Raw genomic sequence first — 71,777 nt, 5'->3', positions numbered from 1 at the left:
GAGGCCTGTGCCACCACCCATAGCTTTATTTATTCATTTGAGAGAGAGAGAGAGATTGGAGAATGGGCAAGACAGGGCCTTCAGCCACTGTATGCAAACTCCAAATGGATGTGCCACCTTGTGCATCTGGCTTACATGAGTCCTGGAGAATCAAACCTGGGTCCTTTGGCTTTGCAAGCATGTGCCTTAACTGCTAAGCCATCCCTCCAGCCCAAGAAAGGGTTTTGATAATCTAGGGCCCAACAGTATTTTCATCCTAAAAAGAGATTTTTTAAAAAATCTTGGGCTGGTTAAGTGGCTAATGAGTTTGCTTGCAAAGCCTGAGAACCTGGATTTGATTCCTTAGTACCCATGTAAAGCCAATTGCACAAAGTGGCACATGCATCTGGAATTTGTTTGAAGAGGCAAGAAACCCTGGCATGCCTATTCTCTCTCTCTCTCTCTCTCTCTCTTTTTCTCTACTTGCAAATAAGTAAATAAATAAACAACAAAAAAAATATTTTTTTTGGAGGGAGGGTCTTGCTCTAGCCCAGGCTGATCTGGAATTCACTATGTAGACTCAGGGTGACCTCAAACGCATAGCGATCCTCCTACCTCTGCCTCCCAAGTGCTGGGGTAAAAGGCATGTACCACCCCGCCCAGCTTAATGTTGTTTTTAAAAATCTTTCAAAATGTTCCATTTAGTTTTGATGGCTAAGTCATGGCAGGCCTAGGAGGCAAGCATTCAATATCTTCCCTCACACAACTTTTTTGTTGTTGTTTATTTAAATATTTTATTTCTTTATTTATTTGAGAGAGAGAGAGGAAGAGGAAGAGGCAGAGAGAAAGAGAGAATGGACATACCAGGGCCTACAGCCACTGAAAACTAACTCCAAATGCATGTGCCCCTGGGTATCAGGCTTATGTGGTCCTGGGGAATTGAACTGGGGTCCTTAGGCTTCACAGGCAAACGCCTTAACTGCTAAGCCATTTCCCTACCCATCTTTTCTTTTTTCTTTTTCTTTTCTTTTTTTTTTTTTTTTGAGGTAGGGTCTCACTCTAGCTCAGGCTGACCTAGAATTCACTATGTAGTCTCAGTGTGGCTTTGAATTTATGGCGATCCTCCTACCTCTGCCTCCTGAGTGCTGGGATTAAAGGTGTGTGTCACCATGCCCGGCTGTAACACATCTTTTAGTTCACACAAGGATAAGTAGTGCTGGTAGGGGTCAGGATCTACTTTTAGTCTCAGGGTGGCCTCGAACTCACAGCGATCTTCTTACCTCTGCCTCCCAAGTGCTGGGATTAAAGGAATGCACCAACATGTCTGGCTTGTTTGTTTCTTTCAAGGTAGGGTCTCACTCTAGCCCAGGCTGACCTGGAATACACTCTGTAGTGCTAAGGTGGCCTCAAGCTCACAGCAATCTCCTATTTCTGCCTCCTGGTTTCTGGGACTAATGCTAAATGCAGAGAAAATTGTTTTTGGGTGCTTGACTATGGAATATCCAAAAGGGAAGGAAAGACAGCAGAAAACTTTGTTGGAACTGGGCTACTGGCATAAGGGCTGGCTGCATTCTGCTGCCCACGCCCACAGAGTTTGAACAGGTTAAATTTGAAAGTAATTGACCAGTGTGCTTTGTTGAATATATAGAACTGAAAGATGTACTATTTAAGGTTGGAAAAATTCAAATAAATTTAAAGGGACAGAGATAGGGTTTAGATTACTGAAACTGCTATTGTCAAGCAAATTACTACCATTAAGGGTGGCCCAGCAACTTTACCTTGAAAAACAATGCCTGAGGTAAATTCCACCCAAGCAAGACTGAATGAGAAGGAATGCAAACTGTTGCAAGGAGATGACTGGCCAGGCATAGTGGCACATGCATGCCTTTAATCCTAGCATTCTGGAGGCAGAGGTAGGAGGGTCACCAAGAGTCTGAGGCCACCCTGAGACTACATAGTGAATACCAGTTCAGCCTGGGCTACAGTGAGACCCTACCTCAGAAAAGGTGGGGGGGAGATGATTTATTTCCTCCCTGGATTAACAAAATGACTGTTTCTGCACACCTGGTATTGATTTTAGAAACATAAAAATTACATGGAAATGGGTCATGATGTGCACACAGTTTCAAGAGCTGCTGCTGAAATTTGTCATGGGAAGCAGGGTGAGGTGTCCCAAGTAGACAGGCCATTCTGAGATGGACTGTGGTTTGCAATGGAGACCTGAAGATGTTTTAGATATGTTAGGACTGTGCAAAGAATACCATGGAGTGCTGTTGACTCAGGATGGAAGTTCCCTGCCTACTCAACCCAGCTGGAAGTGTGGAAATTAAAAATCCGGAGGCTGTTGTCACTGGTTATAGATGTCGGACTTGAACTATATATGTTTGGTGTTTTCCTGAAGGTTGTTGATTTTGCATTGGTCTAGTTTCTCCCTATATTATACCTTATAACAATAAAAATGTGTGTACTCTGCCATTATATGTTGAAAGTATATAGCTTGTTTTGATTTTACAGAATTCACAGTTAAGAGAAGTTTTAAAATTAGTAAAGATTAAGGGAACCTTGGAAGTTGGACTGAATGTAATTTGCAATGTGAGATGGTTAGGGGTCTATGGAGACCAGGGGTAGACTATGGTAGTTTGAATGTATGTTCTCAATACACTCAGGTGTTTTAGTTTATCTTATTTATTTATCTATTTATTTATTTACTTACTTACTTATTTGAGAAATAAGAGAGAGGATTCCACCACACCTGGCTGGAATTACATTTTATTCAACACATGCATAAACATGTACAGTGCCTGACATATATACAAGGTATTGGTAAGTGTGTCCCAGAAAGAATAAGGGTCTGAAATCAGAAACTCAACTTTGCTGTTGTTTCCCACCTGTCTGATGACTGTCAACATGCCCTATTTAAGAGGTCCTCACAGCACACCCCCAGGGAGAGAGCTAAGAGGATGGCATGAAAAAGAAATCCTGTTTAAATGATTTTGGCTTATCTTGGGGGAAAATGAGTAGAATATACTTCAAAGGAAAGTTTGGTTTATATTTTATTTTTATTTATTTGAGAGAGAGAGAGGGAGGGAAAATGGGCACACCAGCCACTGTAAATGAACTCCAGATGCATGCACCACCTTGTGTATCTGGCTTACATGGGTCCTGGGGAATCAAACCTGGGTCCTTTGGCTTTGTATGCAAGTGCCTTAACCATCAAGCTATCTCTTCAGCCACAGAGTTTGGTATTTAAACTGCATAGCCCTAGGTTTCTGATTTAAGGATATGATGCAATGTCTGAGGAGGTATAGCACAGAATGTTCATTTTAGCAAAGATCCCAAGTGAATTTTTTTTTTCGAGGTAGGGTCTCACTCTAGCCCAGGCTGACCTGGAATTCACTATATAGTCTCAGGGTAGCCTTGATCTCAAGGCACTCCTTCTTCCTCTGCCTTCTGAGTTCTGGAATCATAGGCATGTACCGCCATGCCCAGAGAAAGTTATTCTTGAAATAAGAGATGTCCCAACCAGCTGTAGAAACAATCTTGAGTAGCTACTTTCATGCTCTCACAGTATGTTTTATAGATCTGTACAGTTTTATTCCCTGAAATATTTTTGGAACAATTAGTCACCTGGAAGGAAATTATTTTTTTCTTAAATTATTGAGATGATTGTATGTATTAGTGGGAGAAATAATACATAGCATACTGTTCCTTGAAAGACCAAAACACAAAATGATGATCTATTTATAGTTCAGTTTTGTGTTCAGTCACACTTTATTTCTAAGAGCTTTTGGTTTTTGCCAATGTTATCTCAGTAATTTTACTTGTAAAATGTTAAAACAATAACATTTGGCAAGGTCTTCAACATAGGCCAAACATTCTTAACCTTGCCATTACTGACATTTTGGTCTGAACAAGTCTGTATTTTTGTGTACCCTATATGCTATTTGGAAATCTCTACCTACTGAGTGAAATTAAGACCCTTCTTGAATTGTGATAACTAAAAATATCTCCTAATGACCCTAGGGAATAAAGTCACCACAGTTTGAAAGTAACTAAAATAGAAACATGGGCTGGAGGGATGGCTTAGCAGTTAAGGTGTTTGCCTGCAAAGCCAAAGGACCTAGGTTTGAGTCCCCAGGATCCACATTAGTCAGATTCACAAGCGGACCCATGTATCTGGAGTTTGTTTGCAGTGGCTGGAGGCCCTGGTACACCCATTCTCTCTCTCTCTCTCCCCTCCCCCCTTTCTCTTTCAAATAAACAAAAAAAAAATTTAAAAAAAAAAACAGTAGCATGAAGTTAAAACACTATGCAAGTTACATAAGTAACTATATGGAAAATTTTAAGTGTCTGTGGCCAAAGCATTATTCCTACTTTGTTGAACACAGTACATAGCTTCTAAGTATATTCATTAAGAAATGATGGTGCCAGGTATGGTGGCATATGCAGTTGGTCCCAGTACTTGGGGGTCTAAGGAAGGAGGATTGCTGTGGTGGTTTGATTCAGGTGTCCCCATAAACGTAGGTATTCTGAATGCTAGGTCCTCAGCTGATGGCAATATGGGAATTAAAGCCTCCTATAGGCTATGTATTGTTGGGGGCAGGTTTATGGGTATTATAGCCAGCTTCCTCTTGCCAGTGTTTAGCACACTGTCCTGTTGCTGTTATCCACTTGATGTTAGCCAGGAGGTGATTGCCACCCTCTGCTCATGACACCATTTTCCCCTACCATCATGGAGCTTCCCCTCAAGTCTGTAAACCAAAATACCCGCCCCCCCCTTTTTTTATCCACACAAGTTGCTCATGGTTAGGTGTTTTCTGCAATGTGAACCTGACTGCAACAGTAAAGTTGGTACTGAGAAGTGAGGTATTTGCTGCTAGACACCTGAGTGTGTGGTTTGGGACTTTTGCAACTTCTTTTTAGAAGGAATGTGGATGACTTTCAAATCTTGGTGTGAGAGACAATTTGCAGTGCTGTAAGTACAGCTTGATGGACCATTCTGGTCAGAGTTGAAAGACCTGAATGCAGTAAGAACTCTGGACTGTGAGATCTGGCCTGTGAAGGTGAGAAAAAGCTTTGCCTGGACTGGGCTAGAAGCAGTTTGTGTGAGAGGCTTGCTGTTGTGCCCATGTCCTGAGAATTTGTGCCAGGTTGCTTTGCATAGAAATGGACTGGTGTGTGCAAAGAATAGGGCACAGAAAGAAATCTTTGGGTTGAAACTTCTGCCTGTTTAGCTGAAATTGTATGAGAGATTACAACCATTAAGATTGGCCCAGCAGACCTGCATTGGGACAACAGAAAGAATGCAGACTCTTTTGAAGGGCCCTGAATGCTGAAAGAGTATCCTGTTCTTCAGAGTCTGCTTTATCCCCCCCCCATAAACAAATTGGGCCCCCACCTGGTATTGTAGATTATAAGAAATGCAGGAAAGAGAGGGTCTTTGAATTTGCAGTAAGGTCTTTTGTTTTGGAAATGGCAATGGGCAGTGTGAAGCACGTTTGCTGGACTGCCTGCATGGCGAGCCCATGGAGCCGTGAGGATGGACCATGGATTGCAGTAGGGATGCTGGGACCATGAAATGCTGCTAAGGAGAGCTTCCAGCCCCAGATGAACTTTTTCAGGACTGTGAGTAGTCTAGCTGGAGGGGCAGAATTGGAACTCCAGAGAATTGTTGTTGGTTAAAATGATCAGATGTGGAGACTTGTCACTGGCTAGAGTTGTTGGAGTTGGAGCTACAGAGTTTGATGTTTGCCCTGGTTGTTTTAAATCTTTTATCAATTGAATATTTCTTTGCTATGCTCAATGCCATCTTTTGCAGTATGAATATTTATTCTGCACCTTTTTTTTTTGTACTATGGCTCACTTAAAAGATCTTGGGCTATGGAAACATTTGAGTACTATTGAGATTGTTAAAAAAAACAAACAAATATGGGGACTTCTAAAGTTGGACTGAATGCATTGCATTTTACATCATGGATGGTAATTAGTTTATGGGGACCAGGGCAGAATGTGGTAGCTTCATTCAGGTGTTCCCCGTAAACTTAGATGTTCTGAATGCTAGGTCCCCAGCTGATGGAATTTGGGAATTAAAGTCTCCTGGAGGCTGTGTATTGTTGGGGATGGGTTTATAGATATTATAGCCAGTTCCCCCTTGCCAGTGTTTGGCAAACTCTCCTGTTGCTGTGGTCTACCTGGTGTTGGTAAGGAGGTGATATCCACCCTCTGTTCATGTCATCATTTTCCAATGCCATCATGGAGCTTCCCCTTGAGTCTGTGAGCTGAAATCAACCCTTTCCCCCCACAAGTTGCTTTTGGTTGGATGTTTTGTGCTAGCAATGCAAATCTGACTGCAACAATTGCCATGAGTTCAAGGCCAGCCTGGAGCTACAGAGTGAGTTTCAGATCAGCCTTAATTAAATGGAAACTGCCTCAAAAAAAAAAAAAAAATTAGTGATAACAAAGGCAACATTACAGCAGATACCAAAGAAATTCAGAAAATCATAAGGACATACTTTAAGAACATATACTCTGCTAAGTTAGAAAATGCAAAAGAAATGGATGATTTCCTAGGTTCATATGGTATACCAATATTAAATCAAGATGAGATAATTCATTTAAATAGACCTATAATAAGCACAGAGATCCAGGCAGTTATAGAAAATCTCCAAGCTAAAAAATGTCCAGGCTCAGATGGATTCACTGGTGAATTTTACCAGACCTTCATGGAAGAACTAACACCAATTCTTGTCAAACTTTTCCATAAAAAAGAAAGGAAGGAATACTACTGAATTCCTTCTATGAAGCCAGCATCACCTGGATACCAAAACCAGACAAAGACAGGACAAAAAAAAAGAAAATTACAGACTAATCTCCCTAATGAACATAGATGCAAAAATTCTGAACAAAATAATGTCAAGCAGAATACTAGAATATATCAGAAAGATCCAAATAACTAGGCTTTATCCCAGAGATGCAGGGATGGTTCAACATATCCAAATCAATAAATGTAATACACTATATAAATGAACTGAAGGACAAAAATCGCATGATCATCTCAATAGATGCAGAAAAGGCATTTGACAAAATTCATCATCCCTTCATGGTAAAAGGCCTACAGAACTGGGTATAGAAGAAACATATCTCAACATAATAAAGGCTATTTATGACAAACCTACAGCCAACATAATACTTAGTGGGGAAAAATTTGAAGCTTTTCAACTAAATTCAGGAAGACAAGGATGTCCATTGTCCCCACTTTTATTTAATATAGAACTAGACATACTAGCTATAGCAACAGGGCAAGAAACACTCATAAAAGGGATACAAATTGGAAAAGAAGAGATTAAAGTATCATTATTTGCAGATGATATGATTCTATACATAAAAGACCCTAACGACTCTACCAGCAAACTGTTAGAGCTGATAAACACTTTTTTTTTTAATCTCTTCAAATGTAATGAGGACCACCAGGAGAGAAAACACTTTTAGCAACATAGCAGGATACAAAATAAACACAATCAGTAGCTTTTCCTATATACATGCAGAAGATGAAATCAGGGAATCATTCATAATTGCCTCAAATGGAAAGATATCTCATGTTCTCAGATTGGAAGAATCAATATTGTGAAAATGTCAATCTTACCAAAAGCAATTATACATTTAATGCATTCCCCCATCAAAATTCCAATGGCATTCTTCACAGAAATAGGAAAAGCAATCCTAAAATTCATTTGAAAGCACAAAAAATACCCTCAAATAGCCAAAACAATTTTTTTAAAATTTTTATTTATTTATTTGAGAGCGACAGACACAGAGAGAAAGACAGATAGAGGGAGAGAGAGAGAATGGGTGCACCAGGGCTTCCAGCCTCTGCAAACGAACTCCAGACGCATGCGCCCCCTTGTGCATCTGGCTAACGTGGGACCTGGGGAACCGAGCCTTGAACCGGGGTCCTTAGGCTTTACAGGCAAGCGCTTAACCACTAAGCCATCTCTCCAGCCCAGCCAAAACGATTTTGAGCAACAAAAATTAGGCTGGTGGTATCACCATACCCAATTTTAAGCTATATTACAAAGCCATAGTAACAAAAACAACATGGTACTGGCACAAAGACAGACATGTAGATCAATGGAACAGAATAGAGGACCCAGATATTAATCCAGGCAGCTAGACATTTGATTTTCAACAAAAACTCCAAAAATATTCACTGGAAAAAAGACAGCCTCTTCAACAAGTGGTGTTGGGAAAACTGGATATCTACATGTAGAAGAAGGATGAAAATAGATACTTGTCTCTCTCCATGCACAAGAATCAAGTCCAGATGGATCAGGGACCTTATTATCAGACCTGAAACTCTGAAATTGCTAGAGGAAAAAGTAGGGGAATCCCTTCAACATACTGGAATTGGCAACAACTTTCTGAATATAATCCCAGTTACTCAGGAAATAAAACTACTAATCAATCAGTGGGATCTCATGTTACAAAGCAAAAGTACAACAAAAGACATTTTGAATAGAGCAAAGAGACAACCTACAGAATGGAAGAAAATCTTTGCCAGCTATACATCTGACAGAAGATTAATATCCAGAATATACAAAGAACTAAATAATAAGAAATCAAACAACCCAATTAAAAATGTGCTATGGGGCTAGGGAAATGGCTTAGAGGTTAAGGCATTTGCCTGCGAAGCCTAAGGACCCTGGTTCAATTCCCCAGAACCCATGTAAGCACAAGGGGGCACATGGGTCTGGAGTTCGTTTGCAGTGGCTAGAGGCCCTGGCATGCCTATTCTCTCCCTCTCTCTCTGTTTCTCTCCCTCCCTCTTCCTCTCTCTCAAATAAATAAATAAATAAAATATAAACACCCACACACACAAAAGGCTATGGAACTAAATAGAGAATTCTCAAAAGAAGAAATATAGATGACATATAAGCATCTAAACAGGTGTTCTACATTCTTAGCCATTAGGGAAATGCAAATTAAAACTAGTTTGACATTCCCTCTCACTCCTGTCAAAATGGCTATAATCAAGAAAACAATGACAATAAAGGCTTTTGAGGATGTAGAAAAAGAGGAACCCTTCTACACTGTTGGTGGAAATGTAGTCTGGTATAGCCATGTGGAAATCAGTGTGGAGGTTCTTGAGACAGCTAAAAATAGATTTACCATATGACCCAGCTATAGCACTCTTAGGCATATATCCTAAGGGCTCATCTCACTACCTTAGAGATAGTTGCATAACCATGTTTACTGCTGTGCTAGTCACAATAGCTAGGAAATGGAACCAGCCTAGATGTCCCTTAACAGATGAATGGATAATAAAGATGTGGTACATTTACACAATGAAGTTCTATTTAGTGGTAAAGAAAAATGAAATTTGCAGGGAAATGGATGGGTGTGGAAAGGAATATACTAAGTGAGGTAACCCAGGCCCAGAAAGTCACGTATTGCATGTTCTCTCTCATATGTGGATCCTGGCTCCAAATGTTTAGACTTGTGTTTGAGCTGGAACCAAAAATCAATAGCGGAGGCCAGTAAGCTAGAAAAAGTCAATAAGGAAGGGAGGAGAGGAAAGGTCTTAAGAGGATGGTATTGTATATATGTTAGTAGAAGAACAGATTATAGGGAGTAGAATGGCCTAAGCAAGGCCAGGGGAAGAGATTGAGTAAAAGATGGATGTTGGGGGATGGTCAACCAAAATTCAAGATAATCTGAATAAAATATATGAAAGTCTACTATTTGGATAATGACACATCCAAAAGCCATAGATTGTTACTAGAAAATTTTCAGTGCCTGGGATGGGATACCTTCCAGTGAGTTGTTGACCACGGAGGTCTCTGTTGCACCTAAAACATTATAGGCCATTGCGAAGGCCTTGTTTTCCCACTGGAAACAGATGGTAAGACCCTATTGCTGAATACTCCACATGCCTATGTGGCTGAGAAATCAAGCTTGGGCTGAGCTGAAAACCACCCTGTAGACCGGCTGACTGAAAGCTGGAAAAAGCTCCACTGCATACAGCTCTATGAGAGACAGAAGTCACCATTGATGAAAACAGTGGACATCCAGACAGGCCAAATGACTGAATGGGTGCAATGGTGGCATGTCCATTCTGGGGGAAACCAACTGCTCTCTAATTGGACTGGAGGCCTGCTGTATGGGAGGGAATGCGTGCCTGGTACCAAAAACCTAATCAAAAGCCTATGGCAGGGGAGGTCATGAGCCTTAGGGGTTCAAAGCCTGTTCTTGTCTGGCTAAATGCATATATTATGCTCACCAAACTGCCCTGTAATGTTCATATTCACATATTAATGTTATTCTCACTTTTTTTTTTTCTTTTTCAAGGTAGGGTCTCATTTAGCCCAGGCTGCCTTGGAATTCACTATGGAGTCTCAGGGTGGCCTCGAACTCATGACAATCCGCCTACCTCTGCCTCCCAAGTGCTGGGATTAAAGGTGTGCGCCACCACACCCGGCTTTATTCTCACTTTTGTTTAGAAAAGCTTCTCTTTTCAGATGGTAGGACACAAAAGGCACCATAGTGCTAAGAAGAAGTGATGGAGGAGTGTGCAGCACTGAAACATCTCTATCACACCCTCCAAGGCTCAGGGTCCATTGCGGAAAAGGTGGTGAAAGAATGTAAGAGCCAGAGGAAGTGTAGGACTCTTTCCTATGCAACTGTCCAGACAGAAATTGGCCTCCATATCCATGACCTTGCAGTGCCCAGCAATACCTTCATAAGACCTACATAATAGGAGGAAAAGACAATGACATAAAAATAAGAGAGACTAATGGAGAGAGGGGGGGATATGATGGAGACTGGAGTTGTAAAGGGGAAAGTGTGGGAGGTGTGGGTATTATTATGGTCTATTGTAAGTGTAGAAGTTGTCAATAAAAAATTGTATATTAAGGCTGGGTGTGGTGGCTCATGTCTTTAATCCCAGCACTTGAGAGGCACAGGTAGGAGGATAACTGTGTTTGAGGCCACCCTGAGACTTCATAGTGAATTCCAGGTCAGCGAGAGATAGTGTGAGGCCCTACCTTGAAAGAACCAAAAATAAATATACATTAAAAAACTGAAAAAAAAAAAACAAAAAAGGAGAAAAGAAAATATAAGTGGAAAAGAAAGCTATCAGGGCTGGAGAGTGCTCAGTGGTTAAGGTGCTTGCTGAAAAGCCTGATGGTCTGGGTTCAATTTCCTATTACCCACATAAAGCCAGATGCACAAAGTGGTGTATGCATCTGGACTTCATTTGTAATGGCAAGAGGCCCTGACATGCCCATCCTAATTCTTTTTTTTTAGCAGTTAGTCAAGGCTTTATTTATTTAACAAGGGTAGGGTTCATTGCTTCAAAATTGGTCAAGACTTAATACTGTACCACTCCTTTATGAGTGTGTGTGTGATGTGTGCAACTTTGTGTGTGTGTGGGGGGGCTGCACGTGTGTGTTTATGTGGCGATCAGAGGTCAGTGTCTTCCTCAATCACTTTCCATCTTATTTTATGTTATATATTTATGTGGAGGTGCATAGGGTCTCTTGCCACTGCAAAGGCAAGTGAAACTTTATGTGGGTGGCTAGGAAATAGAGCTCAGGCCAGAAGACTTTGTAAGTTAAGTGTCTTTAACCACTGAGATATCCCCCCTACCCATCCTAATTCTTTATCTCCCCCCCCTCTCTCTTTGCAAATAAATGAATAAACAGAAATATTTTAAATACTGATACCTTACACCCAGGTGTGCTGCACACCTTTAATCCCCCCTCTAGGGAGGGTGAGGTAGGAGGATCGCTGAGTTCGAGGCTAGGCTGAGACTACATAGTAAATTCCAAATCAGCCTGGGCTATAGTGGAAATCCTACCTCAAAAAACAGACAGACACAGAAACTTAGAAAAAGCTGACAATAGTGATGCCATTTTATAAGCCTTAAGGATAGCTGAGGTCATTAAGGTTCCTAAAAATGGCTACAATGAGGCAGGTGTGGTAGAGCCCGCCTTTAATCCCAGATAGAAGGGTCACGGTAACTTTCTTGGCCACCCTGAGACAACATAGTGAATTCCAGGTCAGTCTAGGCTAATGCGAGTCCCTACCTTGAAAAAACAAAACAAAAAGAAAACAAGGAAAAGAAAAAAATATATAAGGCTACAATATCATAATGTTAAAGTATTTTCATAATAAGACTTAATTAAATTGTTACTGTAATTTGCTCTAACTTAATAAAATTTGTAAAAGTTAATAAAGTTTCAAGTCTTTCACCCTGTTTTAAAAAAAAAAGACAGACAGACAAGCAAAAAAAAAATTGCATAACCATAGCCTAATTCTCCTTTCTCTCATAGAAAACAGAAACATTTGGTTTATTGAGATCACGTCATTGGGCTAGGCAGGAAGTCACTACAAAAGACTTTACCCGTATGTTTGCTGGCCTTGCTGACACTGCAGGAAAGTCAGGATGACAAGGAAAAGGAGAGAGATGACAAATTGTAGGAGGTGAATGCACAGCCACTATACATGCTCCCCAAATATTTCAAGTACCCTGAGCTTTGTACCAGGAACTGATATCTCTTGATCCCTTTACTGTTGAATGGGTCATATGACTGGCATTCGTTGCATACTTACCTGTCTGGAACGTGTAACTCTCTTCTAGAGCCAGCCAAGCTGGCGTATGCCTGGGATCCCGGCACTCAAGAGGCTGAGGCAGGGCTTTAAGAATCTGAAGCCAGGGCTGAGGAAATGGCTTAGTGGTTAAGGCGTTTGCCTGCAAAGACTAAGGATCCTGGTTTGATTCCCCATGACCCACATAAGTCAGATGCACAAGGGGGTGCATGCATCTGGAGTTCATTTGCAGTGGCTGGAGGCCCTGGCGCCTCCATTCTCTCTCTCTGCCTCTTCCTCTCTCTCTCAAATAAATAAATAAATATATATTTTTAAAAAGCCTGAAGCCAGACCAGTTACATAGACTTAAATACATAGTCTTAAATCAAATAAGTACAAGAACCTTACTAGTGGCACAGGAATCAGCAGCACTTGAGATTTCCAGCATCCTGAGTCTATTGAGTGAGAGGAACTGGACTGAATTTTGCTGCACTAGGCCACTTAAACTAGGGATTTACCAACTGTTTCTGTAAGGGAAGAGATAACATTTAAAAGTAGGGATTTACCAACTGTTTCTGTAAGGGAGGATATAATATTTTAGATTTTTCACATTATACTGTTACAATGATTTAACTCTTGATTTGCCATGGCATGAAAGTCACCCACAGAGGTCTGGGGAGATATCTCAGTGGTTACAGGCTCTTGCTACCAAAGCATGCTGTCCTGGGTTTGATTCCCCAGTGCCCATGTAAATCCAGATGCACAAAGAGGCACCTGTGGCTGAAGTTCATTTTCAGCAGCAGGAGGCCCTGGTGTACTCATTCTCTCTGCTTGCAAATAAGTTAAAGAAAAGTCACTGCAGAAAATATGTACATGAGTAGATATGGGTATGTTCCAATAAAACTTTGTTTATAGGCTGAGGAGATGGTTCAGTGGATAAAAGCACTCATGGGCTGGGCATGGTGGCGCACGCCTTTAATCCCAGCATTTGGGAGGCAGTGGTAGGAGGATTGCCATTAGTTCAAGGCCACCCTGAGACTACATAGTGGATTCCAGGTCAGCCTGGGCTAGAGTGAGACCCTACCTCGGGGGGGGGGGAACAAAACAAACAACAACAACAAAAAAAAACGATTGCTGAAGATGGAGTACTGATCACCAAACCCCATGTGAAAAGCTGGAGGCCTTGGCATGTTTCTGTAATCCCAGCACGTTGACTCTACAGTGACAAGCGAGAAGCAGAGACAAGTGAATGTCCAAGAGGCTCCTGGCGAGTGCAGCAAAGGGTAGCATGAGTGAGCATCCGGAGCGGAAACCCCGCCTCACGTGAGGCAGAGGCAGAGATCCGCCTGAAACTGTCCTCTAACCTACACATGCACACAGTGGCGCGTATGTGCCACCACCCAAACGCATATGAACATGCACACACACAAATAAATAACTTAAAAACCCTTTATAAGAACAGAGGGGCTGAAGAGATGGCTTAGTGGTTAAGAGCTTGCCTGTGAAGCCTAAGGACCCCAGTTCAAGGCTGGATTCTCCAGGTCCCACGTTAGCCAGATGCACAAGGGGGCGCACGCGTCTGGAGTTCGTTTGCAGAGGCTGGAAGCCCTGGTGCGCCCATTCTCTCTCTCTCCCTCTATCTGTCTTTCTCTCTGTGTCTGTCACTCTCAAGTTAAAATAAATAAATAATTAATTAATTAAAAAAAAAAACCCTTTATAAGAACAGAGGGCCATCTGGTCCCAGGGTTATATTTCAGATCCCTGTTCTAAATTCTAAGACTTTCTGAGTTTCTGCAGCTTACTCGTCTATCTGAGCAGCCTATGGGCTGTGACATGGACTGCCAAAGGACAGTATCATCAGGGTGGATTTATCTGCCTCCTTCTCAAAAATATTTTTGGAGGGGGCCTGAAGAAATGACTTAGCAGTTAAAGTGCTTGCTTGCAAAGTCAAAGGACCCAGGTTCAATTCCCCAGTACCCACGTAAAGCCAGATGCACAAAGTAGCACATGCGTCTGTAGTTCATTTGTAGTGGCTAGAGGCCCTGGTTGGCCCTTTTTTTTTCTTTTCTTTTTTAGTTTCTATTTATTTATTTATGAGAGAGAGAAAGATGCAGATAGAGACAGGGGAAGGAGGGAGAGACTGAGCACTGTTGAAGTCAGGTTCTCATTACTAGTGGAAATCACCCAACCAAGAGCAGCTTGTGGGAAAAAAGGTTTACTTTGGCTCACAGGCTTGAGGGGAAGCTCCATGATGACAGGGGGAAACGATGGCATGAGCAGAGGGTGGACATCACCCCCTGGCCAACAAAAGGTGGACAATAGCAACAAGAGAGTGTGCCAAACACTGGCATAGGGAAACTGGCTTTAATACCCATAAGCCTGCCCCAAACAATACACTGCTCCAGGAGGCTTCAATTTCCATTTGCCATCAGGTGGGGAAACTAGAATCCAGAACACCCAAGTTTATGCGGGACACCTGAATCAAACCACCATAGGCACTATAGGGCCTCCAGTTGCTGCAAACTCCAGATACCTGTGCCACCTTGTGCATCTGGTTTGCATGGGTCGTGGGGAATTGAACAGGGCTTCTTTGGCTTCTCAGGCAGGTGCCTTAACAGCTAAGCTATTTCTCCAGCACTTTTTTTTTTTTTTTTTTGAGGTAGGGTCTCTTTCTAGCTCAGGCTGACCTAGAATTCACTATGTAGTCTCAGGGTGACCTCGAACTCACAGTGATCCTATTACCTCTGCCTCCCAAGTGCTGGGATTAAAGTCATGTACCACCACCCCTGGCTGGTGCACCCTTTCTCTTTCCTCAAATCAAGTAAAACATTTCTCTGGGCGTAGTAGCTCACACCTTTAGTCCCAGCACTTGGGAGGCAGAAATAGGAGGATCATTGTGAGTTTGAGGCCAGAGTAAGACTACATAGTGAATTCCAGGTCAGCCTGGCCTAGAGTAAAACCCTACCTCAGAAAAAAAAAAAAAAGTTAAAACTTTTTTCCCTGAAATGGAAGCCCAATTTAACTACTGTATGCCTTTTATATTAGGTAACTGCTACTGGGTAACACTTTGGCCCACTATACCATAAGCTTAAATTATTAGCAGTCTTTGGCACACTGTAGGGAGTGATGTATTGTTGGGTTCCACATCAAGAAATTCTTATGTTGTGGGTCTGGGGAGAATTTGTATACCAATCTCTGATTTCAGATATTGGTTAAATTCTCAAGTATCAGGCAAGTGAATTTTTTTTAAATCACATTTTAATGTCCGTACAAGCTTCCTGAGGAGTTTGTTCAAATGCATACTAATTCAGTAGGGCTGATTTAAGATCTGAAAAGTAGTGATGGTGGCCCTTTGAGTTTCAAGGGGCTAAGTATTATAATCTTCCTTTCTACCTTCTAGACCTAGCATAGTTTTCTTTTTTAAATCACAAAGCTAAGTAAAACTTAGGTGTGTAAACCTTGAATAACCTTAGCTCAACTTTCACACAACTAGTTAGCAAATTTTGGTTCTACTATTACAATGTATAATGAATCCATTTCTTGTCACTACCTTCACTGTTGGTTCCTTCCCTTGGCTACCACCATTGTCCACTGGATAATTTCCACAGACCACTACTTGGTCTCCTAGCTTCTGAGCTTGTTCTCGCTTTCATGACACACTTTCTGCAATTAAAAAAATGTTATTTTGAGAGAGAAAGAGGCACATGGAGACTGGGCATGCCAGCCCTCTAGCAACTGCAAATGAACTTGACACATGTGCCAGCTGTGCATCTGGCTTATGTGAGTACTGGTGAACTGAACCTGGGTCCTTAGCCTTTGCAGGCAAGTGCCTTAACTGTTAAGCCATCTCTCCAGCCCAGTGTCTGCATTGTTTTTATATAGTAGCAAGTGTGAGTTAAAACACAGCACGATCATGAAATTAACATTCCTCAGTTCATTCAGCCAAATAAACTCACAGTGGCCTCTCAGGTCCTAACTGGTCCCCTTTTATGACTTCATTTTTTTAGTACTTGCAAGCAGAGAGAGAAGAGACAGAGATATTGGGTGCACCAGGGCCTCTAGACCCTGCAAACAGATCCCAGATGCATGCACCACTTTGTGCATCTGGCTTTATGTGGGTACTGGGGAATTAAACCTATGTATCTGCAGGCTAACATCCATCCCTTCAGCCTTTCTGCTTTCAATTCTTATTTTCTGCTCTGGTCTAGTCACTGGTTTTTTTTTTTTTTTCCTTCTTCTTCTTTGTTTTTGAGGCAGGGTCTCACTAGCTTAGATGACCTGAAGCCCACTCTTGCCCAGACTGGCCTCAAACTCCCAGATAGCCTATTTTAGCCTTCTTAGTGCTGGGATTATAGGCATGAACTATGGCCAGCCTTCTTGATTCTTGATGCCACCAAATATATTCCATCACAGATGTTGATACTTTTCCCTTTACTGGAACATTCCTCCTCCAAGGTAACTGCTTGGCCTTCTTTACTTTCTTCAGTCCTGGCTTTTCTTGACCACATCTTTTTAAATCTATTATTGCACTTTTAGACATTTGTTCTCCTCCATGATTGTAAACTCCATGAAAATCTGTTTTGTTTTGTTCACAATCCCAGGCACTGAAGGAATTCCTGTAAGGTGCTCAGTAAATATTTAAATGAACAGATAACAGATTTCACAGCTAACTGGAAGATCTCAAGGCCATAGGTTGCCGTTTCCCCAGGATCTCTCAGGATTCAGTTGCCAGCCAGTATTACACAGCTTATCCCCCATGGAACGGGGTTTTGCAGAATTCTCTTCTAAATCTGTTCAGAGAATTTAAATTATAATTTGGTCATTTACTGCTGTCATACAATATTATGTTGCTGAATTTTCCATGATTATATGTTTCTTTTAATACATTTCCCTGGAGCACTTGGTTTCTCATTTTCCAATAGCTGTCCCCGCCCAATCCCCAAGCCTAAAATAATTCGCTTGAGTAAAAAAAAAAAATCTTCCACCTAATATTTAGGTAAGTCTAAAAGGGAAGAACGCCTAATAATTCATAATACTCAGGCATATTGGTAGCTGAAGATTTTTTTTTTTTTTTTCCGAGATAGAGTCTCTAGTTCAGCCTGACCTGGAACTCACCCTGTAGTCCAGGATGGCCTTGAACTCACACAGCAATCCTCTTATCTCAGCCTTCCAAACGTTGCCACTAAAGGCGTGCGCCCCCACGCCAGGCTGGACCATGGCTTTTAACATGAACTTGGGAGTTTTAAGACTTGAAAAGCTAGTTGGGATGCTTATTCCCCACGCATCTATTGAGGATGCCTAGGTTCTTGGATGATTTGCGGCGAGTTGTCTTTTTTCCAGACCTTTTTAGGGTGAGGGAGTTGGCTTGTTCTGCACAGAGAAGGGATTCTAGAAAGTGGGATTGCACCACCCGCCCCGCACTTGCAGAAACCTTTGCCCCCACCCCCAACCTCTACCAAATAAGGGCTCTCCTAGGGGCAGCCGCCAGCCCCGGAGCCAGCTGCTTGACACCTATTGTCCCTCGCTTAGCCGTCCAGAGCCTCGCCTGAAGGACCCCCCGCTTCGCTTTCAACCCCAAAGTCCAGGACCAACTCGTGCTGCCACCGCCGTGGGACCGCCGGGGTGTGCAATGCGGGGCGGTCCCTGTCCACCGGGGCTCCGGCCTCGCGGGGAGCCGAGCCCGGGGTAATTCCGACAGGCGTCTGCGCCGGGCAGCCCGCGCGGCCCGAAGGCCCTCTCTTCCCCGCTGCTCCCGCCTCCCGCGTCCTAGAGGGCTGGCTGCCCAAGTCCCTCCCGAGCCGGCTCTCGCCTCGCTCAGCAGCAGCTCGGTGTGCAGCGGCGAGCGGGCGACGCGGCGTGCGCCCAACGGAGCGCGACCACTCGGCTCGGAACGGAGCGCTCCCTTAGCCCCTGAGCGGCCCTCCCGGGATCTTCAGCGGCTCCGCGCGCACGGTGAGCGCCAGCCCGGACCCAGGCGCTTTCCAGGCCGCTGCGCGCCCCACTGCCCTTTCCCCTCCGGATCCGGCTCGTGCGTCGGGAGGGAGGGGCTCGCTCAAGTCCTCCCCAGACCCCGGTCATTTCCAGTGCCCTTCCTTCCCCAGTCCCGGGCCAACCCCCCCCCACCCTCCTGCCCCCGACCTCGGAAGACTTCAGAGTCCGGGCCCGCCCCGGTGGAGACCGTTGCACCGGCGGTTGGCCGCTGCCCCCGCGAGTCCCCGCCCCCACCTCCCCGGCGCTCGCGAGCTCGGTGTCTCTCTCCCCCCCCCACGCCCCGGGGCGCGCGGCTCGGGCTGCGGCCGCGTGGGGGAGGGGGAGGGGCGGGCCGGCGCCCCGCTGGCGGGTCGTGCGCGCGCCCGCGCTCTCTTCCTGCCGGCGCCGGCCCCCCGCCCCCAGCGCTCGCGCAGGCTCCCGCCCGCTGCGCGTTTTGTCCCGCGTCTCGCCCCGTCGGCTCTCCCTGACTCCTCCGCTCTTGTCCTTCCTCCCGCTTTTTTTTTTTTTTTTTTCTTCTTGTCTTTCCTCTCTGGTCTAAAAGATGCCCTCGGCCACCAGCCACAGCGGAAGCGGCAGCAAATCATCGGGACCGCCACCGACGTCGGGTTCCTCCGGGAATGAGGCAGCAGCCGGGGCCGGAGCAGCTGCACCGGCTTCCCAACACCCGACCACCGGCACCGGCGCGGTCCAGACCGAGGCCATGAAGCAGATTCTCGGAGTGATCGACAAGAAACTTCGGAACCTGGAGAAGAAAAAGGTGCCCGGAGTTGAGCGGGAGGAAGGGAGGGGTTTGTGGCGCCGGGCTCAGCGCTCCCCCCACTCCCATCCTGGCCTTCCATTTATTTGGCCCCCTCGCTCGGTCCCGCGTCCCCACCCCGTCTCCGCGGCGGACGGAGCTCGGAGTCCGGAAAACGGGCGCCCAGAGGAGGCGCCTGTCACCTGACCCGCACGCAGCAGCGCTCCCTCCAGGCCCCAGTTCTCGCACCCCGCCGAGTCCGGCCCTGGGGCCTGGGAGAACCCGGGGGTGGGGGTCCGGTTGCCCGGACACAAAGCGTCACCGATCGCCTCGGACGTGGGCCAGCAGCGGGGAGGCGATGCAAAGGGCCCGGTGTGTGGAGCTCGGGCTCAACCGACTGCCGCGTGGAGTTGGGGCGGCCCCAAGCCCCGGAGCCGTGTGCTTTGCCGCTCCGTTAGCGTGTCTCGAGGCCCCTGGCGTGGCTCTCCTCCCTGGGAGAGAACCGGGCTCAGTCTTTAGGCTAGCGTTGCGCTCCTGCCGGGCCCGATCCGCGGGGGTCTTCGCCTCACTTCTCCCCCGCCCCCTTTTGACAGGCTCCCTACATTTTCCCCTTTGTTTCGATTGCCTGGGTGCCCTGAGCCTCAAGCTCCTCCCGGTTCGCGAGATGGTTTTCGACCGCGACTTTTTTTTCCCTTAAACCCCTGGAGGGCTAACGGGGGCAGGGGGCCCGCATCGAGGGAGATCGGATGGAGGTGCGTCGGGGTAAGACTGCGCCCGGCAGCTAGGTCTCTGGCACATGGAGGGCGTCTAACATGGCGGCGGCTGCGGAGAGGGAAGCGCCGTACAGGAGCTGCATTGTGAGCACAAAGCGAAAGCAGAGGGGGAGGGCAGGAGCAGGCAGCCGCCCCGCCTGGCCTCCTTCCTCCCCTCCAAAAACCCAGCCACACCCACCGTGCTTTTGCTGTTGATATTTAGCCACTGGGGTCACCCGGTGAGATAGCTTTGCAAGTCACCCTTTTGTTTGACGCTCTTAATGCAGGACAGTGCACCAACTCATTTCTGAGGAAGGCAGAGAAATCCAGACTGCAGCCAGAAGCAGTGGAGAGGGAGAAACCAATGGAAGTACAGAAAAACGGGCATGCTTATTTACACCTGCCAACTCTCATGCCTCCTTGGGGCCTCTTACCTTTAGGCAGATGCAACTCTTGACAAGTCACTCCCGCCTTCTTTATACCATATCTCTGAAACATTTCGAATTTTGAGGAAACAAGCCATGATAAAAGGTTTAGTTAGCTAGTCACCTGAAAGTGTTACTTCAAGCTGAATTTTTGGGTTAAAATGTGGGCTGTAAGAAATAAGTTGCAGAAAGTGGGAATATTTAGGTCAATTTTAACTTAATGACTTTTCCATTTATTGTGAGTTTTAGAACAGTCGCCTTTTATACTTTGCCTCAATCTTGATGATTGGCAATTACTTCACCTTGGATTTGATTTGAAACGACAGATGCACTAATCTTGATAGCAAGCTTTTTTTTTTTGGTGAATTCTGATAACACAAGTGTGTTTAGTATTGGAGTGATGCATACTAACACAGCAGTGAAGCTTCTTGCGCAAAGTAGCTACATTCAAATATAAAATAAGCTTGCATCTGACTGCGAGCCATTAAGTTTTGCTCTCCCAGGAACAGGTATGTGTTTAACTCATCCATCTGGCTAATCCTGAGATGGCTTAGTTTTTGGAATGTCTATATCTACTCTAGACTAGGCACCACCATGAGTAATGTTTTCAGTGCAGATGTTACTGCAGAATCTTCAAAGTGCTCATAGAAGGGCAGGTGCTGACTAGCAGCCAGTGTATTTGTGAGGTGATTTCAATTAAGTGTTCAAGAGTGTGTGTTCAAAGAAAGCCCCCAGGACTTGTTCTCATCTGTTTAGGTGTACATTACTTTCACGTTTGTACCTTTTCCCCCTGAGTTACAGATGAGCAGATACTGGGTTATTATTACAGAGATTATTGACCTGGTCAGCAAGTACTGAAAAGCTGCCTTGGAGGATGGAGATGTAACAAATTAAACAAAATTAACATTTTTTTTGTACTGTTTTGGGTTTTAAATAGTAGTGAAAAGGTCAAGTTACTGTTGCATGAGGCTTTCTGATAAGCCACAGGCTGAGCTTGTTAAGTAGTTGAGTTGGCAGTTCTGATGTTGGCTTAATTAAAGCCACATTTTACTTTTTGAGACACTCCAGGCATTTGGATTTTGTAATTTAAGCACAGCTGGGTTTTAGTTTATTTTTTCTATGAGTAGATGGTTTTCTGCATGAGAATAGTCACTTAATTTTCACTAGTGGTGAGCATTTCCAATTTACTTTACAAACCAGTTTTGAATTCCTCTTTAGCAATCTTAATGCAGTAACTGGAATTCTTTTTACTTCAGTTTCACAACTTATATTTGAACGGTACTTCCTAGTCGCATTGCAACTTCTGCATCAAAATGTATCATAAAATTACTAGTGGATAAGTAGTATCACTTTAAAACATAATTAAAGTGATTGTATTTCATTTAATAAAACAATTACTCGTTTTCTAATAATTTCTGCTGTTAGAGAAAACTAAATCTCTTCAGTTTGAATCCTTGCTGAATATTGATGAAATATCCTATTATGCAACTAAATGACTTGGTGATTTTGAAATTTGGAATATATGTATGCTAACAGGGAGAAAAGAAACCAGGAGAAAAGAGCTGTGCTGCAGACAATCAAATGAAGATCTTTACAAACCTTTTGATTGATTAATGTACAAATAATACTCGAGTGATGTGCTGTCTAGTTTTCTCCATCAGCTGGGCTTTAACCTATGTAAGATGGTGTTCTGAAACCATGTCTTCTTAACTGGAGAGCTTATTTGATAGTCTTAAGATGTAATTAGTTTTGCTGTAAAATAAAGGATGCTCTTAATAGATGGCATTTAAAATGGTTGTTCTCCATATATGATTTTGTTAGGTGAAAGATTAACCAGTGTTGAATTTTTTAGAAAAGTTATGGCCTCACAAGGGCCTTCAGCCGTTGCAAATGAACTCCTGAAGCATGTCCCACCTATGTACCTGGCTTACATGGGTCCTGGGGAATCAAACCTGGGTCCTTTGGCTTTGCAGGCTAGTGTCTTGATTGCTAAGCCATCCCTCCAGCCCCCCACCCCTTTTTCGAGGTGTAAGTTCTCATTCTAGCTCAGGCTGGCCTTGAACGCACTGTGATTATTCTGCCTCTGCCTCCCAAGTGCTAGAATTAAAAGGCATGTGCCACCAGGCCTGGCCTGCCAGTATTCATTTTTAAAAATACAAAAATGGCCTAACAATTTTGTAGGCAGTATGTAACCACAACTGATAACCAAAAGTGTAATGTTTTTGCCACCCCCTAAAGCCTTGCACTCTGCAGTTACTCCTGCAGCATGTGAGAGTAGCTCTTGCAGAGCACTGCAGTGTGCTGCTTAGACTTTCTGCGGCTGTGGTACAAGGCTGAAGTGCTTTGAAACAAACTCCTGACCACTGTGCAAGCAGTCTTCTCTTGAGGCCAGAACCTGAAGTTTTTCTTGGCATTTAGGGTCTCGGGTGAGTTAGTCTTATTGGTTTGGAAACTGTCCCTCTGCAATGCAGAGGGCAAGGCTACTTTGTTTTGTACCCTCCTCTCTGGAGAAAGCTGTGGTGCTTAATTTAAAGACAGAGTTACTTGTTTTGTGGTCACTGTCATAGGGAAAAAAGGTAAGGGTGAATTTCCTCCTCTGCCTCTGTGTTTGCATGGGTGTGATTTAAAAAGGTTAAGCTTGTCTGTGTTGAGTGTGGAATCCTAAGTAGTGGATTGAGAATGGACCCCCTAGAATACTTCATATTTCATTTGTCTGGCACGTATTTGAATGAAAGTATATTCTGTGTGACTTACAGATGAGCAGATTGTCATAGTTTTAAGTAATTGGCTTCTAAGTTTATTTGGGGCTAGATGAAGACTAGGGTGGCTTTTTTCTTTAAGAATTAGTGAATATTGGCATTTATATAAGGTTAAGCTTACAGCAGGTTTTTTTTTTTTTTAGCAGTTTTAATTTTTTTTTTTTTTTTTATTGTTTTGGTTTTTCGAGGTAGGGTCTCACTCTACCCCAGGCTGACCTGGAATTCACTGTGGAGTCTCAGGGTGGCCTCGAACTCATGGCAGTCCTCCTACCTCTGCCTCCCAAGTGCTAGGATTAAAGGCGTGCGCCACCATGCCTGGCTAATTTATAGCACTTTTGTCATGACTAGTTTTATTACCTTGCTGTTAAAGAAATTTAAGTTTTTTTTTAAAGCTTAATTCACCACAAATCGTTTTACAGAATAGCAAATAGAGATACAATAACCCAGGTCTGAATGGGTGATTGAATGTTTTCTAAGTAACAGTTTGTCATATTCTTCAGTTTAAGTGTAATTGTTCATGTTAATTACTGTGTAGAACCAAGTAAGTCCTTGTGTTTCAATCTTTAATTAATTTCTCTATTTTGAAAGGCCAATATGCATGAAAAAGCCTTACTGTCTTTGTTAGATCTTTGTTAATGTTGCACTGCTGAACTTTGTAGGTTCTCTCTCTGATTGGCATTGAAAATAGCATCAAGAATTGGGACAATGTTGTTAGGAAATGAAACTCTGGGTTTATTTATTCAGAGACAGTGTTATGTAGCCCAGATTGGCCTCAAACTCAATATTTAGTAGCCCAAGTATGACCTTGAAGTTCTGATGTTTCTGCTTCTGGGAATACAAGTGTGCACGACCACAAACTCTAGAATTCAAGTTGAATCTGTAAAGCTTTTCTTTATGCTTTTTTTGAGCTCATGTTTTGTCATTCTCTAATGAAGCTTGATGTGTTATAAACCAGAAAAACTTGGTGGGTGATTTACCAATAGAAGAAATAGGTATGGTAACTTTCCCCATCTAAATTCTTATATTCCATGCTCTTGGAAGCCTTCTAGTAATTGATTTCTTTTTTTCCCTGTGGAGGAGATGAATGATGGCTCTGCAGTAGAAAAGTGTGAGCAGAGTAGCAAAAGTGAAATTTAGCCCAAAATTGCTTGGATTCAGCTTACTTAGTTTCCCGCTGTCTATACCAGTGTGTGTGATGTGTGTGCATGTAGGCTGGAGGTTGATGTCTGCTGTCTTCCTTGATCACTCCCCATCCCTTATTTTTAGCTAGACAGGGCCTCTCACTTGAACCCAGAGCTCTCTGACTCAGCTAGTCTAGCTAGCCACCTTGTCCCAGGGATCTCCCGTGTTTCCTCCTCAACGCTGGGAGTACAGGTAGGCCACCACACCTGTCCAGCGTTTATGTGGGTGCTGGGGATCCTAATTCTGGTCGGCAAGCTTGCATGGCAAGCACTTTACCAAGTGAACCATCTCCCCAGACCTACCAATGCTTATATTGGATAAAACATTAATATAAAAATATGGATGAAACAGATTAATTAATACTTTCTGGAAAATGGGGAGGTGTTTGTATTGATCTATTCAGCTAACGTTGCCTCCTTTAACTTCATTATCTATCGTCTGTGCACTAACTTGCTGGTTTTTTTTTTTTAACTGCTCTAAGTGCATGGTACATGCTAACTAAGAAAGAATATGTGCTACTATGACCAAATCATTGCATAGAAATATTTGTAGCATCACCAACACAACCCTCATTGGAAGGGCAAATCCATTAAAGTGGATTATTCTGTGAAGGAGAAGCTGCCATCTATATATCATTTTGAGATAGTCCATAGCCCAGCCAAACTCAGTATGTATACCACGTTGGCCTTGTACTGCACTCATGGTGATCTGCCTGTGCATATCCAGCAAAACTGCTTTTTTGCAGTTACTTGCCTCTTAGTCTTCCAAGGCCTTTCTCAATTTCATTTCTCAATGAAAGTATATTTCCTTGTTGGATAAGTGCTTCAGAATGTTAGAGGAATACCTCCTTCGACCTCTCTTAGATCCTTGAGTGTTTTCTGGGGCAGGGCAAACTACTGCTGTATGAACAGGCTGCATCTCAGCAGTTTGAAGAAAGCTGTTAGGGATTTGTGTGTTCAATCCACAAATCCCTTCAAAGCTATGTGGTTTTTACTTTTATGGATTTTTTACCAGCTACTAGTACTTAGTTCAGTTTATTGGAGGATGACTAGGAAGAAGTTAGTTGTCCATTGCTTGGGCAAAGTCAACTGGTAACTTCTCTAGGTGATGATCAAGAATGTAGGCGTTGGTGACTGGAAAAGTCAGTAATGACTATGGAAAGGAACAGAAAAGAAATCCTTGTTCCTTTTATTGTGTGTACACCTGCACATTTGTTTTCTTGAGGTGATTTATTTGTTCTGGAGCATAAAATAATTTAAAATTTAAAGTATAATTGTGTGCTTTTAACTTTTTAGTAAAGTGTTTTCCCTCAGGTTAGAGGTCTCCTTAAGAACAAGAGTTACTTAGTTTCTCTGGATGGCACAATCATTCAGATTTTGCCTCCTAATTGTTCTCATGACTATAGTTGTGTAGTTGACAATTTTGATAGTTTTGGATTTTCTTGCTTTTTTTGCATGTTCATAATGTGTATAGTGACAGGGCTGGGGTTTGTGTATGCGCGTGCCTGTGTGGTGGTCCGAGCTTGACATTGGGTGTCTTATCACACTCCATCTTTTTGTTTTAAGGCTCAGTGAGCTTGGAGCTCACTAAAAAATGGATAGGCTAGCTAACCATGAAGGTCTAGGGATCCTTCTATGTGACACCCTCCTTCAGCACTTAGATTTATAGGCACACTTGGCTTTTCTTACTTGTTTTATCAAGGTAGGGTCTCTCTCTCTAGCCCGTGCTGACTGGAACTTTCCTTGTAGTCCCAGGTTGGCCTTGAACTCGGGGTGATCCTCCTATGTGTACCTCTAGGTATTAGGATTAAAGGTGTGCAAATCCACACTTTTTAGGTATATAGAGAGACAGATGAGTGGGTGCCTTAGGGTCTCTAGCCACTGGAAACTCTAGATGCATGGGCCACCTTGTGCATCTGGGTTATGTGGGTACTAGGGAATCGACCTAGGTCCTTAGGCTTCACAGGCAAGTGCCTTAACCTAAGCCATCTTTCTAGCCCCAGCACTTGGCTTTTATGTGGCTGTTGGGGATCTGAATTCAGGTCCTCATGTTTGCACAGCAAGTATTTTTTTACTGATTGTGCCATCTTCCCAGCCCATGGTCTTAGTTTTTTTTTTTTGTGTGTGTGTGTATATAGAGTATGTATGCACTTATGTATTCAGGTGTGTGTGCATGGTGGCCAGAGAGGACAGCTACTCTAATACAGACCTCCTTGAGACAAGATATCTCCTTCATCCTGGAGCTGCCTTTTTTTTTTTTTTTAAGTCAGTTAACTCCAATGAGTCTCTAGTCTCTGCACTGCCCCCCCCCCCCCAGGCTTACTAACATGGGTCACCACACTACCTTTCCTTGAGCAGGGCTAAGGGAGATGAGTTCTTGGGGATTCAGCTGTCTCAGGCCCTCCTAGGCCCTTATACTTCAGTGGTGAGCACTCTTAATGACTGAGCAATGTCCCCAGCCCTTTCAAAGTTTTTCATTTTTTGGCTTTTGAGGTAGGGTGTTGCTTTAGCCCAGGCTGACCTAAACTCACTATGTAGACTTAGGCTGGCCTCGAGCTCATGGTGATTATCTTAACTCTGCCTCCTGAGTGCTGGGATTAAAGGTGTGCACCACTGCCTGGCTTTAAAAAAATATGGTGCATGATTTGTGTGTAGAGGCTGGAGGACACAACCAGTGGTGTCCTCAAGAATGCTGTCATTGGGCTGGAGGGATGGCTTAGCGGCTAAGGCATTTGCCTGCAAAGCCAAGGGACCCAGGTTTGATTTCCCCAGGGCCCACGGTAGCCAGATGGACAAGGGAGCACATGCGTCTGGAGTTCATTTGCAGTGGCTGGAGTCCCTGGTGTGCCTATCTATTCTCTTTCTTTCTCTCCCCCCTCAGTCCCCCTCTTTCTCTGTCAAATAAAAATAAAATATTTAAAAAAATGCCCTGTCATTGGCCTGGAACTTACCAATTAGGCTAGACTGGTAGGCCAGCAAGCCCTAGAGATCCTGGGTTAGCATTTCTGTGTGGGTGCTGGGATTAAATTTGGGTCCTCATGTTTATTAGGCAAGCACTTTACTCACTGCACTTTTTTCCCCAACCTCTGATGAAAATATTTATGGGGGAGGAGGAGGAAAGGGAAGTGAAGGACCAGGAGAGTAGGGTCTTTAGACACTGTAAACAGACTCCAGACACATGGGCCACTTTTTCATTTGGCTTTTTTGAGTGTGTGTGTGTGTGGAAATAGGGTTTCGCTGTAGCCAAGGCTAGCCTGGAATTCACTATGTAATCTCAGGCTGGCCTCTTAAAAGAGAGAGGTAGGGAGGGAGGAAGGGAGGAAGAATGAGAGTGAATACACCAGGGCCTCTAGCCACTGCAAACGCATGCACTACTTTGTGTAATCTGGCTTTATGTGGGTAGTGGGGAATCAAACTTGGATTGTTTGGCTTTCCAAGCAATCACCTTAACTGCTGAGCCTCCAAAGATCTCTTTTTAAACAAAGATTTTGTTTTTTATTTATTTGTTGACGGGAGAGAGAATGTGCACGCTAGTGCTTCCAGCCACTGTAAACGAACTCCAGACAAATGTACCACCATGTGCATCTGGCTTACGTGGGACCTGGAGAATTGAACCTGGGTCCTTAGGCTTCGCAGACATGCATCTTAACCGCTGAGCCATCTCTCCAGCCCCAGAGATCTTTTTATGTTAGGAACACATATATAGCTGCATTCCACTGAGGTGTAGAAGGGTTTGAAGTAGAGTCTCATTGTAGCCCAGGCTTGCCTGTAACTAACTGTAGCCCTGGCTGGCCTTGAATTCATGGCAATTAAATCCTATTTTAGCTGCCCATGCTGGGATTAAAGGCCTGTGTCACCACATCTGGCTTCATTTGTCTCTCTTTTTAAAATTTTTTTAAAATTTTTATTAGCATTTTCCATGACTATAAAAAAAATCCCTGGGTTGGAGAGATGGCTTAGCGGTTAAGCGCTTGCCTGTGAAGCCTAAGGACCCCGGTTTGAGGCTCGGTTCCCCAGGTCCCACGTTAGCCAGATGCACAAGGGGGCGCACGCGTCTGGAGTTCGTTTGCAGAGGCTGGAAGCCCTGGCGCGCCCATTCTCTCTCTCTCCCTCTATCTGTCTTTCTCTCTGAGTCTGTCGCTCTCAATTAAATAAAAATAAAAAAAAAAAATCCCATGGTAATTCCCTCCCTCCCCCCTCCCACACTTTCCCCTCTGAAATTCCATTCTCCATCATATTTCCTCCCCATCACAATCATTGTACTTACATATATACAATAGCAACTTATTAAGTACCCTCCTCCCTTCCTTTCGCTTCCCTTTATGTCTCCTTTTTAACTTACTGGCTCATTTGTCTCTTAAGTAGTTCTTTTTTCAAAGATTAGACAAAAGGTAATATTGGACCAGTAAATGTCCTATCATTTCCCTTACCACCAAAGGTGTTAGGAGTTAGCTGGGATGGCAAGCTACTTTTTCCTTTTTTTTTTTTTTTCCGAGGTAGGGTCTCACTCTAGCCCAGGCTGACCTGGAATTCACTATGGAGTCTCAGGGTGGCCTCAAACTCATGGCGATCCCCCTATCTCTGCCTCCCGTGTGCTGGGATTAAAGGTGTGTGCCACCACACCCGGCCTACTTTTTACTTTGAACAATAGAAAATTAGACTGAATTGGTGTAAGAGGCTTTCAGTCTAGCACAGACTTTCACAGAATTAATTCATTATAGAATTTAATCATAAAGTACACTTCTGGGGCCTTAGTTGATACAAGATTTACCAAGTACAGTGTTAAGGAAAGGAGTGGAAGGTAGTCTAGCATGGGATACATGAGAAAGTCAAGAGAAAAGATACCCTCTTGTAGTTTCAGTCATGGGTATGTCATGACAGGGCATGTAGATAGAGCAAAGCTGCTTATTATGATGGCAGGGAAACAGAGAGGAGGGGCTTGGGACCAGACATAGTCCCCAGCTGTCATTATCCCAAAGATCCACTCCCTTCAACTAAGCCCTACCACTTCCTAATAGCCCATGAGATTGTGAACCCATCAATAGCTTGAGGATTCATCAGTTACTTCATGATCCAGTCACTTCCCCATTGCCTTGTCACTGGACATTGCTGCGTTGGGGAACAAGCCTTCAACATGAGCCTTTGTGGAGAAATTCCAGGCGCAAACCATAGTACATTCAGATCATAAATGGATCTTATGTAGTAGTTACTATGTTTTAACTTTTTTTCCAGTTTTCTACTTTTATTTGAGAGCAAGAACGGGCATGCTAGGGCCTCCAGCGAACTCCAGACACATGTGCCCCCTCGTGCATCTGGCTTATGTGGGTACTGGGTAATCGAACTTGGAGTCTGTTGCAGTCAGGTTTGCATTGCTGGTAGAAAGCAACCAACCAAGGGCAGCTTGTGGGAACAGAGGTTTATTTTATCTTACAGGCTCGAGGGGGAAGCTCCATATAACAGGGAAAACGATGGCATGGTGGACATCACCCCCTGGCCAACATAAGGTGGACCATAGCAACAGGAGAGTGTGTCAAATACTGGCATGAGGAAACTGGCTATAAAGCCCATAAGCGTGCCCCCAACAATGTACTCCCTCCAGGAGGTGCTAATTGCCAGATCTCCATCAGCTGGAACTTAGGTTTATGGGGGACACCTGAATCAAACCACCACAAGGTCCTTAGGCTTCTCAGGCAAGCGCCTTAACTGCTCAGCCATCTCTCCAACCCCTTATTACTTTTTTTTATTGACAACTTCCATAATTGTAGACAATAACCCATGATAACTCCCCCCTCCCTCCTTTTGCTTTCCCCTTTGAAACTCCATTCTGTTTTCCATCATGTCCCCTCCCCCTCTTAGTGTCTTTTATTTTGATGTTATCTTTCCTTCCTGTTAGGATGGTCTTGTTTAGGGAGTGTTGGTACTTCAAGGTCATGGATATCCAGGCCATTTTGTGTCTGGAGGAGCAATCCCTTATTTTCATTTGTTTTTTTTCAATGTAGGGCCTTTCTATAACCCAGACTGAAATTTCACTATGTAGTCTCTGGAACTCAGAGCAATCCTCATATCTCTACCTCCTGAGTGCTGGGATTAAAGGCATGTGATGCTACACCCAGCTTCTTTAACGTTTTGTTGACAGCTTCCATAAGTTTTTTTGAATTGTTTAGAGCTGAACTGCTAATGCAACCCTTTTTCAGTTGAGGCTGCCTTATCATAGTTTTTAAGTTAACAAAATATGGTTAATTCAGAATGCTTTTTAAAATTTCCAGGTGCTGCTAGAGCTGCTATTACAAGGGAATAACAACATATTTGACACTACGTGATTCTTAAACTTAGGCCTGTACATAATTACCTATATGGCACTTTCAGAAATGCAAAGTTTTCCAGCTCATGCTGATGGTGCTGGCTCGGGGACTACACTAAGAATTTCTGACTTAGATCAACATACACAGTCTTTGCTATGTAGAGATCTAAGTATATGTAATAGTGACCAGATAGCCCTTCTAGCTCACATTGCATGGTGATAAAATCCTTTCTATCTAGCACCTAGGACATGCTATATAATATATGCTGATCAAGAAAAAATTAGCACCTAAGGAACAGAATGTGTATAATAGGTTGGGCATGGTGGCGCACAACTTTAATCCCAGCACTCAAGAGGTAGAGGTAAGAGAATTGTGAGTTCAAGGCCAGCCTGGGACTATAGAGTGAGTTTCCTGTCAGCTTGGGCGAGGGTGAGATTCCACCTTAAAACAAAAAATGAATATTTGTAACAGTGTAGGGAGTGATAACTATAGGAACACTACATATTGCTGTGATGAGACTTATGATTAGAAAAATGTTTAATGGAAGAGTTGAAGCTTTCATTTTCCTTTAATTACATTTTTTCAATTATTTGCATGTATGTGTTATGTGCATGCTGCATGAGTGTGTGTCAGGGCCTCTTGCTAACTGCAAGCGAAAGGCAGAGATGATTGTGCCACTTTCTGCTTCCCACTTAGGTAGATGGCTTGGGAATTAAATGTGGGCTGGCAGGCTTTATATGCAAGTGTGTGTTTTTTTTTGGTTTATTTTTATTTTTTTATTTTTGAGAGCCACAGATCGAGAAAGAGGCAGAGAGAGGAGAGTTGGGCACGCCAGGGCCTCTAGCCACTGCAAACGAACTCCAGACGCGTGCGCCCCCTTGTGCATCTGGCTAACGTGGGTCCTGGGGAATTGAGCCTTGAACTGGAGTCCTTAGGCTTCACAGGCAAGCGCTTAACCACTAAGCCATCTCTCCAGTCCATAAGCAAGTGTTTTTAACAACTGAGCCATCTTCTCAGTTCCATGATTTATATTTTTTATTGGATAATTAGTTCAGGAAATATGGAGAACTGTGACCAAGGAACTGTGGTCTGCATTTTAAAAAGCATGATAGCATTCTTGAGATTGTTCAGTACAACTTGTATACCTCTTGGAACATGTTTCTTATACTAGTAGTCTTCCCTTAAGAATTCTGGATTTATTATGGATTGGGCAACATGTACGTGTGAACAATACAAAATCAAGGTGGATAACACAAGTTTAATAAAATACAGAGAACTTTATTTTGGCAGTGCAAATTTATTGTGTGCTGTTTACTGATAGGCTATTCCATATATATTCATATATATATATTTTGAATTCCAGGTCAGCCTGAGCTAGAGTGAGATCCTACCTCGGGGGAAAAAAAAATCTTGTTTAATTTCTTTTACCTTTTTGTTTTCGAGACAGATTCTCACTGTAGCCCCAGGCTGACCTTGAACTCAATTCTTACATCCTCTTCAGTCCTCCAAGTGCTGGGATTAAAGGTGTGTGCCATCATGACTGCCACTTCATTTATTTATTTATTTTTTATTTTTGGGGGGGGCAGGGTGGGGTTCTGAGGTAGGGTCTCACTCTAGCCCAGGCTGACCTAGAATTCACTACGTCTTCTGAGTGGCCTTGAACTCATGGCGATCCTCCTACCTCTGCCTCCTGTGTGCTGGAATTAAAGGTGTGCGCCACCACACCGCTCCACTTCATTCATTTTTTAAAATACCTTCTCTTAGAAAAGAATGGGCTGGGGCTGGCTCTGTTGGTAAAATGGTTGCAAGTATGAAGACCTGAGTTTTAATTTCCTAGTACCCACTTAAACGTTGGGTGTTGGGCTGGAGAGATGGCTTAGTGGTCAAGACGCTTGGCTACAAAGCCAAAGGACCTACATAATTTCTCAGGACCTACATAAGTGAGATGCAGAAGGTGGTACATGCATCTGGAGTTCATATGCAGTAGCTAGAGGCGCTGGCACACCCCTTTTGTCTCTTCCAAAATAATATAAAAATTAAAAAAAATAAAGCTGGGTGTTGCTGAGATGTTCGTCATGTCTATAAACCCAGCACTCAGGAGGCTGAGATAGGAGGATTGCCATGAGTTCAAGGCCAGTCTGGGCTAGAGTGAGACCCTGCCTCAAAAATAACCAAAAACCAAAACACAACAACAAAAAAAACAGGTGGAGCCCCAGGTGGGGGATCACTGAAGCTTGTTGGCTAGCTAATGTAGCCAAATCATGTGGGTTTCAGATTCAGAGAGAGACTTACAGAAATAAGGTGGAGTGCGATTGAGGGAGACACTCAGTGTTGTCCTCTGGCTTTCATACTCATACACAACGTACATTACTAAAGTGCAAGTTTCTAGCAGTGCAGAACTGCTGAAGTTTAGTGTCCCAAAGTAGAATGGGAGTTTCATGCTGTTCAAAGTAAATTGATGGATGGATAAAGTACGTCAGTGACAACACTCCCATACGTTGTCCATCCGGGAAAGTATGCTTGTTACACCTTCTATTCACATGAATCCTTTGCAGGTAAGACAGTAGACTGAGGCACTTCAATTTTGCACAGTTGGGTATAAAAGGATTTTCATTATATTTGGCCCTCATCCATGTCTGGTCTATATGGTAGCATTTTTGGTTTATAAGTTTTTTCTTTTTGGTTTTTCGTGGTACGGTCTTTCTCTAGCTCAGGCTGATCTGTAATTCACTATGTAGTGTAGTCTCAGGGTAGCCTCAAACTCATAGTGATCCTCCTACTTCTGCCTCCCGACTGCTGGGGTTAAAGGTGTGTGCCACCATGCCCGGCTGGTTTATAAGTTTTTGATATTACTCAGCAGTAGTCAATGTTTAATTTCTTAGTTCTGTTGAGCTTAAAATGCTAGTGTAACCCAATGGGAATATAACTGATTTGCATATAACAAAGTGTTTGATGAGAATAAAAATAAACAAGCTAATGTTTTGCATGTAATGGAGTATATCTAAAAGTTGTTTATAAATTTGAGACAGACTCAATTACTTTTGTCATTTTGGCATGGTTAAGCTAATGTGTACCTTTGATGTGGAATGTAATTCTTCTATTCTTTTATAGGGTAAGCTTGATGACTACCAGGAACGAATGAACAAAGGGGAAAGGCTTAATCAAGATCAGCTGGTAAAGATGTTTACATTTTACTGATTTTTTTTTTTTTTGTGCATATCATTTTCATTAAGAAAAATTTGTTGTTCTTGTTTCTAGTAAAGTTTTCTTTTTGGTCATTTTAGGATGCTGTATCTAAGTATCAGGAAGTGACAAATAATTTGGAGTTTGCAAAAGAATTACAGAGGAGTTTCATGGCATTAAGTCAAGATGTAAGTAAAAGATAAGTTTATGAAATACTGAAAGTAGGATTAATAGAAAGTTTTGTTGTTTACTTATTATTATTTATCTTGAGGGACAGAGAGAAAGGCAGAGCGAAGGGGTGTTCCAGGGCCTCTAGTCAACTGCAAATGAACTCAGGTGCACATGGCACCTTGTGCAGCTGCCTTACGTGGGTGCTGGTCATGTAACCTGGATCCTTAGGCTTTGCAGGCACGTGCCTTAACCACTAAGCCATCTCTCCAGCTCCAATTTTACTGTTTGGATTTATTTCTATGATTATTGTTGATAAGCTCTCTGCGACATGGGAAGATTGGATCCTAATTCTGTGCAGCTTGAACATTTTTGAAAGATATATTTGAGAGAGAGTGGGGGGAATGAATGTGGGTACAATAGGGCCTCCTGTTGCTTCACATGAACTCCAGATACATGCACTATTTTGTGCATCTGGCTTTACATGGGAACTGGGAAATCAAATCTAGGTCATCAGGCTTTGTAGGCAAGCACCTTTAACTGTTGAGTCATCTCTCCAGCCTGAAAGCTACCTTTTAAAAAACGTAGACATTAGGGCTGGAGAGATGGCTTAGAAGTTAAGGTGCTTGCCTGCGAAGCCTAAGACCTGGGTTTGATTCCCCAGTACCCACATTAAAAAAAAGTAGACATTATACTAATTATGTTACAAGTGAGTTGGAGATTTCGCTCATCTGTAGAAAACCTGCCCTGCCAGGTATGAGACCACACAAAGAGAAATACGGGCCAGCCAGATGGCTCAGTAATTAAGGACACTTGCCTCCTAAGCATGAGGATCTCTCAGGCAAGTTTGACTCTTCAGAACTCACATTACAATAATAAATAAATACATGTTTGCTTGGCCATACACATCTGTAACCCCAGTTTGTGGAGGTGGAGTTGGGGGGAGTGTGGGAGGAGACCAGAGACTTACTGGGGCTTGCTGATAGCAACTCAGGATTGAGGGAGAGACCCTGTCTTAAGCAGATGAGCAATAAGAGGCACCGGATGTTCCCTGGCCTCTGGCATGTACATCAAATGCGTCTACACAAGTTCACATGTGCACACACGTAAACAAATATATTATAAAATGAGTTGTGCTAATAGTAAATGTATTTTTCATATGTTCCTTTATGGGTCAAGACCATCTCATAGGTTCAGTACTACAAAGAGGCTTGTTTATGCATGAATGGTAATTATTCATTCCATTGACTGATACATTTACTATAGTAATTGTTGGTCGAGCAGAACGGTGGGTTTTACCCAAACATTTATTAACATTACAAAGATGAAATATAATCTTATTACTTGTTGAGATCAGAAAACCTTTTGAATAAGCATCATTTTGAGGAAGAGCTAGTAACATTGAATGTCAAGTTGGTATTATATATTACATGAGAGGCAGTATATATACAGGGTTTGAGAGATTTGATTTAGGAACCGGATTAACTGGATTGAGTCATACCAGAATTTTTTTTTTTTTGGTTTTTTTTTAGGGTAAGGGTAGGGTCTCACTCTAGTCCAGGCTGACCTGGAGCTCACTATGCAGTCTCAGCGTGGCCTCAATGACACCATGTCTGGCCTCTTTAAAAAAAAAAAAAAAAAAAAAACTTTCTGTTTTTCTAATTTTTATTTATTTGAGAGCAACAGACAGAAAGAGAGAATGGGCGCGCCAGGGCTTCCAGCCACTGCAAACAAACTCCAGATGCGTGTGCCCCCTTGTGCCTCTGGCTAACGTGGGTCCTGGGGAATCGAACCAGGGTCTTTACCCTTTGCAGGCAAACGCCTTAATCGCTAGCTAAGCCATTCCCCCAGCCTGATAATTGTACTTTTGTTTAATAATTATATGACCTTGGGCAAGTTGCTTAATTTTGCTGTTCCTCTTATTGTTTGGCAGATAAATAGAGCCAGTAGGTTAGGAAGGGGCAGAGGGGAGAAAGAGACCTCAGTTTTCTAAGGTTACTTGAGAGGTGAGAGAGTGAGTGAAAATGGGAATGGGTACATGTGCTAGCAATCACAAGTGAGTATGGGTACACCAGGGCTTCTTTCCACTGCATACAAAGTCTAGGTAGATGCTACTTTGTGTATTTGGCTATATGTTTGTACTAGGGAATTGAGTTCAGACTGGCAGGCTTTGCAAAGAAGTGCCTTCAACTGCTGAGCCATCATCTGAACCCTGAGGCATATTTTCTACAATCAATAAACACTATTTTGATTTTACACTTAAGAGCAGCTTCAGCCTAACTTTAATCTTTTTTCCTTATGCCGTCTTCCCTGCTGGAACCACTGTTTCATGAAAGTTTTTTTAAAAATGCCTTGCTTTCCTTTCTTGATTTCCTTTCATGTTTCTATTTCTTGTTTTCTGCCCTTCCTTCCAGAAGCTGCCTCTTCTATGATAGGAAAGCTCATCTTTTTCAGTAGAGGACAATTTCTCTTGAAAGTTTACTTGGCCATTCTTGTTTAGGTCTTCATCACTGCCTCTGTGTGTGTGTGTGTGTGTGTGTGTGTGTGTGTGTGTGTGTGTGTGTTTTACGTCCGCTGTCCATTTATTGCCGAGATGCCATTTGCCTGCTGCTGTTATTACAGATTTGTTACTGCAATCTTCATTTTCTCCTTTCATGTATCTGTTCTGTTTTGTTCTGTCTAAGCTCATCTTAGCAATGCTTGAGAAATGGGAAAAGACAAAGGAACACATTGCTGTGCCTCTTAAAGACCTGACCCTGACCTTCCTCAGTCCTATTGATACTAAACCTGAGAAAGGAAGAAAGACTTGTGGCTGGTGTCATTCTTTCATCCTTTCCAGGGAAAAGGGAAAGAGAAAAATACATTCTTAACTTTATTTAACTTTTAACTACCTTTTTCTCTCAGCCAGGGTTCTCTTATCCACCATGATTAAACAACTTTTAAGTTATGTCACTGTTAATTCTCAGTATATTGAAACACCTATTTTGTTGTACTGGTACAGGGACATTGTTTGAAGCACAGGGTCAGTGGTGGGATTTGACACTCCCAGTGAGAATGTTCTTGCAAGTTAGAACTTTGGTGTCTTGTGTTTATCTTCTTTGGCAGATTCAGAAAACAATAAAGAAGACAGCACGTCGGGAACAGCTTATGCGAGAAGAAGCTGAACAGAAACGTTTAAAAACTGTACTTGAGTTACAATATGTTTTAGATAAATTGGGAGACGATGAAGTGCGAACTGATCTGAAACAAGGTTTGAATGGGGTGCCAATACTGTCTGAAGAGGAATTGTCACTGTTGGATGAATTCTACAAGTTGGTAGACCCGGAGCGGGACATGAGCTTAAGGTATAGTGGTATTTGATAATAGAAACTTAAAAAATCATGCTCTGACAACTAAAAGATAGTTAACTAACTTTATTATTCTAGGTTGAATGAGCAATATGAACATGCTTCTATTCACTTGTGGGATTTGCTGGATGGGAAAGAAAAGTCTGTGTGTGGAACAACCTGTGAGTAAGACAATTCTGATTTTGTAGTCAAGCCACTTTGAAAAGATGACTTTTCCAGTTAAGCTAATTTAGACACCTATTACTGTGGACTGTTGTTTACTTGTAACAGTCCACTGTTTGTTTTGGTTTATTTTCTTTTTTTCTTCTTTTTTGGTTGGCATGTTTGTATGTATGTGTTGTGTGTATAAACCAAAACACAAATCAACCAAAGGAAAAAACTTAACATGGTTTTTGTGGGGGTTTTTGTAATCTTGTGTTACTCAGCTTTTTGTTAACTGTTAGAAAGTAACCTGAGATGAATGGTAAGGTGGTAAGGTGGTTTGGATCACAGCTTCAGATGTTTCAGGGAATAGTTGACTTACTATTCATTTTGAACTAGTGGTAAGGTAGAACATCATGGTAGAAAATCTATGGTGTAGCAAAGCTGATCACCTCAATTTAGTCCAGAAGCAAAGACAGGCAGGAAATTAGTTGGGTGCACTGTATCCCAGCTTCCTTCCATTAGGCTCTGTTTAGAAAGGGCTACATAGCAAAGCACTGTCAAAAAAGCCAAAAAAGGGCTGGAGAGATGGCTTAGTGGTTAAGGCATTTGCCTGCAAAGCCAAAGAACCCAGGTTCAAGTTCCCAGGACCCACATTAGCCAGATGCGCAAGGGGGCACATGCTTCTGGAATTGGTGTGCAGTGGCTGGAGACCCTGGCGTGCCTATTGTCTCTCCCTCTTTATCTCTGTCAAACGAATAAATAAAAATAAAAAAAAATATTTTAAAAAAAGGTACTGCCCACCATCTTCTTTCAAACCCTGTGGTACTGGGGATTAAACTCAAGGCATGTGCAGTACCACTGAGCTAAATATCCCCAGCTTCTTTGCATGGTTTGGGGTGCAACAGCTCTGCTTTAGATTAATACTGGATTGGCTCTCCAGAGCTTTTGAATTTTATAGGAACTGGTTTTTCATTGTGACTAAACTTTACATCTTATGTTCTTAAAAAGTATTGTTTTTAAAACATTTTTATTTATTTATGTGTGAGAGAATGAATGTGTGTACCAGGGCCTCCTGACACTGCAGTTGAACTCCAGGTGCATGGCTACTGGGGAACTTGGGCCATCAGGCTTTACAAGCAAGGGTATTTAACCACTGAGCTGTGTCTCTACCGTCAGTCATTATTGCTACTACTTTTTAAAAAAAATTTTAATCATTTTTACTTTATTTGAGAGCAATATACAGAGAGAGAGAGAGAGAGAGAGAGAGAGAGAGAGAATGGGCACGCCAGGGCCTCCAGCCACTGCAAATGAACTCCAGACGCGTGTGCCTCCTTGTGCATCTGGCTAACGTGGGTCCTGGGGAATCGAGCCTCGAACCGGGGTCCTTAGGCTTCACAGGCAAGCACTTAACCGCTAAGCCATCTCTCCAGCCCTGTTACTACTTTTTGAGGGGAGGTTTTCAAGGTTAGAGTCTCATTTTAGCCCAGGCTGACTTTGAATTCACTCACCATGTAGTCTCAAGGTTCACTATGTAGTCTCAGGGTGGCCTGGAACTCATGGTGACCCTCCTACCTTTGCCTCCCAATTGCTGGGATGTTACTTCGGACATATGCCTAGTTTCTTTGTGTGTATTTTTGAGTTAAGGTTTTACTGTGTGTCCTAGGCGGGCCTTGAACTTGGGATTCTCTTCAGCTTCCTCCAGAGTTTTAGCATTGTAGGCGTGCACCACCATGCCCAACTTGTTTCTTACATATTGATTGTACTAGTGGTCAGTGCCTTAATTCTTCTTTAGTTTTTAGATGTTGGTTAGTTTGAGAACATTTCTGTATTTTAAAGATGCCTATACTGGGCTGGGGATGTGACTCAATGGGTAGAGTGCTTGCCAAGGATGCACCTTGTTTTGGGTTTGATCCCATAAAAACTGCAAGTGATGGCATGCTTAATGCCAGCTTTAAGGAGGTGGAGGCAGAAGAATCAGAAGTTTAAGGTCATTTTAGCTGCATAGCAATTCCAAAGTCAGCCTGACCTACTTGAAACTTAAAAAAAAATAATAAAATACTAATGACATTTATAATTTCTCACTTGTGGGCTCCGTAACTTGAAATATATAGCTATTGGTCTTTTAAAAACAGACATTTAAATTTTACCACTTCACAATTCATTAGGAATTTTAGTTTTTAGCTCTAAGGGAATAGTTCTTTCCCTGCTGAGGATGGGACCTCTAGAGTCTCCTACACAGTAGTAAAGTTCTCTACCACTAAGTGACATCTCTAGCATCGCCCCCCCCCCGGGTTTTTTTTTTTGGATATTTTATTTTTTTCTCAATTTTTATTAACCTTTTCCATGATTATAAAAAATGTCCCATGGTAATACCCTCCCACCCCTTCTTCCCCCTTTGAAATTCCATTCTCCATCATATTTCCTCCCCATCTCAATCAGTCTCTTTTATTTTGATGTCATGATCTTTTCCTCTTCTTACGATGGTCTTGTGCAGGTAGTGTCAGGCTCTATGAGGTCATGGATATCCAGGCCATTTTATCTCTGGAGGGAGCACGTTGTGAGGAGTCCTACCCTTCCTTTGGCTCTTACATTCTTTCCACCACCTCTTCCGCATTAGACCCTGAGACTTGGAAGGTGTGATCGAGATGTTACTCAATACTCCAGTCATTTCTTTCCAGCACTGTGATACCTTCTGAGTTGTCCCAAGGTCACTGCCGTCTGAAAAGAGAAGATTCTCTACCCAAAGTGAGAGTAGCATTAATATAAGGGTATGAATATTAAGAGACGTTCTTACTGGGCAGTTTGATAACCATAGTATATACATTTTTCCAGACATCAGCAGATGTTACACCCATAGGGCTCATGACAACCCCTGTTTTAAGTTTTCAGTATCAGGGATGTATTTCCTCCCATGGAGTGGGCCTCCAGTCCAATTGGAGGGCAGTTGGTTTCCACCATGATAGACATGCCACTATTGCACCTGTTGACTCATTTGGTCTGGCTGGCCAATTATAAGGCTTGCAGTGTCCACTGTTGAGTATCTTCACTGGTGCTATCTCTGTCCCATTAATTGAATGTAGGATGGCTTTTTCCAGCTTTCTGTCAGTCCCCCCTCCTGGTTTTTTGAGGTAGGGTTTCATTTTAGCTCCGGCTGACCTGGACTTTACTATGCATTCTCAGGGCAGCCTTGAACTCATGGTGATATTGGCTACCTCTGCTTTCCAAGTGTTGGGATTAAAGGTTTATTGCCACTATACCCATCTGCAAGCTCAGTGTAATTGAATTAATTAATTTGAGAGAGAGAACCAAATACAGGGGGGGGGGAGGGACTATGAATTGACATGCCAGGGCCTCTAGCCACTGCAAGCAAACTCCAGACACATGTGACACATGTTCCCCCTTGTACATCTGACTTATGTGGGTCCTAGGGAATTGATCCTGGGTCCTTTGGCTTTGCAGACAAGCACTTTAACTGCCAAGCCATCTTTCCAGCCCTGTAAGCTCAATTTTAGTAAAACAACTGGGTCTATGGGATCATACACTCAAAAACAGGAGACTTAAGAGGAATATAAAGAAACTAGAATATCTTTCAATCTGATTCTCTTTTACTTTTTTTTATGCAGTTGTCTTACTGAATCCAACTTCCTTTTCTACTTAGTGTAAAAATTTTATAGGCCTTCATTTCAAATACATGTTTGTTCATTTTTATTTATTTGCTGGAGGAGGAGGGAGAATATGGGCCTCTTGACCTTGCAAATGAACTCACTGCAGGTGTATGCATTTATGCATTTGGCTTTATGTGGATACTGGGAATCAAACCCATACCAGCAGACTCTGCAAGTGCTTTGAACTGCTGATCCACCCAGTGCTACATCTTCTTAACTTCAAGGCTATCTATTCTTAGTCTGGTCAAGCCTCGTCCTTCTTATTCCCTGTGCGTTAGCAACAGTAGCATCTTTTCTTTTTCTTGCATTTCATTCCTTTGTGCAGGACTGTATGAATGCTTTTTCCTCTGTCTTCAATTCCTTTCCTTTGCCATTTTTTTTTGTATTTTTATTCCCCAGCTCCATGGTCAGACTGAAGGTATAACTTTTTTATATTTTTGTATTCTAGTGCTTCACACATTACAATACATCTAATGGGTGCTGCATATAAATATAAATATAAATGCTTATTGAATGAATACCTATCGCCTGTTTAAAAACACAAAAGTTTAAGTAGGTTCCTGCTTCCTAGCACTCTTTAAGTCAGTCTTCATACATGTATTTCAGTGACAGTTTATTTTTCTTACTGGAATATTTTGTAGAGTGCTATCTTTTAGATCTGATGTTGTTAATTTAACATTGAAATAATCCACTTTTTTTTTTAATTTAGATAAAGCTCTAAAGGAAATTGTTGAGCGTGTTTTTCAGTCAAACTACTTTGATAGCACCCACAACCACCAGAATGGGCTTTGTGAGGAAGAGGAGACAGCCTCAGCACCTGTAGTAGAAGACCAGGGAGCTGAAGCTGGTGAGTACATGGATAGATAGCAGACTTAATTTTGTCATTAGCCTAACTGTATGGTACCAGTTTAAGCTATATACCGGTATCTCTGTATAGACTCAGGGTTTTAAAGAAACTTTGGGCATGACCAAATGTTAAGGCACAAAAGTACATGAACTATGCAGTTACTTCCTGATAGTTCTCATGCTTAGTATTGCTAGTTAGAAGTATGGGTGGGGGCCAGTTCTTAAGAGGTTTTTCAAATAAATTTTTGTCTGGCTTGTACAGAGATAAGAGATATCCTTGCTCACTATGGTAGGGTATAGTGCAGGTGAGTGAGCTTATTATTATTGTGTGATTAATGTTTTTATATGATTTTTTTTTCTAGCCCAGGCTGACCTGAAATTCACTTTGTAGTCACAGGGTGGCTTTGAGCTCACAGCAATCCTCCTACCTCTGCCTCCCGAGTGCACCACCATTCCTGCATTTTTATATGATTTTTGAACTACACATTCCTCAAAGATGTTTTTTAACAAATGGTGTTTAACATCTAAAATAACATTATGTAGCTTGAGTAAATTCCAGGTCAGCCTGGACTAGAGCCAGATTCTACCTCAAAAATAACAAGTCACAGACTTTAGAGTCAGAAGTGGTAAACTGAAAATAAGGCTCAACACTGTGGGCAGGTAACTGAGTCTCTGTTGAGCCTTACTTTCAGTTCTGAGGGCTCTTGCTATAAGAGCATGAGGACCTGAGTGCTATCCCTAGCAACCACATAAAAAGCAAGGCCCCATACACCTAGTGCTCCTGCTGAGCTCCCAAACAGGATCTTTGGGTCTCCCTGGTGGCTATGAGAAGTGGGAAAGATCCAGGTTCAGTGGGGAGGACACCTGATTCCTCCTGGTATGCCTGTACCCCATGGGTCTCATGCATCTGTGTGTACATACACCCACCCACCCACTCATGCACACACAGTGGAAAAAATGACTCATGTAGAAGGTTTTTATTACTAGTTACCCAAGTAACTAGTAATAAAGTTTATTTTGGAATTAAGGCAAAAAAGCATTCTTTTAAAAAAAAAATGTATTTTATTTATTTACTAGAGAGAGGGGGAGAGGGAATGACTATAGGCATGCTAAGACCTCTAGCCATTGTCAGTGAACTCTAGGCATCATAAGTGCCACCTTGCACAAAAGGTCTCTTAGCCACTGTGAACAAACTCCACATGCACGAGGCCCCTTGTGTGCATGTGCAGCATTGCATGCTTGTCTCACTGTGCACTTGGCTGACTATGTGGGACCTGGAGATCCGAACATGAGTTCTTAGGCTTACAGGTGTATGCCTTACCTGCTAAACCATTTCTCCAGCCCCAAAGAAACATTCTTAATAGTGTAAAAGAATCTAATGGTAGCCCAGTGTGGTAGCACATACCTTTCATTCCAGCCCTCAAGAGGCAGAGGTAGGGCAATCTCCTTGTGTTTGAGGCCACCCTGAGGCTACATAGTGAATTCCAGGTCAGCCTGGGCTAGAGCTAGACCCTACCTCAAAAAACAAAGCAAAACAATAAAAACAATGTAATGGTAACTATGACTTGGTAATTAAGTTCTGCTTTTTAATTTTATTTTAAATCTGGGTACTTAGATTTCGCAGGCAAACACTTTAACCATGAAGCCATTATTCCAAACCAAGTTCTGATTTTTTTCTTCTTGGTTTTTTGATGTGTAGGGTCTCACTCTAGCCCAGGCTACCTTGGAATTCACTATGTAGTCTCAGGGTGACCTTGAACCCATGGTGATGCTCCTACCTCTGCCTCCCGAGTGCTGGGATTAAAGATGGGAGGAGCTGGGCATGGTGGTACACAAGTTCTGATTTTATTTATTTATTTATTTGAGAGAGGAGGTAGCAAATAGAAAGAGAATGTGCAGGCTAGGGCTTCCAGCTGTTGCACTCGAACTCCAGACATGTATGCCACCTTGTGTGGCTTATGTGGGGCCTGGGAAATTGAACTGGGGTCCAAGTATTTTTATTTATTGGTGAACAAAGGCAAAAGTATGAGCACTCCAAGGTCTCTTGAAGCATCTGGCTTTACTTGGGTACTGGGGAATTGAACCTGGGCCTGCAGGCTTTGTAGGCAAGCACCTTTAACTGTTGAGCCATCTTCTCAGCCCAAGGTCAGAATTACACTCCCTCTTCCCTGAGGGTCTCCCTTTACCCCAGGCTAACCTGGAATTCACTGTGTACTATAAGGCTAGTCTCAAACTTACAGCAGTCCCTCCTATCTCTGTCTCTCCAGTTGCTGATTAAAGGTGTATACCACCATGCAGGGCACTGTTCAGATGTTTGTTTGTTTTTTAAGTAAAATTGTTAATTTTCGATGTTTTGTTTATTTGAGACAGAGCGCGTGCTTGTGCACGCGGGCATGGCAAGAGAGGTCCTGGCCTCCAACTAAGAGTGGTCCTCTTCTCTTCTTCCTAGTGCTGGGATTAATGGTGTGCATCACCACTCCCAGTTTCCTTGTATAAATTTGTATACATATATGTCAGATACCCACCATTTTAGTATCACACAGACTTGTTGGCTGACCTAAAACTCTTGTATTTTGTGTCATTTTTTAACTTCTTAGAACCCGAGCCAGCGGAAGAGTACACTGAACAAAGTGAAGTTGAGTCAACAGAGGTATGTCTTGTTTTTTTTTAATAAATTTCAGGTTTTTTTTAATGTTTTATTTATTTGAGAGCGACAGAGACAGAGAGAAAGACAGATAGAGGGAGAGAGAGAGAGAATGGGCGCGCCAGGGCTTCCAGCCTCTGCAAACGAACTCCAGACACATGCGCCCCCTTGTGCATCTGGCTAACGTGGGACCTGGGGAACCAAGCCTCGAACCGGGATCCTAAGGCTTCACAGGCGAGCGCTTAACTGCTAAGCCATCTCTCCAGCCCTCTTTTGTTTTTTAATATAATGTTTACTTTTTCTTTCTGCCTTTTTAAAAAAGTAATTTTTATTTATTTGGGAGAGAGAGAGTAAGCTTGGATTATCAAGAGAGAGTGAGTATGAGCTCCAGGTGCTTGTGCCATTTTGTGCATCTGCTTACACATGGGTGTTTGCCTGTCCTAGCAAGCTTTGTCAGCAAGCACCCCTAACTGCTGAGCCATCCTTTATGCCTTAAAAACTGACATCTCACTTTTATTGTGCATTGCAGTATGTCAATAGACAATTCATGGCAGAAACACAGTTTAGTGGTGAAAAAGAGCAGGTAGAAGAATGGACAGTTGAAACAGTTGAGGTAAGTGTTCTTTGTATTATCAAGTTGATGTTTGTCTATAGTAAGCTTTCTGTCTTATCAGTACATTGTATTGATATTATACTAAATTCATTACACAAGAATGTTGTGTTTCAAAGATTTGTAAGGTGGATGTGGAAGTATTTATGATTCCTTATGTTGGATGAGATGTTTGGCTGAGATTCAGGTGATAGGTGCTAGGTAGCATGGACATAGAACTGAAGTTTTAGTATGTTTGCTTCACTGAACATTATAATGAAGGATAAGTGTTAGAAACCACTATGCAGAGCTTTATATATAGTTAAGTACTTAGGTTTTTTTTTTGTTTTGTTTTGTTTTTGTTTTTTTGGTTTTTCGAGGTAGGGTCTCACTCTGGTCCAGGCTGACCTGGAATTAACTCTGTAGTCTCAGGGTGGCCTTGAACTCACTGCGATCCTCCTACCTCTGCCTCCCGAGTGCTGGGATTAAAGGTGTGCGCCACCACGCCCGGCAAGTACTTAGGTTTTGTTGGGTAGGAATGTATTATGGAATACATATGGAGTGTATTATGTATATTAGCATTTTATCAATATGACTTGCTTTAAAAATATTTATTTGTGAGACACACAGAGGGAGGGGGAAGGGAGCCCTGAGCAGGAGGGATTAGACAGTCAAGGCCTCCTATTCCTGCAAATGAACTCCAGATGCATGATCCTTTTTGTGGATCTGGCTTTATGTGGGTAGTAGGCAATCAAACCCAGTCTGGCAGACTTGGCAACGTCTTTAACCAGTGAGCCATCTCCTCAGCTAGTTTATACTTTGTTTGGTAGGTGTGTCTTTTCTAAAGGATTCCAAGAAATTTTGTAGCATTTCAGAATTGTTAAGGTTGGGTAAGGTGGTTTTCATGATTAATAACTCAGTGCTTTTTTTTAAAAACATATTTTTTGGTTAGGGTGTGTCTGTGTTGTATGCATGCCCGTACAGATGAGTGTGGCTCCTGATGGCATGTGGCGGCCAAAGAAGAACATAATTCCCTTTTTGCTCACCCTGGTTTCCATGAAGTGGAGTCTGTAACTGAACTCAGCTGTTAATTTTCATAAGCTCCAGTAATTCTTGTCTTGATTCCTCTAGGACCAGGATTATAGGCATGTGCGGCTACACTCAACTGTTGGGTGTTGGGAAATAAAACTCAAGGAGAATCAGGCCCTCATGCTAATAGCTCTCTTACAGGCTGACCCATCTACCCAGCCCTCAGCTCAGTGGTTTTGATCTCAGTACTGCTTGTGAAGGAAATAAATAGGACAGATAGTTGGCTTAAGCTCAGTGGGTAGGACTTACTCAGGATTAAAAGTCATATCATTGTGATGTAATGAATATTAGCTATTTTCAAGCAAACCAGGAAATAACTAGTACTAGATAGATGGATTTGTGGTTCTTTTTTAATTACGAGGGGAGGGGGAGAGAAAGAGGCAGATACAGAGAATAGAAAATGGGAGCTCCAGTGCCTTCAGCCATTGCAAATGAACTCCAGATACATGCCCACCTTGTGTATCTGGCTTACCTGAACCTGGGTTGTTTGGCTTTGCAGGCAACCGCCTTAATGGCTAAGCCATCTCTACAGGCCAGCTTTTTTTTTTCTTTTTAGTTTTTTGAGATAGGGTCTAACTCTAGCCCAGGGAATTCCCACTATTCTCGGGGTGGCCTCGAACTCACAGCAATCCTCTTACCTCTGCCTCCTGAGTGCTGGGATTAAAGGCATGCACCACCACGCCCAGCTAATATTGTTACTTAATTATTAGAGAGAGAGAGAAAAAAACAAAACAAAACGGGCAAGCCAGGGCCTCCAGTCACTGCATACGAACTCCAGATGCATTTCACCTTGTGCATCTGGCTTACATGAGTCCTGGGGAATTGAACTGAGGTCCTTTGGCTTTGCAGGCAAATGCCTTAACTGCTAAACCATCTCTCCAGTCCCTGGCTTTGTTTTTTGTTTGTTTTTAAGCTATTCAGGTAAGGTAGTGACAGAATAGTAATCATATTTATGTTCACTAAAGTAGAAAGCATCATGGTTTACATGTAATACATTGTTTTGAAAGTTGGCACAGTAATCTTTCTTAGAAAGCAGTTTATGAAGTAAAACTGAAGTAGCTGTCCTGTCAAATTGAGAAAATGATGAAAGTAATGACATTGGAATGTTAAGTTTGTTAATTATAATACTTTTGAGTAACTTTTACAGCCTGTTGTCCTCTTAGTGTAGATGGCATGCATGGTTTTGGTTTGCGGTCTGTTCATAATAAAAGGTCCCCTTTTAGTCCTTGACCAACCTCTCTTCTCACTTTAGGTGGTAAATTCACTCCAGCAGCAGCCTCAGGCTGCATCTCCTTCAGTACCAGAGCCCCACTCTTTGACTCCAGTGGCTCAGTCAGATCCACTGGTGAGAAGACAGAGAGTACAAGATCTTATGGCACAGATGCAAGGACCTTACAATTTCATACAGGTAGGTACATTTTAGAAAAACACTATTAGCAGTAAGTTTACCTGTTTGTCTTGTTTGACACAATTTCTTTCTATCCTAACTTACAGGATTCAATGCTGGATTTTGAAAACCAGTCACTTGATCCTGCCATTGTATCAGCACAGCCCATGAATCCGACCCAAAATATGGATATGCCCCAGCTGGTTTGCCCTCCGGGTAATGACAATTAAATATTTTATTTATTAATTTATGAGCAGAGATAGAAAGTAAGCAAGGGGCACCAGGGCCTCCAGCCACTGCAAATGAACTCCAGATGCATGCGTCACTTTGTGCAGCTGGATTTACTGGGTATTATGGAATCAAACCCAGGTCCTTAGGCTCTGCAAGCATGAGCTGTAACCATTGAGTTACCGTTCCGGCCCATGACAACTTTTTTTAAATGTGAGAAAGTGGAACACCTTAAAGGCTTTATTTATAGCTTGCTTGTTTGTTTGAAGCAGGGTTTTCATCTAGTCCAAACTGACCTGGAACTCATTCTACAGTCCCATGGTTGCCTTGAACTCACATCTGTCCTCCTATCATTGCCTCCCAAGCACTAGGATTAAAGGTGTGTGCCATCAGCCTGGCTTTACAGAGATTATTATTTATTTATTTGAGAGAGAATGGGGGGGGGCAGACAGAGAGAATGGGCATGCCCGGGCTTCCAGCCACTGCAAACAAATTCCAGATGGATGCACCTCTTTATGCATCTGGCTTACATGGGTCATGAAGAATCGAACCAGGATCCTTTGGCTTTATAGGCAAATGCTTTACCCGCTAATCCATCTCTCCAGCCCAAGATTTTATTTATTTAATTAATTTATTTTTGTTTATTTGAGGTAGGGTCTTGCTATAGCCCAGGCTGGCCTGGAATTCACTATGTAGTCTCAGGGTGGCCTTGAATTTATGGTGATCCTCTTACCTCTGCCTCCCAAGTGCTGGGATTAAAGACGTGTGCCACCATGCCTGGCTATTTTTAAAATTTTATTTATTTATTACTTATTTATGAGAGAAAATGGGGCATGCCAGGACCTCTAGCCACTGCAAACCAACTCCAGATGCATGTGCCACCTTGTGTATCTGACTTTTTAGGTGGGAACTGGGGATTCCAACCCAGGTTTTTAGGCATTGCAGGGAAGAGCTGTAAGCTTTGAGCAATCTCTCCAGCCCTATAAAGTTTTTTAAATAAAAGCTTTGAAAATTAATTTCCACCTTTTGTATGCTTGCTTAACTTTTGAATCTTGATTTAATGAGAAGTATTAGTATTAGTAATATGAGTTATAACTAGTTTTCGTAATTTCCTTTAATTTCTGTTGGCATACAGATATACAGAAAAACACATGACAGCTTGATACTTGTCACAAACTGAACACGTCAGTCATCCAAATCAAGAAATGGATAGTTACTAGTTCTTGGGAAACCGATATTGTACTCTCTCATTCACTAGTTATCTTCTCCCCAACTCCATGGTAACTTCTGACACTGTTAACTAGTTTTGACTATTTTTGCAGTTTGTATAAGTGAAATCTTGTGTGGCATTTTAAATTTCAAAAATCTTAATACAAACAGTAGGGATGGCATCTATGGATACTTGGTGCTTTGAAGGACGATTTCTGTACATTTTATTACCTAAATCAAAGTAAAATAACTTAAAGGAATGCTTAAGATAAAATGGGAAGCGACCAACAAGGTATTTGTAGTTTCAGAGTTGTAAAGGTTTTGAAGTATATTATTTGTAAAAGCATTGCTAAATAGTGCTTTGCATTGAGGTAAGTGGCCTACCTAGGACCATTAGTAATTTTGAGTTTCTGTGGTCTTTTCCTTGGAGCATATCAAAGTGGCATAAAGTATTGTCTATATAAGGAGTTGCTGAGTAAAAACATGTTTGGTAATATACAAAGGTAGTTAAGTTTCTGTACAGTAAAGAGCTTATCTCTGTCTCATCTCGCAACCAAGTTTGAAAAGAATCAAGGTAAATAAATCCCTCAAGATAGCTTTCTCAGGTTTTTAATGTTTGTTTTCTAAACTCTACCAAAATTAAGATGTGTATGTTTTCTGAGTTGGCAAATTATACCAAAATTAACCCCATTGGCATAACTTGTAAGCATGTTCAGGTAATGCCATCTGTCTTAACTGTCCAGGGAGAGTTGATTGCTTTCTCAGTAACTAGCCAGTGGTTCTGTACTTGGATTTATCTATTTAGCTGTTTTAGGAAGGAGGTGGGAGAATAGTTTGAGCAGCCACAAAGATGCACACTGATTTATATATACATAGGCTTTTATAAAGAGCATATTTATGTATCCCCTCTTGTGGAAACATAAGAAATGATATTGAAAGTTAATGTTAAGATATTCATTATTGTCAGCCAGGCATGGTGACACACCTTTAATCCTTAGGAGGCAGAGGTAGGAGGATTGCCATAAGTTCGAGGCCACCCTGAGATTACAGAATGAATTCCAGGTCAACCTGGGCTAGAGAGAGACTCTACTTCGAACCCCCCCCCCCAAAAAAAAGTATTATTTAGCTAAGATCTTGAATACACATTGTTTTTTTAAAAAAAATTTATTTAAAAGAAAAACATTTATTTGAGAGAGAGAGTGAAAACAGATAGAGACAGTAGCCACTGCACACAAACTCTCAGTGCATGTGCCAGGTGCATCTGCCTTTGTGTAGGTACTGGGGAATCGAACCTGGGTCCTTTGGCTTTGGTGGCAAGTGCCTTAACAGCTGAGCTGTCCCTTTAGATCTTGAATATACTTTTTCTTTTTCTTTTTTCTTTTTTTTCCTTCCCAGAGGCAATGTCTGACTCTAGCATGGGCTGGCCTGGAACTTAACTCTGTAGCTCCATGCTGGCCTCAGCCTTCTGATGCTGGGACTAAAGATGTGCATCACCTTGCCTATCCTGAATATACTAGCCCAGGTTTACCTGGACTGCATTGGGTAGTCTTTGTGGCCTCGAACTCATGGCAGTCCTTCTACCTTGGCTTCCCAAGTACTGAAATTAAAGGTGTATTTGTACCTTTTTATCAAAGGGTTTTTCTTTTGTTGTTGTTGTTGTTTTGAGGTAGGCTATTGCTCTAGCCCAGGCTGACCTGGAATTCACTATGTAGTCTCAGGGTAGCCTTGAACTCATAGCAATCCTCCTACCTCTGCCTCCTGAGTGCTGGGATTTATAAAGGCATGCACCAACCATGCCCAGCTTCAAAGTTCTTTTTTTTTTTTTTTTATTGGCATCTTAAATCACCCTTTGTAAAATAAATGAAAGCAACTGTGACAGCAACTAATAGTCATGTAGTCAGTGTTCAGTGCTCACTTGAATGCTGAAATCTGTGTGTGTGGTTTTTGTTTTGTTTTTGAGGCAGTTGTTTGCTCTAGCCCAGGCTGACCTGGAATATAATATGTATTCTCAGGTTGGCCTCAACTCACAGAGCCTCCTACCTTGGCCTCCCAAGTGCTAGGATTAAAGTTTTGCTCTACCACGTCTGGCAAAAGCTGAAATCTTAACGTGCATTTTCCACTTCATTTTCTGTTTTTTTTTTTTTAATTGTTTTAAATTTTTATTTATTTGAGAGTGACACAGAGAGGAGAGAGAGACAGAGACAATGGGCGCACCAGGGCCTCCAGCCACTGCAAACGAACTCCAGATGCGTGTGCCCCCTTGTGCATCTGGCTAACGTGGGTCCTGGGGAATTGAGCCTCGAACCGGGGTCCTTAGGCTTCACAGGCAAGCGCTTAACCGCTAAGCCATCTCTCCAGCCCCACTTCATTTTCTTGATCATTAAGTGATTTGCCCATTGAAATCTGTATTCACAGTCATGTAAAAGGTAGTGATCTCTTAAGAGATTTGATTTTGTGTAACAATAATTCTGTCAATTTTGCAGTTCATTCTGAAACTAGACTTGCTCAACCTAATCAAGTTCCTGTACAACCCGAAGCCACACAGGTAAGAATAATTTCTTCTCAAGCTTTTTTTCCTTCTTAGAACTCTACTTGCTAGCTTAGGGTATTGGATATGCATTTGATCACTGTCCAAGTCCTCTGTTACACATCCGTTGCTATGGGTAGTGTGTGTGTATGTACATTTATGGGTGTGTGCCACATGTGAAGGCCAAGTGACATCCCTGAGGTGTGTCTGTCTTCTACCTTAGTGAAAGGATCTTTTGTTTGTCACTGTGATCACCAGTCTAGCTGCTGGTGATCTTTGCTTTCCCATTTCCATATGAACCTTGGCATCACAGATGCACAAGCCACTTTGTGTCTGGCTGTATGTGGGTACTTGTAGGATTGAATTGGGGTAGACAGCCTTGCAAAGCAAGTTCCCTGAACCATGTACCATCTCCTAGGTCTCTACTTTTACACATTTTTTTTTTCTGTAGTTTATAGTTCATTATGGTGGGGAGATGGCTCAGTGGTTTAAAAATGCTTTTTTTTAAAAAATTATTATATTAATTTATTTATTTGGCTTTTGATGTAGGGTCTCACTGTGGCCCAGGCTGATGTGGAATTCACTCTGAAATCTCAGGGTGGCCTCAAACTCATGGCGATCTTCCCATCTCTGCCTCCTGAGTGCTGGGATTAAAGGCATGCACCACCATGCCTGGCTTTGTTTTTATTTATTTATCTGACAGAGAAAGAGGTAGAGAGAGAATGAGTGCGCCAGGGCCTCCAGCCACTGAAAATGCACTCCAGGTGCATGTACCCCCTTGTGCTACTGGTTAACGTGGGTCCTGGAGAATTGAACCTGGGTCCTTTGGGCTTGCAGGCAAACACCTTAATTGCTAAGCCATCCCTCTAGCCTTAAAATTTATTTTTACTAGCTAACGGACATACTTAGAATGTAAACAACACATGTTGGCATCATCCTTTCCCTCATCCCTACCACTTTTCTGAAGAGGCCCTCCTTGTTGGAGATGCAGATCATTCCCATGGGGATTGTGCATCATGCATTGTGGTGGCAGCAGTCAAGTTATGGGGGAGAAGCCACGTGTCTGTGCATAATATCCCAACTTGTAGCTCTAACAATCTTTCAGCCCCCTCTTCTGCAATGTTCCTTGAGCCATGTTGGGTACATTTTAAGTCTGCTTTAGTGATGGGCTCTTAGGAGCCTATGCGCCTCTGGTTTGGTAGGTGTTGAGGGTCCTCAGTGTGTGTCTCCTTCACCCTTGTGTTGTTACCAGTTTCACCGAGAAAGCAGCACTCTTGCTCGTTTCCCCAATTCCTCTATGGTAAAAGTGCTTCTTGCTATGTACACCTGACAACTGTAAGTTAGATCCTCAGAACCTTGTAAAAGATGGATGCAAGTAGTGCATCTGCTTATTACCCCATCAACATCTATCTGCGGCAGTGGGAGGCAGAGTTGAGAATCTGAAGCTTCATGGGCCTGGTTGTCTGGCAAAAATAGAGACAAATGAGAGGCCATGTCTCAAACAGGGTGGAAGGCAAGGAGTAACTGATACCCTCAGATTGTCCTCTGGCCTCCACACCTGTATGTGCATGTGCACACTTACATAGCCAAGCTTACTATAATGAAGAAAACTTCTTTAGAACACATTTTGCCATTTTAGTAGATAGACTAGTATTTATTAAACTTAGAGCTCATATATATATATTATATGTAATATAATACACATACATACATACATACATATAAATATATGTATATACACACACACACACACACATACACACACAGGCATAAGGACTGGAGAGGTGGCTTAGTGGTTAAGGTGCTTGTCTGCAAAGCCTAAGGGACCCAGGTTTGAGTCCCCAGTACCCAGATGCACAAGGTGGGGCATGCATCTGGAGTTTATTTGCAGTGGCTGGTGGCCTTGGTGCACCCATATGCTCTCTTCCTTCCTCTCTATGTCTGCCTCCTCTTTTTCCCTTTCTCTCTTAAATAATAAATATTTTCATATTTACATAGGCAATATATAGATACATAAATAAGCTTTGTTAAATAGAGAGGAATTGTTAGCTCTTAGTCTCCAAACGCAGAGAGCTATCTTGTGTTGGCTTGACACACATTAATAGACACTTAGTTTAGTCCTGTCTTTATTATGGTTGGCTTAATAAATAGTTTATTTCTGGGGTTGGTTCATTTTTCACTGGTCAGTTTTATTCGAAGAAATGTTTGAATATTTTCTATCTAGGTTCCTTTGGTTTCATCCACAAGTGAGAGTTACACAGCATCTCAGCCCTTGTACCAGCCTTCTCATGCTACAGAGCAACGGCCACAGAAGGAACCAATTGATCAGATTCAGGCAAGTTCTGTTGTGAGTTATAAATTGGGCATAGGTACTTAAATGTAGTGACTCTTTCTGGGTTTATTTTTGCCTTCATGAAATAGTTGGACTTACTAATATACAAAACTTTTAGTTTGCCACTAAAGTATATTTGTTTATTCACTTTGCATTTAGGCAACAATCTCATTAAACACAGACCAGACTACAGCATCATCTTCCCTACCTGCTGCTTCTCAGCCTCAGGTGTTCCAGGCTGGGACAAGTAAACCTTTGCACAGCAGTGGAATCAATGTAAATGCAGCTCCATTCCAATCCATGCAAACAGTAAGCAGATTAAATTCCTGTAGCATTAAGTGCATAGTGTGTACTATGAATCTCTTTTCTCAACAGCCTTCATTTACCTGCACTTGACTTTGTACTTTTTAAGTTATGCTTAATTGAACATAACACTCTGTTAGATTTCTCAGAGAGATATTTGAACCTATGAGTCCAGCAATTTCTTGTTATTTGATCTGGAAGGTGTAAAGATTTGGTTAACAAAGTTTAAGCTTAACATAAAGTAAACTAAAACAATAACCCAGGCCTAGCAGTTGACATTGCTCTATTCGCTTATTCCATTCACTTCACTGAAGTGCTTCAAAATAAAATTCCCATGTTAATACTTCACCATGGTTTATCAATTACAATCCTTAAGTTTTGAAATTCTGGAAACAGTATACTTTAATTTGAGATACAGTTAAATCTTAATGCTCAGAGGCATGTTAAGTGCCAAAGGTACATTTTCATTAAAATGTTTATAAAAATTGAAGTTAAATACTCAGTTCTTTCTTTTTTTTTTTTTTGGTTTTTCGAGGTAGGGTCTCATTCTGGTCCAGGCTGACCTGGAATTAACTCTGTCATCTCAGGGTGACCTTGAACTCATGGCAGTCCTCCTACCTCTGCCTCCCAAGTGCTGGGAGTGCTGGGTTTAAAGGCGTGCGCCACCACGCCCGGCTCAAATACTCAGTTCTTAAAGCTTGTAAATATCTGCAAATTGTATTACCTGAAATGCTTGTACCTTTTAAAAAGATTGGCATATGTAAAAGTTTTTATGGGGGATAATGTTTTTATTGTTTAAAATTTCTGTGATTTTTTTTTTTTTAACCACCATTGAATTGTCATGATCAAATCAGGGATTGAAGTGATGAACTAATCATTTATTTTTGTTTACAGGTGTTCAATATGAATGCACCGGTTCCTCCTGTTAATGAACCAGAAACTTTAAAACAGCAGAATCAGTACCAGGCTAGTTACAACCAGAGTTTTTCCAGTCAGCCTCACCAAGTGGAACAAACAGAGCTTCAGCAAGAACAGCTTCAAACAGGTAAGAAAGCCTGTGTTAGCTTCTTGACAGTTTTCTCTGTTAGTTATACAGTTTACAATTTAGAGAGGCTGCGCCTGAGGTTTTCAGTAGGGCACCAAGTTACATTCTCATTGATAACATCTTTTCTTTTTTTTTTTTTCCCTCCTGAGGTAGGGCCTCGCTCTAGCTCAGGCTGACCTAGAATTCACTATGCAGTCTCAGGGTGTCCTTGAACTCATGACAATCTGCCTAATTCTGCCTCCTGTGCTGGGATTAAAGGCATGCTGCCACCATGCCTGACCTCGTTGATAATCTTGAGTTAAATTGAGTCTATGTATACTCTTGAATTATGCACTACAGCTTTTATTATATAATATGCCTATTAAAACTGTAATTTTATTGGAATTGAACTTGCCCTTTCTTGGGATTTGTCCATTTCCTTTCCTTTTTGCCTAAGGCTTTCTCCTATTAATACTTGTATTGCTTGCTTTTGCCATTTTATTTTTTATATTATTATATGTAAATTATGAAAGAATTCTTTTAAGAGAGACCTGAAATAGAGAAAAGAAAAGCTCCCAAGCCAACTGGGTTCCCCCTCTCAAATGAGACAGGTTCCTAGGGAGATTCTGGGAAAATCTTTTTAATCTTTATTTTATTTTTTAAGATATTTATTTGAGAGAGCTGGAGGGAGAGCATGGGCATGCCATGGCCTTAAGCCACTGCAAAGGAATTCCAGATGCTTATGCCAGTTTATTCATCTGGTTTATGTGGGTACCGGGGAATCAAACCTGGATCTTTAGGCTTCATAGGCAAGGACCTTACCCACTAAGCCATCTCTCCAGCCCACTTTAAATTTTAAGATACATATATATATATTTGCCAGGCGTGGTGGTGCATGCCTTTAATCCCAGCACTCGGGAGGCAGAGGTAGGAGGATTGCCTTGAGTTCGAGGCCACCCTGAGACTCCATAGTAAATGCCAGGTCAGCCTGGGCTAGAGTGAGATCCTACCTCGAAAAACAACAGCAGCAACATATATATATATATATATATATATATATGTGTGTGTGTATATGTATGTGTGTATATATATATGTGTATGTATATATATATATACACATACATACATACATACATATGTACATACATACACACATATACACGCACATATTTTATATTTTTCTCATTTTAGTCCAGGTTGACCTGAAGTATCTCAGGTTGGTCTCAAACCCTCTGCGAGCCTCATCTCCTGAATGCTGGGATTAAAAATGTAAACCACCGTAGCTAGCTGCAGATATTTGTTTTATTAAACAATTATTCCTATTTGTTTATTTATTAGAGACAGAGAGGGTGAAAGAGATAGAAAGAGAATGGGTGCTCCAGGGCCTCTAGTAGACAATGCAAACAAACTCCAGATGCATGCGCCACCATGTACATCTAGATTGCGTGGGACCTGGAGAATCGAACTTGGGTTCTTAGGCTTTGCAGGCATGGACCTTAACCACTAAGCCATCTTTCTACAGCCCTCAAGTTTCTTTTTTTGTCATTGTTGTTTTGTTTTTTGAGGTAGGGTCTCACTCTGGCCCAGGTTGACCTGGAATTCACTGTAGTCTCAAGGTGGCCTCAAACTCAAGGCAGTCATACCTCTGCCTCCCGAGTGCTGGGATTAAAGACATGCACCACCACACCTGGGTCTTAACTAGTTCCAATATGGACAAGACTGTATGTTGATAATGCTTATATCCTTTGTATCTTACAAAGTACCTAGCATCATGTAGGCACTCTGAATAATTCATTGTCCCATTATTAAAGAAACTTCATTATAATTAGAATCTAGTTAGCATTTAAAAAAGTAGGTTTTGGCCTGGCATGGTGGCACATGCTTTAATCCCAGCGCTTGGGAGACTGAGGTAAGAGGATTGCTGTGGGTTTGAGGTTGTAATCCATCTACCATCCCCACTACCTTTCCTGGGATGTCCTACATTGGACACTTTAATGTGGATTCTCAGGATTGAATCTAGGTCCTCATGCTTATAAGGCATACACTTAGTGTACTGCCCGTCTCTTCAACCGCTTTTTAAAATGTCAATAATGTAAGTGATAATAAAGGCACTCTATATATAGAAAGATTGAGTTAACATCTCTTCATACATTGTCTAGCTTCTTCATTGCAAAGTAGTGTAATAAACTAATTCTCTAAAATAATTGGAAGGTAAAAAAGTTTTATTAGAGATATTCAAGAATTACGTAATTCTTCTCTCCATGCCTCAGAGTTGGAAATTTGGGCAGGCCTAATAGCTACTGGTCATGTTTTGTTACCTTCCTCATTTTTCATAAGTACTTACAGCACTTGTCTTTTCTCCCCTATGAATTACAAACATTGAAATAGCTGGGCGTGGTGGTGCATGCCTTTAATCCCAATACTTGAGAGGCAGAGAGGTAGGAGGATCGCTGTGAGTTCAAAGCTGGGCGTGGTCGTGCATGCCTTTAATCCCAGCACTTGAGAGGCAGAGAAGTAGGAGGATTGCTGTGAGTTCAAGGCTACCTTGAGACTACATAGTGAATTCCAGGTCAGCCTGAGTGAGACCCTAGCTCTAAAAAAAAAAAAAAAACCCAGAAACAAAACAACAAGAAAACATTGAAGTAATGCCAGAAACATGCCTCAGTATTTAACTTTTGAAGATTTCTGTGGAGGGGATGGGTGTATATATGCCAAGTAAAATGAGACTTTTAGAACTAGACCTTCAAAACCGGTTGAGTCCCTGTGCAAGTACCATTTAACTGTTTTCTGAATTAGCTGTAATTTTTGTTTTAAAGATGAGTTTAGCTGGGTGTGGTGGTGCATTCCTTTAATCCCAGCACTCAGGAGGCAGAGTTAGGAGGATCTCAGTGAGTTCAAGGCCACCCTGAGACCACATAATGAATTCCAGGTCAGCCTGGACCAAAGTGAGACCCTACTTCAAAAAAACAAAAACAAAAGATAAGTTTAGGCCCAGAGAGATGGTTTAGTGGTTAAAGGCGCTCACCTATAAAGCATGCTGGCTCAGTTTGATAAAGCTAGATGCACAGAAGTGGTGCCTGTATCTTGAGTATGTTTTCAATAGCCAGAGGCCCTGGTGTGTGCCCATATACTCTTTGCTTGGAATAAATAATTGAAAATATTTAAAGTTAGGCATTAAGGTCTTAGTATTGAAGGCCTCTGCTATTGTAGCTATGCATTTAATGGCATTTCTACTTAGATATGAGAGTATTGTTTTGTATGTTTCACTAAGTGCTTTATAATGAAAAGTAGTTACAGGACACAGTTCAGTGATCATACATAGTAGCATGTATGTCTTTGAATCATTGTGTGTCTATTGCTAAACTTTGCTTTCAGAAGGTTAATAGTACATAACTTTGTCAAAACATTTTAGTTTAGAATTATTGTTGGAGAAATTACCCCTTTTATCTTAATCTTAAGAGTAGAAGAGAAAAAGGAACTTTATTAGTAATTTTCCTATTACATGTGCAAATTTATTTAATGAGAGAATTGTAATTTCAGGAGACTATTGTAAGGATATTGCTTAAACCAGAAAGCATATGGAAGAGAAAGTGGTGAATAGCCCTGTATAAGCAGGTGTTGATGCACATGTACAATATCTGTATCTTACAGTGGTTGGCACTTACCATAGTTCCCAGGACCAACCCCATCAGGTGACTGGTAACCACCAGCAGCCTCCCCAGCAGAATGCTGGATTTCCACGTAGCAGTCAGCCTTACTACAACAGCAGGGGTGTGTCTCGAGGAGGTTCCCGTGGTGCTAGAGGCTTGATGAATGGATACCGGGGCCCTGCCAATGGATTCAGAGGTAAATAAAACAGCTTCTTTTGCAGTTTCAACTTTTCTGATTGTAAGATAGGTAAAAATACAGTATTGTGAAAGAAATACATCCTGTAACTTTTATGTATAGTTTGATGTATTTAAGTGACAAAATTGGGGGATGAATTGCTCCTGTTACATCAGAGTTTATTACTGTCTTCTGAGGGCTAACTGGTTTGTATGCATTTCCAAACTTTAGGGAATCTGCTGTGTGTATGCATGCGTGCGTGTGTGCTCATGTGGAGATGCGTTTCCAATTCTAAGGTAGTTAGTACTTAGATGTGTATGAATAGATTAGATTTGGACAGGGAATTAGAAAGTAGTTTGAGCAACTAGTTGGACTTACAATTTTCTCATTCTTAACCTTTAAGGAAGAAAGCTTTATTGTGAAGAAAAGTAAATTGTTTACTTCATTTTCTTAAATTTTAGGAGGATACGATGGCTACCGCCCTTCATTCTCGAACACTTCAAACAGTGGTTATACACAGTCTCAGTTCAGCGCTCCCCGGGACTACTCTGGCTATCAACGGGTATGTGAATGCAGGCTGGTCCTCAGTAACTAAGTAGTTTGGGGTTAATTTTGTGGTGTCCCAGATATTTTCTTACAAAAAATGTTTCTTTTTATTGATCAGTATAGATACAATATAGTCTGAAAAACCATGGTTTTTCAAAAGCAGAGAATATCTAAATGTTCTTGAGTATAATAGAAGTATAACTACAGACTAATTTTAAACTGTAGTATACTGAAATACCAAAAAATGTCTATTCTGCAAGGGTTAGTTTGGAAGGCTAGAGCTAGATGGGTAAATAACAAATGTACTTTTCAATTCTAACTAGCTTGTCTTTTAGGATGGATATCAGCAGAATTTCAAGCGAGGCTCTGGGCAGAGTGGACCACGGGGAGCCCCACGAGGTAATATTTTGTGGTGGTGATCCTAGCTCCTAAGTGGAGCTTCTGTTCTGGCCTTGGAGGAGCTGTTCATAGTCTGCATGTAGGTTACATGTTAGGAGTACATTTATCTTTTCCAGACTTGTTGCTAGGGATTAAATGAAATGCTTTGTTTCTACAACTTAATCTTGATTCCAAATTTTAATTTTAGAATGACCTTCCCTGTTACTGTGTGAAAGCTAGAACATTTTCTCTGCCTCAGAAGTGTTTTTCCAACTGGAAATTATTTTTCAGGTCCTAAAACCTGGTAAATGTTTTTAGGAGATACTTATTGAAACTTTTTGTAAGACATTTTTGGAATGAGATTGAACATTTATATAAATTTATTATCCTCTTTCATTTTTGAAACATGCATATGCATATTATATTTTAGGACCAGAAACCCTTTAATGGCCAGATAAGCCATCATTACATATGGAGAACCATTTAGAAGTGGTAGAACTAATTGGAATTTGAATACCTTTAGGACCACTATAAGTGACCTAATTACCAAATTTAAACAACCCTCAAAGTTTAAGATACCCTCCCTACCCCATTTTAGTAGTGGAAAACAACTTCCTGTGTGGCAGGAGCTAGTCTATTTAACAGAGCTAGCATTTCATATAATCTGAAGTTCTAAATGGTTCTCTTATCTGAGGGAGGTTAAAGAATAGGTTTCCTCTAGTTATTGGTTGGCCATAACATGTATAAAATGTACACTAAAGAGGAATTACAAAGTACTTTGATTTGAATGCTAGTAGCAATTGGCCAGTAAAAAAGGTATTTTTTTTAAAATGAATGGATCACATGGGAGTTAATGATTGGAAGTATCAAAGGTATTTGCATGTGAATGTGGGTTGTGTTCTTTGCCACCTTGTAGCATACTCTATGAAAATTTTGAGTTAACTGGTAGCCAAAATTGTTTTAACGGCATGTAAAAAGTTATTTTGTTAATAAGTCATTATATAATTTTGAATGTTATGTAGTTTTCTTTTTAACAGTTTAGGTAATAAGGTCTGTTTTTCATTCTGGTGCTTTTATTAATTTTGATAGTATGATGTTACTACTGAAATGTAAGCTAGCGTGTACACTAGAATGTAAGCTCCATGAGAGCAGGTACCTTGTCTGTCTTCACTGCTGTATCTATTCCCAACGCCTGATGACAGTGCCTGGCACATAGTAGGCACTCAATAAATACTTGTTGAATGAATGAATGAATGAGTACTGGTGGAATACTCCATTAGCTTTACTCCTCTTATTGCTAGAGAACATGAGCAAATTTGCACATGACAACTCGGAAGCCAGGCGAAACTGAACACTGAAGAATTGACCTCTTAGACCTAAGAATGTGGTCACAAGCTGCCTACATGCTTCTTGACTTCAGATGAAAATCTGCTTGAAGGCAAAACAAATAATATTTGAAAGAAAAAATCAAATGCCATTTTTGTCTTCTAGGTCGTGGAGGGCCCCCAAGACCCAACAGAGGGATGCCGCAAATGAACACTCAGCAAGTGAATTAATCTGATTCACAGGATTATGTTTAATCGGCAAAAACACACTGGCCAGTGTACCATAATATGTTACCAGAAGAGTTATTATCTATTCGTTCTCCCTTTCAGGAAACTTATTGTAAAGGGACTGTTTTCATCCCATAAAGACAGGACTACAATTGTCAGCTTTCTATTACCTGGATATGGAAGGAAACTATTTTTACTCTGCATGTTCTGTCCTAAGCGTCATCTTGAGCCTTGCACACCATACTCAGATTCTTCACCCTTGCTTAGGAGTAAAACACAATATTCTTTACAGGGTGGTAACATCTCCATAGTAATATGAAGTGGCTGGAAAAAAAAGAAAAATTTGATTTTGACATTGGATAAAATCTACAGATCATCCCTAGAGTTATTCAGTGGTAACTGATAAAAATAAGAGGCCTTCCTTGAAAGGAAGGCGAAAAAAGTAGTTTGTGGTTTGGTCAAGCAGCTGCATTTCACAGCTTTCCCAGTTAAATTGGAGCATTAAGTGAAGCATACCAGTTATGCATGGGTGCTTAATCACATGCGTAAGGCTGGCTGACAGGCTACTAGCAGCTACAGCACTGTTGTCTAGCCAAATAACTGTGATTAAAAACACATGTAAGTTGCTTTTTTTTTTAACAGCTGATATTGTACAAGACAAAGCCAAAACACAAAAGTAGGCTTTGATTGGAACTTTTTAAAAATATGCAAGAAATGTGGGATATAATTTGGACAGGCTACTTCTGTATGTAATGTGAAATATTTGATAGCTTCTGAACACTTAAAAGTTTCTTTGAGACAGTGGCTTTCATGAGGAGGGTTAGTACTGTCTGTCGTTCCTCATGGTATGTGCACTGTCGTCACTAATCCTCACATCTTGTATTCTTCCCTGAATTGGTACAGGTACTGATGGAAATCTCTAATGGATAAATAATCATAACACTTTTGGTTACATGTTTTTTTCTGCAGCCTAAAAGTTCTTAAAAAGATATCAAATGCCTGCTGCTACCACCCTTTTAAATTGCTATCTTTTGAAAAGCACCAGTATATGTTCTAGATTGATTTCCCTGTTTGAGGGAAATGACAGACAGTAGCTTCAGTTCTGATGGTTTAAGCAAAACAAATAAAACATGTTTATAAAAGTTGTATCTTGAAACACTGGTGTTCAACAGCTAGCAGCTTATGTGATTCAACCCATGCATTGTTAGTGTCACAGATTTATGGTTATGTCCAGCAGTTATTTCTGTAGCATTTGCACCTACCTTTTGTCTAATTTAACCCGAATTGAATTCTCCTTTTTTATGGAGAAATTTGTGTTCCAAGTGGTGATTCTTTGCCTTGGACGCATAGGGAGAGCCCCAAGTTGGATGGAAATGGACAGTTTAGTAGTGACAGAGTCTTGTGTTGGGATCTGTGCTAGCAGTGTGAGCACTCATCTGTGTGCCTGTGAACTTGCTGCTTGCTGTCCCGCTCCATTTTGATCTCCCGGAGAATTAATCCCACTTGTTAAGCAAAGGCAATTAAGTAAATGATATTTTCTGTGCAGCAGTTAATTTTACATTTCAGCCTTTAGCTAAGAAATTTTCCAGCAGATATTGAGTTACTTAAAAACAAAACAGAATGTTCCCAAACGTTCATCATTAGACAACTGGAATTTTTTTTTTTTTTTTTTTTTTTTTTTTGCTGGTTTTGTAACCTACTAAAATGGTTAGGCTGTTCAACATTCCACATTCAAAAATTTTGTAGGGTGGTGGGTAATGGGGGATCTTCAATGTTTATTTTAAAATAAATAAAGTAAGTTCTGACTTTTCTCATGTGTGGTTGTGGTACATCATATTGGAAGGGTTATCTGTTTACTTTTGCAAATAAGTATTTCTTTTGTTAGCACCTCCCCTTGTGTGCTTTAAATGACATCTGCCTGGGATGTACCACAACCATATGTTAGGTATATTTTAGAGTATGGAGAGAATATGTGTGGTTTGTTGGCTAATTCCTCAATGTGTGCTTGGGATCCTATGTAGAACTAAATTTTCTATATGTTGAAAATAATTTAACAATTTGACATTTAATCAAAATTGAAGTAAATAAGTTCTTTATACAGCACTCATACATAGGGTGTGGAGAAGTACCTTCTAAGTTTCAAGCTTCTATGCATTGTCTCAGATGTGAATGTGTAAAGGTGTTTGCAGTTTTATTACCTCTGTGTATTTTTTTTAAAGAATCATTTGTTCATTTGAAAACGCTTAAAGTAAGTGGGCAGTATACCCACAGCTTAAATGTAAACCTTTTATGTCTAAATTGAGACAATATTTTTCAAAGGAACTCTTCTCTGGGCAGAGATCTAAATAGCATTAAGATCTGAATCTTGGTCTTCAGTATTCTTACATGTAAATGCTTGTTAAAGCTGCAAAAGGCCTTTTGCTTGGTCAAATTACGTATTTTAGCAGTTACAAGGAAATGATTGTCATACATGTGTCAGTGTAGCAAGACCACTTATAAGAAAGATACTTTTGTATATGCATAGTTATTAGTCCTTTTACATGTATAATGAAATTTCTTTTTAAAATGTTTTAGTAAAGGTAGCATGTCATTGATTAGGGTAATTTTATTTCCAGACCTTAAATACTCCTGAGGAATATAGGAGGGGTTCATGGTATCATGATATTAAAGCAAATGCCCTTTCAATGATTTTAGTCAACTAATTTCTCAAGCTCTTTTGTCTTTTTCTGTATATGTGCACAGACGCAGACTTGAGACATACGAATGTTGGCTTCTCAGGTTCATTAGCTGAGGTGCTTAGCTCACAACCAGTTAGTTCTTCACTGCTCAGTTTATTGGAGCAGCTTCTATGTGCTTCAGGTAATTTGTATTGTTCATTGTATTTTTAGTGGTACATCTAACCAAGTGAGATTGGATCTAGCTAGGTAAGCACTGCAGTTATGCCCTTCATTTCAACCTGAAGCTGTTTAATCTATTCCACTTGATTTCTTACACACTTGAATTTGTTGAGGTAAACTTCAAAGAAGGGGTATTGCTTTGATTTGAGCTTGTCTCTTATGAGAGTAACAATGTCCAGAAAAATGAAAGTAAATTAAGCTCATCTCTATATCTTTTTCCATTTTCAATTCTACAAACATGTTGGAAAAGACTAGTAAATATTATAAGTTTCATTAGATTAAGTTGTATGAACTTGACTCGTCATTGTTCTTGAGCAAAATGTGTGTCAGTTATCTATACCATTTGGTAAAACTTGAAAGTGAAGTGTTGGAGAGAAGAAAAGACTTAAAATTGTCTAGTCTCATCTCAGAAGGCCAGACTAGCACTGTTTTCTGTCTTGACTACTAGCAATCCAAAAACCTGTTGTGATGTCTAACTAGCTTCATGCAGGAGTCACACTCCTCAGTATTAGTATTGACTGAAAGTTCTTGATCTACCAGTTTTTAAAAACCATATTATTTGTAAATTAGCTACCTGTGAGTACTGTGTTTTTCTTAGAGATACAACCTAAACTTGATTCAGCACATACAGGAATTTGGGAGGCATTATGGCCAAGTGTTAGCCATTCAGTGGTGACAAAACAGTATAGTAAGTGACCCAACAGTGTAAGTATAGTAAGTTGCATGATGGAGCACTGTGATTAATCACAAGTTGGAAGGCTGTGACTGATGAGAAACCTAATCAAAATGATCAGGAAAGACTTAATTGAAAGTGATACTTGAACTAAGATTTATGAATGAGGCATAGTGAACTAGAAAAGAGGATTAAAGCTTAGAGGTCTGAGCTCCAGTGACTTGCATAGTCAGACTGGAGAATGGTCACATGCAGTTTTGAGTCCATGAAATTTTTGTCTCGAGCATTTAAAAGCCATTAAAGGGTTTAAAGCTGTACATTGGGGGTGGATATAGTGGACTGTCCAATAAAACAGAAGATAACAGTATAAAAGTAGCCACCGCTGCTTGTGCAGATTGATTGCAACATATGTTAGACTTTAGTTATAGGTGGGCTTACTGTCACCACTTTTTGCAGTAAGTATATAGTGCGCTGGTTTCTGTAGGCTACAACTCTTGACTATGCTTGTCCCAGGGGACTTCATCCAGTCCCACAATTTGAATTGTGATTGTATTTATTTTGGAGTCCCTCTAGATACACCCATGTTCCAAACCCTTCAAGCTCCAGATTCACACTAAACATCTTCGCTTTAGTATCTCATTTTCCAGATTGACCTACATGAGCTGTTTTCCATTCATAGTTGCTGAGGCCAAAGTATGTGTGCTGTCTTTTAATGTTTCGACCACTCTCCTGAACCATCTAGCGTTTGACCCCCAACCACCACCAATCGAGACCATAACTACAGCTCGTTAACAGTGTCCTTGCTCATAATTGCCCTCTAGAGCGTCGTTTTTGCATAGCATTAAGGATGAATTAATAGGGCACATTGGATGTCATTCTCTACCCCAGCTGCAATGGTTTTTCATCAAATTCCAATCCTAGATTACATGTCCCTGTGTAACCTCATGGGGGCCTCGAATTAAGGACGATCCTCTTACCTGTGCCTCCCCAGTCCTGTGATCAAAGGCGTCCCTTACCACACCTGACCAACCCCTCCCTCCCTCAGGTAGGGTCTGTAGCTCAGGGTGGCCTTGAACTCAAGGCGCTCCTTACCTCTACCTCCTGAGTGCTGGGATTAAAGGCGTGCGCCACCACGCCCAGAATTTTTTTTTTTTTTGCTTGACACAATTTTACACGACTAACCCTGTTCATTTCTAGCCCGTGGATGTAGTCTGGATACATTGTTTTCTCAAAAGCATTTAGAACTTAGTATATTAAAAGCTTATCTAGGGCTAGAACTGTTGGGTTGACTGTCCCCTGCCAACAGGAAGTTATTGGACATACATACTAAACAGTTAAAAGTGAATGAATGGATGAGTACTTTCGCTGATGACAATTCCTAAGTGTTATTTGGGAACAAAGGTATAGAGGGTAATAATAGAGAGCTCTGCTCTGGACATCGGAGCTTCTATGCAAGAACCCTGGATTTGAAGTTCAACGTCGTCATTCCCCCACAAAAACGAACTCGAGAATGGAAACTCCTAGTCCTTGCGTTCATGCGCACGCACCGCCGAGCTCGAGGGGAGGTAGCTCATGAGCAGAGCAGAGCCCAGGTTGTTAGGAGGATGAACAGCGGATGTGGGGTCGGCGAGGGGAATCTTGCAAAGTACGGGGCACAAAAGTGGGTAGTGCCCAATTCACAAGGTCTGCGGGGTGGAGGGCCAAGTGAAATGAACCAAACGGTCCTAAAGGTGAGTGTCCTCTTGTCACACCAGGGATCACACGTGTCTGGAGCAGCTGCCTCCCGGCCTGAAACCACGGTCCTCGAACGCCACGCTGTAGCAGTCCGCCGGGGTATACGCCGGCAGCCCCCGCACAGGCGGGCGCCGAGGATGGGGTCACGTAGGGGGTTTGCTTGGTGCAGAGCTGCAGAGAAAGGCCCTCAGTGCCGCGCCGGTGGCCTAAGGGCTGAAGTGCGCAGGCGCAGTAGAGGTCTAAGCTGTGGCTCCGCCTCCAGGGACATCTAACGTCATCTCTAGGAGACGCCGCCGTGGAAGGCCCGTCACCCTGGTCGCTTTACCTGTGTTGCGCGTGCGCACTAGTGCCCAGCCGCGCTTACTAGCACGCACGCGGCGGCGGAGCTCGGGGAGCTGCGCTTCCGGCCAGGCGTTCGCTCGGGGCGTCCCGCCGCGCTTCCTTCAGGCAGTCTCGGTCCCACGTGCTTCCGCCGTGCAGTCGCTCGGGTCGGGATCTTCTGGTGCAGGTACCGCGCGGGAGGGTGGGCGTGAGGCCTCGCGCGGTCGTCCGCGTCCTCCGGCCCCGAAGGAGGCTGGCTGGGACGGGGTCCCCGCGCTCCGGCTGTGCTCGCGCCGCCTCGGACGCGCACCACGACGGGCTTGCTGCCGGAGCGCTCTCGGGGTGGCGGGGCTCCGCAGCTCGGAGAATGGCTGGATGACGGCACGGCTGCGGTGCTCAGTGCTGTGCATCGACCGTCTGGTTCTCCGGTTCTTCACTATGTTCATTCATTTGCACTCTGCCCAGCAGTCAGCGTCGGGACTGAATTTTCTCTGACAGGACAGCTAATGGTGTCCGAGGGCACGTAGTACTAGGTGTGCAGAAGGAGCAAATGAATGGGAAGAAAACTGCATTTTTTTTTCTTCCCATCAAGACCGTCCTGGCAACTTCAGCTCACATTAATCTTCGACAGTTACTAGATTGCCTACTGTAGTTATCACATTTAGGTCTAATTTTATCTGTATTTATTTCTCCTTTATTTCTTTTAAATACTCCCAGAGTGAAAGCTTACAAGCTTTTCACATAGTTCTTGGAAGAGTCTCACAGTCACTAGAACAAAAAACAGACTTGTATATATACTTTGGGTTTTTTTTTTTTGAAGTAGGTTCTTATGGCAGTACAGGCTTATCTGAAACTCTGTAGCCCCAGGCTGACTTGAAGTGTCAGCGATTTTCCTACTTAAGCCGTTCAAGTGCTGACACACCTGGCTTAAGTTACTATTTTATTTATTTATATATATATATACACACACACACACATACATATATATATTGTAGGACCTTTTTGAGGCTGCCAACATAGGGATGAGGTTATTGGCAAGCGAAGGGTCTCAGAATTTTATTTATTTATTTATTTTTTTTTTTGAGGTTGGATCTCTCACTAGCTCAGGTTGAACTCATACTCACCTGCCTCTGTCTCCTGAGTGCCAGGGCTCATAACTTTATTTCTTTTTTTGGGGGGGGGGATTCAAATAGTGTCTCCCTATAGCCCAGGCCGACCTGGAATTCACTATGTAGTCTAAGGGTGGTCTCCAACTCAACAGTGATCCTCCTACTTCAGTCTTCCAAGTCCTGGGATTAAAGGTGTGTGCCACACCTGATAATTTAGAATTCAGGCAGATTTGAGTTTGAATCCTGTTTGTTACTGGCCTATGATACGTGAATTATTATTATTATTGATTTTTGGAGGTAGGGTCTTACTTTAGCCAGGCTTACCTGGAATTTACTATGTAGCCTCAGGGTGGCTATGAACTCTTCATGGTCTTCCTACCTTCGCTTCCTCACTGCTGGGATTAAAGGCAAGCCCCCCATGCCTGGCTTTTTAAAAAAAATGTCTTATTTATTCATTCATTTGGGGGAGAGAGAGAGAGAAAGAGACACATAGAGAGGCAGAGAGAGAGAACGGGCACAGCAGGGTCCCCAGCCACTGCAAATGAACTATCCATGCATGTGCCATCTTTTCCATCTGGTTTACATGGGTCCTGGGGAGTTGAACCTGGGTCCTTAGGCTTTGCAGGCAAGCACCTCAACTGCTAAGCCATCTCTCCAGCCCGGTACTTGAATTCTTTATACTGCTTTCTTATAATCCTTATAAACTATGCTCTATTAGCAGTTTGGGTTGGGAAGTTAAATGGGATGGTCAAGATATAGCTAAGTTCAAGTCATGAGCCCTATGTTTAGAATGTAGTAACTGCTGGACTTTCCATGTCACATATCCTGACCCTACTTTTTCATTCCTCATGTTTCTTTGTTGTGTTATGTAATTTATCATGTGAAATACCATTATGGTCATGATGCAATATTGTATCATAGGTAATCACATAACTTTTTTTATTTGATTTTGTTTTGGTGTTGTTGGAGATCAAGGCCAAGGCTTCCCATAGCCAGACAAGTACTATACCACTGAACTTTACACCCCTAGCCTCTATATAACTTTTTTGAGGTTTGTCTGTGCACAGGTCTGAGGCTTTTCCTGTCCCGAGATAGAACATTTTTTCATACATAGAAATATTTCTTTTTCCTTCATTAGTAATGTGAATCATTAAGGAATCTGGACCATAAAAATCCCTAGAAAGGTCCATAATAAAAATCACACCATTTGGAAATAACCTCATTTTGTCCTTTTGTTTTTCAGTCTCTTTGTTTTTTTCTCTGTGTGACATATAAAATACACTGCCATGCACTTGGGAGGCAGAGGTAGGAGGATTGTTATGAGTTCAAGGCCAGCCTGAGACTACATAGTGAATTCTTGGTCAGCCTGGGTTAAAGTGAGACTATACCTCAAAAAACCAATATATATATGTATACCCCCCAACACACATACTTTATCCTCTGTCTCATAAGCCCCTTTCATAAGCATCTTTACCTAGTCTTTGAATATGCTCTGGGTATATGGATATTATATACTTAAGTCATTCCTGTTTTTGAACCTTTAACTCCTGAATTTTCTTTTTAAAAATGTTTACTTATTTGCAAGGAGAGAGAATGAGAATGGGTGCCTCCTACCATTGCAAATGAATTCCAGATGTATACTTTGTCCATCTGGCTTTACGTGGGAACTAGAGAATTAAACTGAGATCTTCAGGCTTTGCAAGCATGTGTCTTAACCACTGAGCAATCTCTCTGGCCTCCGAAGTGACTTTTTTTTTTTTTTTCTTTTAAAGAGAGTCTCATTCTAGCCCAGGCTGATTTGGAACTTACTCTATAGCCCAGGCTGGCCTCAAACTCACAGCAATCCTCCTACCCCACCTCTTGAGTACTTGGATTAATGCCTGGCCTGATTTTTCTTAAATTTCTTTAATGAGGCATAGATTAAGCTTCCCTGCTGACTTCCCATGCTTAGGTAACACTTAACCCCCTAAGCCACAGTGTCCTGATTTCAAAACTGAGACTGGTATCTTTATGACATGTTGGAAAATGAAGATGATACGCATATGCCTGGCCCCACAAGAGGCAGCCAGGCACGCCACCTACTTTCCTGGAACCTAGTGCTTTACCCAGCTGTGTTTTCTTTCTCTCTCAGTGATAGTCTTTCACCATGCATCGGAAAAAGGTGGACAACCGAATTAGGATTCTCATTGAGAATGGGGTAGCTGAGCGGCAGAGGTCTCTCTTTGTTGTTGTTGGGGATCGTGGAAAAGATCAGGTAAGATACGGTCAGTGCTTCCTGGATTACTTTTTCCTAATGAGCACGTTATTCAGGCTTCAGGCACTTTTGGGTTTCAGCACATAATTACATTAAGTCTTTCTCTCAAAACTTTTAATATATTTTTTTTTTTATTTGAGAGACAGACTATGGTACCCTGGGCCTTTTGCTGTTGCAAACAAATCCAGACACATGTACCACTTTGCATCTGGCTTTATGTGGGTACTGAGAAATTGAACCTCAGCTGGCAGATTTTGCAAGAAAGTGCCTTTAACTGCTGGGCTATCTTGCCAGCCTTATAATGACATTAATATCCCTTTAGCTGGTGAGGTGCCTACTGAGAACGATTATCTTCTGAAAGTAGTAAATTTTCTATATTGATTTATGAGCAGATAAGCCAATATCTTTAGAAGCCCAGGGTGGGTGACATATTCATAGGGTAAGTGTATATGACCTAGCTTCTAGTCTTCCCCTGGTCACTACTTGCCTTATAACCTTGGTTATCAATTTCGTTTCTACCTCTGTCAGATGAGATCTTGGACCTAGCAGTCTCTATGATCCCTTTGGGCCCTGATGATCTGTGATTTTTTTTTTTCCTTTGGCAGGTGGTAATACTCCATCACATGTTATCCAAAGCAACTGTAAAGGCTCGACCTTCAGTGCTGTGGTGTTATAAGAAAGAGCTGGGGTTCAGCAGGTAAGCTTGGTCCTTTGATGTCCCATCTACCTACTTTAAATATGTGTGTGTGTGTGTGTGTGTGTGTGTGTATTTTTAAACAAGAGAGAGAGAGAAAGAGAATTGGCACACCAGGGCCTCCAGCCACTGCAGTCGAACTCTTGTGCCACCTTGTGCATGCATCACCTTGTGTGTCTGGCTTTTGTGGGATCTGGGGAGTCAAGCATGGGTCCTTAGGCTTTGTAGGCAAACTCCTTAACAGCTAAGCCATCTCTCTAGACCCTATCCGCTTTTTTTTTCTTTCTTTTTGTTTTTTCAAGGTAGGGTTTTGCTCTAGCCCAAACTGACCTAGAATTCACTCTGTAGTCTCAGGGTGGCCTTGAACTCGTGGTGATCCTCCTACCTCTGCCTCCCTG

General features: G+C 42.0%; 2 protein-coding genes and 1 pseudogene across 2 annotated transcripts in view; all 3 read left to right on the top strand.

Moving 5' to 3' along the window:
- Positions 1–11,842: 11,842 nt before the first annotated feature.
- LOC123463235 lies at positions 11,843–11,944 on the top strand (annotated as a pseudogene).
- Positions 11,945–18,373: 6,429 nt separating this feature from the next.
- Caprin1 (cell cycle associated protein 1) lies at positions 18,374–65,163 on the top strand. The gene is made up of 19 exons (XM_004660827.2): positions 18,374–18,516; positions 19,097–19,312; positions 33,822–33,884; positions 33,995–34,081; positions 37,167–37,405; positions 37,487–37,569; positions 41,927–42,064; positions 44,661–44,713; positions 45,237–45,320; positions 47,638–47,793; positions 47,880–47,988; positions 51,693–51,754; positions 53,961–54,071; positions 54,228–54,377; positions 55,266–55,416; positions 59,047–59,241; positions 59,682–59,782; positions 60,102–60,165; positions 61,636–65,163. The coding sequence occupies exons 2-19, from the start codon at positions 19,097–19,099 to the stop codon at positions 61,698–61,700; spliced, it is 2,127 nt and encodes a 708-aa protein (XP_004660884.1). The 5' UTR covers positions 18,374–18,516; the 3' UTR covers positions 61,701–65,163.
- Positions 65,164–67,360: 2,197 nt separating this feature from the next.
- Positions 67,361–71,777, top strand: part of Nat10 (N-acetyltransferase 10) — a 39,293-nt gene continuing 34,876 nt past the window's right edge. Inside the window, exons 1-3 of the mRNA XM_004660826.2 lie at positions 67,361–67,509; positions 70,563–70,685; positions 71,291–71,382. Of these exons, the coding sequence (XP_004660883.2) occupies positions 70,578–70,685; positions 71,291–71,382 (200 nt within the window). The 5' untranslated portion in view covers positions 67,361–67,509; positions 70,563–70,577. The remainder of the gene's footprint in view (positions 67,510–70,562; positions 70,686–71,290; positions 71,383–71,777) is intronic.

This window comes from Jaculus jaculus, chromosome 8 (assembly GCF_020740685.1).
Source record: "Jaculus jaculus isolate mJacJac1 chromosome 8, mJacJac1.mat.Y.cur, whole genome shotgun sequence".
Classification (NCBI taxonomy): Eukaryota; Metazoa; Chordata; class Mammalia; order Rodentia; family Dipodidae; genus Jaculus; species Jaculus jaculus.
This window is presented reverse-complemented; position numbering and strand designations above follow the sequence as displayed.

What these genes read in the sequence shown, in the direction of transcription:
- Caprin1 (XM_004660827.2), top strand. Translation starts at nt 19,097, where the DNA reads ATGCCCTCGGCCACCAGCCACAGCGGAAGCGGCAGCAAATCATCGGGA. An exon ending in AGACCAGGGAGCTGAAGCTG is followed by an intron (nt 42,065 to 44,660) that starts GTGAGTACATGG and finishes TTAACTTCTTAG; the next exon opens with AACCCGAGCCAGCGGAAGAG. An exon ending in GACCTTACAATTTCATACAG is followed by an intron (nt 47,794 to 47,879) that starts GTAGGTACATTT and finishes CCTAACTTACAG; the next exon opens with GATTCAATGCTGGATTTTGA.